The following is a 58752-nucleotide window of genomic DNA, read 5'->3' on the forward strand; positions in this document are numbered from 1 at the left end:
CGGTTCACCTTCCAGCAGGACAACGACCCTAAGCAGACAGCCAAGACAACGCAGAAGTGGCTTCGGGACAAGTCTCTGAATGTCCATGAGTGGCCCAGCCAGAGGCCGGACTTTAACCCGATCTAACATCTCTGGAGAGACCAGAAAATAGCTGTGCAGTGACTCTCCCCATCCAACCTGACAGAGCTTGAGAGGATATGCAGAGAAGAATGGGAGAAACTCCCCAAATACAGGTGTGCCAAGCTTGTAGCGTCATATCCAAGAAGACTCAAGGCTGTAATCGCTGCCAAATGTGCTTCAACAAAGTACTGAGGGAAGGGTCTGAATACTTATGTAAATGTAATATTTCAGTTTTGTATTTAATACATTTGCAAACATTTAGAAAAAGCTGTTTTTGCTTTGTCATTATGGGGTATTATGTGTAGATTGAGGGGGAAAAAACAATTTAATCCATTTTAGAATAAGGCTGTAACGTAACATCTCTGAATGCACTGCATATTACACTTTCAAAACATATTTTAATTTTGTTTCATCCAAACTGAGAAATCAACTGATACAGGGTGTCAAAATGATGAAACTTTTAACTTTATCAGTGCATTATTTATTATTGGAGCAACTCTGTAAACAGAATTTAACACAAATTCCCCTGGTTGTCAAATACAAGGGGCATACGATCCAAACTGTCTGTTTCGTTTTAAAACAAAAGAGTGAATTCAAGAGAGACAAAGGCATACATTAAAACATAGCTATATAGCATATGTTTTACGCATGGATTATAACTAATGTATTCGCTAACCTCGTTCCCAGCGGGAACGACTCGAGATTAGTGTATTTGCAAGCAACACATATTGCATCCCAAGCCCTTTATTTTACTTTGTTCTTCTGCTGGATCCTCTTCAGACGTTCATGGAAAGAAGGAGGAACTGAAAAGACAAAAGTAATTTCACAATCAACAGCAAATCATGTCTTGGTGGGCACATTACACCGGATGGACTTTACAGTGGAAACATATACACATTATACAAAATGTAATGTTCATGTTATATTATACAATGTTTACTATACCTGCAGCATGTTCATATTGACCTCGCCTTTCTTGCTTTTGTCCAATGCTTGGAAAACCCCTGGGGCAGGACAAATGCATTTTTGGGGTCAACAACATTTTTGGGTATGTCCAACAACTAGAAAACATTTAACATCTCTGAGTGTTTACTTGTTTCACGATTTCTCCATGAAAATCCAAGTTATTTGAACAGCTACATCCCATAAAGTCCCTTTGTACTCACTGAACATATTTTCCAGGCGGACGATGCAGGTGAGGTAGTCATCAAAGTCGATGTCGTAGTTATCATCAGCGTACCTCAAGCCAAGCAGCTGGAGGAGTTTAGTGTTCAGATGCATGCCTTGGATGGTGGAGACAATGTTATTAGTTAGGCTCTGATTCACACTGAAGTTACACCTTTGTCTTTATGAGCCCCTGAAATGTCTTCTTGAGAAAGCCTGGGAGTACTCGCCGAGAAAGAGACCTTCAAGATCAAAGACAGGATTCAACACTAGCATTCTACCATTGAGATATTATGTTATATGCTGGCATTCTATGCTAACCTTATGTACCACGCGGTAGTCTCTCACCTGCTGCTTTGAGGGCTATGCGGAGTTCATAGGAGGACATCTTCCCTGACCGGTCTGTGTCATAAGAGATGAAGAGCATCTGCAACAAACACCATAGTCATCGTTATCACTTCCACTCTACACACATGTTCAATATTGAATTGCCACCATAGGCTATTGTATAACAATGTATATGTTATTGTAACTGACAGTAACACGTAGTCATGCTGTACTTACAATCCATTTCTTCATCTTTTCCCAGAAGACCTTGAACTCCTGAAACTCAAGCTGCCCTGAATTGTCAACCTGGATTGATCTGTCAAGGCAAATAACCTACATGACCAAAAGTATGTGGACACCTGCTCTTCAAACATCTCATTCCAAAATCATGGGCATTAATATGGAGTTGGTCCCCCCTCTGCTGTATTAACAGCCTCCACTCTTCTGGGAAGGCTTTCCACTAGATGTTGGAACATTGCTGCGGGGACTTGCTTCCATTCAGCTACATTCAGCATTAGTGAGGTCGGGCACTGATGTAGGGCGATTAGGCCTGGCTCGCAGTCGGCGTTCCAATTCATCTCAAAGGTGTTTGATGGGGTTGATGTCAGGGCTCTGTGCAGGCCAGTCAAGTTCTTTCACACTGATCTCAACAAACCATTTCTGTATGGACCTCGCTTTGTGCACAGGGCATTGTCATGCTGAAACAGCAAAGGGCCTTCCCCAAACTGTTGAAGCAAGGTTGGAAGCACAGAATCGTCTAGAATGTCATTGTAGGCTGTAGTGTTAAGATTTCCCTTCACTGGAACTAAAGGGCCTAGCCCGAACCATGAAAAACAGCCACAGACCATTATTCCTCCTCCACAAAAAACTTGACAGTTGGCACTATGCATTCGGGCAGGTAGCGTTCTCCTGGCACCCGCCAAACCCAGATTCGTCTGTTGGACTGCCAGATAGTGAAGTGTGATTCATCACGGCAACAGCACCTCCTTACCTTCAGGCTCTGATCAGTCCCTACACCCAAACAAGGGCATTGCGTTCTTCCACCTCTGGCCTGCTGGTCCCCCTACCTCTGCGGAAGCACAGTTCCCGCTCAGCCCAGTCAAAACTGTTCGCTGCTCTGGCACCCCAATGGTGGAACAAGCTCCCTCACGACGCCAGGACTGCGGAGTCACTGACCACCTTCCGGAGACACTTGAAACCCTACCTCTTTAAGGAATACCTGGGATAGTATAAAAGTAATCCTTCTACCTCTTTCCAAAAAAAAAAAAATTAAATAAAAATAAACACAGAAAAAATAAAAATAAAAAAAATAAAAAAACAACAGCAATATATATATATATATATATAAAACAAATGAAAATTAAAAACATAATAAAAATTTTGAAATAACAAAATTTGAGATAAATAAAACTATTACAAATTAAATAAAAATAAAAAACAAATGTTGTAAAGTGGTTATCCCACTGGCTATAAGGTGAATGCACCAATTTGTAAGTCGCTCTGAATAAGAGCGTCTGCTAAATGATGTAAATGTAAATGTAATCACTGCAGAAAACGCGTTTCCACTGCTCCAGAGTCCAATGACGGTGAGTTTTACACCACTCCAGCCGACGTTTGGCATTGCGATTGGTGATCTTAGGCTTGTGTGCGGCTGCTCAGCCATGGAAGCCCATTTAATTAAACTCCAGACAAACAGTTATTGTGCTGACGTTGCTTCCAGAGGCAGTTTGGAACTCAGTAGTGAGTGCTGCAACCGAGGACAGACAATCTTTACGCACTTCAGCACACGGGGTCCCGTTCTGTGAGCTTGTGTGGCCTACCACTTCGCGGCTGAGCCGTTGTTGCTCCTAGACGTTTCCACTTCACAATAACAGCACTTACAGTTCACCGAGGCAGCTCTAGCAGGGCAGAAATTTGACGAACTGACTTGTTGGAAAGGTGGCATCCTATGACAGTGCCACGTTGAAAGTCACTGAGCTCTTCAGTAAGGCCATTCTACTTCCAATGCTTGTGTATGGAGATTGCATGGCTGTCTGCTTGATTTTATACACTCGTCAGCAACAGGTGAGGCTGAAATAGCCAAATCCCCTAATTTGAAGGAGTGTCCACATACATTTGTATATATAGTGTATATTCTAAAAGCATAAAATCAATATTGATCACAGTAATGCATTTTCCAAAGCCTCATTATAGGCGTTTAGGAAAGGTGAAGGATACATCCATCAGGTTGATGATGCTGTGGCAGGTGTTGAGACTGAGACCGTTAAACTTGATTTCTCTCCCTGAAGGAAAAGAGAGGAACATCATAACAAAATAAGCATAACATTATAACATCTGTAATCCATGATAGTATAACCTCACAGACCCAGTGTGAACGTTTTTCTAATTTAAAGAGTCAAACAATGTGCGTGTGGATTTGTATTCAAATGACATTTGTTGAATTGCTCTTCACGCTAACATCTGAGTTGTAGCGAAACACAATGGATGTGACTTTTACGCTTTGAACACACCGACTGCGTCATTGGGCAAAATAGTATGCAGCATCATAGATATGTGTGCAACAAAAGTTCAACATTCACCTTCTGCTACCATTTCTGTCAACCCGTTTACGCACAGTTTTACACATACGTTCGATAAATCCAACGTACGCACCACACAGAACGCATTGCAACTGCCTCTGCAACGCAATGCTGCAAGGCAAATGCAGCGTTCCATTGGAAATGAATGTACTTCTGGTGTACCAAAACGCAAATGACGCAGTCGGTGTGTTCAAAGCGTAAAGAGGAGGGCTGCTTACTCCTGCTCAGTACTCCATTCAACATCTGCTGAAGCTCATTGGCAGAGATGGCCTGGTCCTAGTGAGAAGGCGAAATAGACAAAACATGACATTCTGGTTATGACCAATAGGGGGCGCACACGTTTCAACGTTTATTCACCACATGCACAGGAAACAACAGGTGTAAAACAGTACAGTGAAATTCTTACATTGAGAGCCCTTTCAGGTCAGTGACAGTGTGCAGGGTTTATACACAAAAAGTGACTGGTAGTAGGAATATATAAATACTTCTGGTAATATACAGTACTAATGGTAATATATACATGTAAACAGGAATCATAGTGACCAGTAGCATAAATAGATAGATACTAATGGAAATCAATAATCAATTAACCGCAGCGTAATGAATGGTAGAAATAGATCTAATCAATCATTACTTTAGCAGCGACGTAGGTGTGAGGGGGTGTGTGGGTGTAAGTGTGTGGCATCAGTAATGAGTGTGTGAGTGAGGCTGTATGCGAGTGTGTGTATGTGTGTGTGCACGTGAATAAGAGTGACAGTGAAGGTGTGTGTGTCAGAGTCTGTGTGGAGAGAGAGAGCAGTAGTTGTTAGCCATTTAACAGTCTTATGGCCAGAGGATACGACATTCCTTCGACATGCTTATGGTATCTGAATCAGTGACATTGGCAGTTTAACAGAAACACCTCTACTCTTCCTAATGTCTTATAATATTCAGACTTTCTTACCGAACCAGCAATATTTTCAAACAGCCTCCTCAGTCCCTTCTCCTCATCCGTCTCCTCCTCTGGTAGACTGGGCATTGGGGGCTGAGAGACACATCACAAACACATCATCAACACGAAGTAAAGAGCATCTCAGCATTGCAGTTTTGTGGTATTCAATGGCAGAGTACTTACATCTGGCAGATGAGCATCTACTGTGTTTCCCATCTCCCTGTTGATGACAACATCCTGTGATTAGCTTTCTATCACAGCAAATCTTACATGGAATGACAGTTTAGGCTACATGCAATATTAAAAGCCAAACAAATCTTATGTCGATTGCCTACAGCCATTGAGGGCTTTCATTCAACCTTTCTCTTAATCAACTATCTACTTGAAACTAATACTGATTCACAGACAATACTCCAAACGGAAATATCATACATGGTTCCAGCTGCCTTCTCAGAGAAGATGCGTATGAGGAAGTCGGCCTCGTCGTGGGGCTGGAAGGTGGTGGGCACCAGCAGGTAGTTCCCTGGGGGCAAGGTGAAGCGCTCAGAGATCTCCCTCACGTTGATGTAGGTCTTACTGCGAGCCTTGGACCCATTGTAACGGAAGAAGTCTTTACCTAGGTGGTCCTCATCTGCAGGGGCCTGAGTGAGAAGAGAGAGGGAGGGACATGTTTTTAGATACCCTTCAAATTTGAATGAGGAACTTTGTGATTAACCGCAATAACTATAGGTAGCATGTACTAGGAAATTGAAAACCAATGTATTCCTATTGTTTGTGCATATGGTCTCTTTGCCTGTAGTCTCTCTAACCTCGTAAAGAGCAAAGCCAATGGTTTGCAGGTCCAGTCCCTCTTTCCTCAGCGCGCGGCGGTTCTTCTGCATCAGAGCGATGACCACGCTGCACTTGTCATTATCATCGTCAGCATGCACCAGGGTCAGCTTGAACTGAGGGTTGGTCCAAAATGTATCTGGGGAAAACAGGTTTAAATGTTTATTTTATTGCTGGGCTGGAACAAAAGCCTATCTGGCACTCCAGAATCAGGGTTGGCCCCTTCTGGCACAGTGGATTCATCATAAAGATACAATTGGCATTCCTTTTTTATATGGGTCATCAAACTTTGTATGACCCAAACTGACTGTCACATTACAAAGCTCAGATAGACGTTCAGATAATAATGTATTGTGTAGAACATATACATTACCAGTCAAAAGTTTGGACACACCTACTCATTCAAGGGTTTTTCTTTATTTTTACTATTTTCTACATTGTAGAATAATAGTGAAGACATCAAAACTATGCAACAACACATATGGAATCATGTGTTAAACAAAAAAGTGTTAAACAAATCAAAATATATTTGAGATTTGAGATTCTTCAAATAGCCACCCTTTGCCTTGATGACAGCTTTGCACACTCTTGGCATTCTCTCAACTAGCTTCATGAGGTAGTCACCTTGAATGCATTTCAATTAACAGGTGTGCCTTCTTAAAAGTTAATTGGTGGAATTTCTTTCCTTCTTAATACGTTTGAGCCAATCAGTTGTGTTGTGACAAGGTAGGGGGGGTATACAGAAGATAGCCCTATTTGGTAAAAGACCAAGTCCATATTATGGCAAGAACAGCTCAAATAAGCAAAGAGAAATTACAGTCCATCATTACTTTAAGACATGAAGGTCAGTCAATACAGATAATTTCAAGAACTTTGAAAGTTTCTTCAAGTGTAGTCCCTAAAACCATCAACTGGCTCTCATGAGGACCGCCACAGGAACGGAAGACCCAGAGTTACCTCTGCTGCAGAGGATAAGTTCATTAGAGTTACCAGCCTCAGAAATTGCAGGCCAAATAAATGCTTCAGAGTTCAAGTCATAGACACATCTCAACATCAACTGTTCAGAGGAGACTGTGTGAATCAGGCCTTCATGGTCGAATTGCTGCTAAGAAACCACTACTAAAGGACACCAATAAGAAGAAGAGACCTGCTTGGGCCAAGAAACACGAGCAATGGACATTAGACTGGTGGAAATTTGTCCTTTGGTCTGAAGTCCAAATTTGAGATTTTTGGTTCCAACCGCCGTGTCTTTGTGAGACACGTGTGGGTGAACGGATGATCTCCGCATGTGTAGTTCCCACCGTAAAGCATGGAGGAGGAGGTGTTATGGTGTGGGGGTGCTTTGCTGGTGACACTGTCTGTGATTTATTTAGAATTCAAGGCACACTTAACCAGCATGGCTTCCACAGCATTCTGCAGCAATACGCCATCCCATCTGGTTTGGCCTTATCATTTGTTTTTCAACAGGACCAGGCTGTGTAAGGGCTATTTTACCAAGAAGGAGAGTGATGGAGTGCTGCATCAGATGACGTGGCCTCCACAATCCCCCAACCTCAACCCAATTGAGATGGTTTGGGATGAGTTGGACGGCAGAGTGAAGGAAAAGTAGCCAACAAGTGCTCAGCATATGTGGGAACTCCTTCAAGATTGTTGAAAAAGCATTCCATGTGAAGCTGGTTGAGAGAATGCCAAGAGTGTGCAAAGCTGTCAATATATATTTGAAGAATCTCAAATATAAATATAAAATATATTTTGATTTGTTTAACACTTCTTTGGTTACTACATGATTCCATATGTGGTATTTCATAGTTTTTATGTCTTCACTATTATTCTACAATGTAGAAAATAGTAAAAAAAATAAAGAAAAACCCTGGAATGAGTAGGTGTGTCCAAACTTTTGACTGGTACTGTATGTTAATCTCTCATGTAGAATAGGGAATCAAGTCAAGTCTATTTATTACATTTCTGTCTGCAACCTTGTCCTCTCACCTATGAAGTTCCTGCAGCCGCCTGCGGTGGAGCCACGGATCCAATTGCCCTCGAACATGTTCACCTCCCACTTCCGTTTGCTGTCGTCCGTCAGAGAGTCCGGCGTCAGGTTGCAGATCTCTATCTTGTCGTAGTTGGCCTTGAAGTCCTCAAACTCCATCCTGAAACAAGCAACCATTTTGATTCAGAAAAGTCTTCACTGTATACAGGAGTGGTCCCCAGACCTTGTCTGGTAACTGTTCAGGGCCACTGGAAAGCACATTGCTGTTGAACATGCCAACAACATGCGGGAAACTTTGCCATATGTAAAACTATTAAAATCACTGTTGTTACTAACCAGAATTCACCATCATCCATGGAGTTCTGAAGAATGCGTTTTTTCTCAGAACTGTCGATTACATTCCACTCCCTAGACCTGTGAGAGAGAAAACAGATAACAGAACAACCACTCTCTCATAGTGCATAGTGTATGCTGGTTTTTATTCCTACTCATCTCAGCAACACCTGATGGAAATGAACTGGACTCACTCGTCACTCCAGGCACCGTTCCATTCCACCTGTCCCCAAGGGTTCCTGATCCGGATCAGCTTGATCTTTTTTCCTCCGTAGTTGACTTCCTCAAGGCCTGTGATGGAGTAGGCATGTCCCTTCACCAGTCCTGAAGCTGTCTGGGCCTCTGACTCAGCAGAGCTGGTGATCTGGAGAGAGAAAAAAAACTATCTTTATCAGTCACCAAAGACCAGGACTATGTTTCTCAGACCTGGACCCGTATTGACAAAGTGTCTCATAGTAGTAGGAGTGCGGATCTAGGATCAGGTCCATCCTGTCTATATTATCTTATTCATTGTGATCTAAAAGACAAAAACTGATCCTATATCTGACCAGCACTCCTATCCTGAGACGCTTTGGAAATACAGGACCTGGTGTCTAAGGACCCCATGTATAATGGTCTTCCATTGAAACTGGTTTAGGAGGCCCTTACGTCGATAGAGCAGCCCATCATTGAGCCTCTGTCGTGGGCCTTCTTTATGATGTTGAAGAGGTCGGTTGGAGCGCTTTTGGTTTCGTATGTCTCCCCCACGCCGCCAGTGAAGTCCTCCATGGCCTCCAGGGTAGAGCCTCCCTTCAGGGACTCATAGCTCCCGTTCAACCTGACAGGACAAGGAATGGGATGGAATGGGTTAACTAGGGATATAATGGGTGTCAAATAGCAGGCATTTGAAAATTAACCCAAGCTTTGCAGAGTGGTCTGCATGCATTTGGTGAAAAATTGGTTACAATCATCCAATACTCATGTTTTACATGAACTACACACTATCAAGCAAACGTGACGATAACAAACGTCAACAGTTGTACAAAACACTTATTTTAGTTTGCATAAATGTTATACCTGTACTTTTCAAAGTTTACAAGTTACACATACTTGGCATAGGCCTTCTCCAGCAATGCGCTCCAAAACTCGTTGTTGGATGCAGAGTGGAGCAGCACCAGGCGGTTCCTCACAGCAGGCAGTCGGTCATCCACCACCACGTCCAGCCATCTGTTGTGCTGCCAGAACTGGAGGAGAGAGACATGTCAGACTATACTTACGGATTACTTCCTAACTAAATAATTGTGTAATCACTGATGTCAATAGAGTAAATACTATGTAACAATGAAAATTTAAGACTCAAACATTCTGTAAATAATGTAATATTGTCATACAGATTAAACGCTATATTATGTCAATAAATGTGATGCGCAGTTGATAGCTGTGTAGTGAGTGAGTCTACCTGGAAGTGGAAGATGCCAGCATAGCGGTGGTCAAAGCCCTGGTCATTGGGCACCACTCTGGCCAGGGTCTCCTTATGGAGGGTCAGAGAAGCAATGGCTGCCAGGAGCCAGCAGTCCCCTGGGTGACAGAGAGAGAGAGGTGATGAGTCAGGACCTACACACTGAAAGCCATAGATATAACCCCCAATCTTAGCAGTCTTATGTAATGCTATAGAATCAAAGTCTTAAACTCAAGGCCAGCGGGCCACATCAGGCCCGCAAGCTGCTTTCTTGTGGTCCCCAGACAAATATCTCACTGTCATTTCTAGTGTTTGGATATCGATGTATGATATATACGATTCGTATCATTTAAGAAGTACTATGTGAACTAACCTAGCGCTCCTTGGCATATGTCTGTCCTGTCAGCCCCACCGACTATGAATTCGGGATTCTCACAGAGCTCCTGTAAAAGAATAGGAGCAGGTGTATGAGGCTTAGTGACAGTGGAGAAACAGCTTTTAATGGAGAGGGGGTTAGGAGGGACTCTGCCGCCTCGGGTAGGTGTGTTCACATTCCTGGTGTCTTAATCAGTCAAAGTCCCCAGTCACTGGAACGCAGAAACACAGAGAGGCGGTACAGGTATTCATTCACAAGGATCACCCAAGAGAGAAATGCTTAAGGATCAGTTACAGGGTTTTCTTGGAGGTTTGAGGTATGCTAGTTTGAATAGTTGATCACAGATCTTAATAGTTACACATTGCAGTATCAATCTTGGCAAGGCACTCAATCTCAACGGCAAAGTGTGTGGTCAGCGTTATGTATTGAAATGCACAGTGTGAATGTTGCTGTGGATATACAATGAGTGAAAACTGGTTAGCGTAAGCTCTTAAGATTAGCTAACCTCTCTGAGCACATAACCTGTCAACCACCACTCCCAGCAAAGTCAACACAGAGAGAAAACATTCAATGCATGCTTCAAGGCTACATTCCAGAAGACTGTGCCCTTCATGTGAGACGGGCATGTACAGTATCTCCGGCTTAATTTATGTGCAGGACACTTTAAAGTTTCAAGATATGAACACTGCAGAAAGGGCATTAAATATTAGCCAGATAAAAGTATTCCTTTCTTGCAGAACTGGTTTTAAAGTGATGGTTGGATAAAAGCTCGTCATCAACAGATAGAACTGGCCAGGTCTTGAGGTTTGATGTAATCCGAATAAGGTAAATATAAGGACTATAGTCTTCTATACTTTAACACTGCATATTGTCTTGCCTTCAGAACAAATGAGCTCAATCTACCTACCTACTCAACAGAGACCCCATCCAGGCCATTCATTCTCAACGATCAACTACAAATGTTCTAATTACACTGTAATTACCACTGTAATTACTGTATTCTTTCAGTCACATTAGCTCACTCGGAGTAGACCATTTGTACTGTAGCTTTACATACCCCAGGTCTCTTCCATTCAAAGGTGATGGGCACGCTCTGGCTGTAGTAGAGGGATGAGTCGCAGGCAGGGAAGTCTGGGTCCTCAAACAGTTTCTTCTTCTGTAGACACTCCTGCCTCAGCTGCTCAAACGTCTTCCCATCCGCTTGGGTGCTGATCGACTTGGTGGACATCTTGAGGGCTCAGACTAAGGGGAAAACTAGGGAGAGATGGAGGACTGTGTCTGTGTGGGAGAGGTGTCCCTTGTTTGTGAGCAGTGACAGAGACGGGGAGAGAGGGGCGTTAGTGTTTTTGCCCGTCCTGTGTCTTTGACGTGTATGTGGTTTAGACGGAGTGACAAGCTTGTCAAGCAGGTGGGTAGATAGGTACACGCCCTCCAGACATAAACTGGTTTGTCCTCTACCACGGCAACACACCTGACCTCGCCCACTTTCCCTGCCCAACTGGTTGTTACCGCTCCCTCTCTGATATGGGAGTTCACTATAGAATGTGTTCTGGAATGTCAGGTTTTAGGTAGTGACAGATTTGTCATCACTGCTAACATGTTATGCATATTTGAAGTGGAACAGCACAAGATCAAGTTTTAGATCATAACGATCATGAACAATTTGTGGAGAAATGGTTGATCCCATGATGTTATTAAAAGGCAATTTAAAAAGAAACAATCGTTTATAAATAAAAGGCTGATATGAACATAAAATGTATGTCAACTGACAAGAGTATCCATTTGTTTTATCTTTACCATTATAGATATGAAGCAATACAAACAGTCCAAAGTCCAAATCTTTCTCTTAACTTTATCAATTCATTTTCACCCACAAAGAAAAAACAGGTACAGCCAGTCAGATATTACAAAAATATATTTATACTTCTCAGCATATTACAAATAATGCCACTAACAGAATGGTAAGAAACAAAGTACACCTGTCATTCTTTTCCTGTGATTACTCTCATATTGGTCGCAGTTCAGCATTTCATAACATAACATTCTCAGTTAGCGGTGATGACGTTTAACAACTGTATGGAGGACACATTCTGGGGAGATGCTGATTTTAAACAACTAAAATAATTGAATAGCCAGAGACCCATTTTTAAGTGCTTTCTTAGATCAATGTGAATATTGTGCGTGCCCGAATAAAACAGGTGTTGACCATCAAGGCACTAGACCATAAATGCAATCCTCATCTGGAATCATGCCAAGCTAACATTCTACATGGAAATTCTACTTTGATGGGAATTTATTGGAAACATTTGGGAAGCCTGAAAAGTTGAGGTCTCACTAGTGTCGTAGTAAATATTAAAATGTTATAGCTTGGTCTGACTAAAATCTTGTGCATGACCCATTTTAATGTTAGGAGCTTGTTTTCAATCAATGCTGTTCCTATGCAAGAACAATGGACAGAGCCAATATCTTCTCAAGGACAACACCCACGCCACAGGCCACAATCTGGTTGCTCCCCACGAGACTTTCCTTTGAGAACATACACACATTCACACACACATCTCCATGCATACGCACACTCATCCTCATGCCTCACGAGTTACGCACACACACAAACTGCACTTCTTTCTACTGGTCGGGTGCCTAGGGCAGAGGACTCTGCCGTGCACAAAATGTGGCTTCTACTCTGGACAGAGCAGACCCGCCTCCTACGCCTCCGGAACCAATCAAGGGACTAGAAGAAGGACCCCTTCCTTTGTGTTGCATTGTATAAAGTAATGCTGAAAACTCTGTTTTTGATCCCTTTTCAACTGTCTCCATAAGAGGCAACTGAAATGGGTCCATGCATGTAGCTTGAGCAGATACCAGCTATCTCTGTGTTTAATAAACTGCCTTTTGCTTAAACATATTCCTCTCCGTCTAGCGTCGTTGGTTCTGTACTTCCTCTCCTGTATGGTTTCACCAACACTAGTAGAACCCATCAGGTAGTTCTCAGTGATAATGCCATAAATCAAATGTCCTTTCCTATGAATCTACCCTCTTACATGTAACTTCTCATTTTGGAATTGTGGATATAAGCATCAAAATAAAACCAAGTCATTTGTTGCAGTATGTTCAGATTAGCATCTCTTATTCTACTCAGAGCGCTTGTCAAAAACAACTTATTGAGTGGGCAATTTTAGCAAGTGACCTTTTGACCTGAAATTAAACCTCTCTGTGATTGGCTTAGGGAAGAAAACATGTATGTTTCCATGGTGACCATGTCTGAGATGAGACCCTCCAGACACAACAGTCTTTTAAACTAAACAAACAGACAGGCCAGACAAAACAAAATGGCTACTGTCCATGTTTCTCCTGCGCTGTTCCCGTCACCAGGAGCAAGTTACAGGCCATGAACTGGACGTTGAGAACTTTGCTGGTGTTGCCCGTGTAGAGCCCCACCAGCTCGCTGGATGAGCCATCCGCGTGGGTCGCCCCATGGGAGTTTCGGATGTCCCACACCCTGACTGAATTGTCCATGGAGGAGGAGGCCACCAGGCTGCTGTCGGGGCTGAACGACAGGCTGGTGACACTGTCCGTGTGGCCCCTCAGGTCCTTGACCAGAGCACCTGAGGCCAGGTCCCACAGCTTCACCCGCTGGTCCTCGCCCGCAGACGCCAGGTACTTCCCATTGGGCGCGAAGGCTACGGATAACACGGGGCCGCGGTGGCCTGTGAACAGGCGCACTGACGCCCCCTGCTGGGTACTCCAGAGGCGGACGGTTTTATCCGTGGAGCCTGTGGCCAGGTAGTTTGAGTTGGGGTGGAACTTGACGCAGTCCACATCCGCTAGGTGGCCGGCGTAGAGCCTCAGGGGGTAGGTCCTGGAGAAAGTCCAGAGGCGGGCGGTGCGGTCGTGCGAGCCACTGGCGAAGTAGAGGCTGCAGGGGCTGACGTCCACGTCCCAGACGGGGTAGGCATGGCCCTGGTAGAGGGCCGTGTTGGTGAAGCTGCCCAGGTCCCAGTAGCGAATGGACGTGTCCTCCGAGCAGGACAGCAGGCCCGAGCTGTCTGTCAGGAAGGCCGTGCGGAACACTGGGCCGCTGTGGCCGCGCAGCGTCTTGATCTCGCTGCCCGAGCCGTCCTCTTCATCTGCCTGAATAAAGGGGGAAAAAAGCCCATTGACATTTTACATTTCCAAAGCAAACGCCATTGTACTGCCTAGATATGTAAAAGTTTCCCATACTTGTCGGCAGAGATACCAACAACCGCCATGCCATTTATCTACCAACTGACTATTTCTGTAAAAATCCTAACCAAAGAAAATCCTCTCACCTCCTCTTCCAGCACGTCGCAGGCCAGGCGGATGTGCGACACGTCGGCCCGGTGTGGCCTGGCCTTCAGTTTCCTGGCCCTAAGGCTCCACAGCTTGACAGCCGAGCTGTCGAACCCGGCGGCCAGCAGCTTGCTGTCGGCCGACACCTCCGCTGCGTTCAGCAGCTGCTCCGTGTGCTGGAAGGCGTAGAAGCACACGGTGGTGAGTGACGGCGGCCCCTCGCGCACCTTCTTAATGCAGTCCTGCAGCGCCTCCAGGGCCGCCTCGCTCTGCGGGATCCCCGTGGGGACCTCCACCACCGCCGCCTCCCCTCCCTCAGGGCCATCCACGCCTGACCACGAGGAGGTAGAGTTGGGGGCCGTGGCTGCGGCCCCGGCCCCGGCAGGTCCAGCACCCGTCGTCCCATAGAGCTGGTAGTCGGTGCGTGGCGAGGAGGTGACCTCTACTTGGACGTGGGTGCTGAGGGCCCTGCAGAGGGTACTGTTGTCTTCGCTCTGCAGGTATCGTAACAAGTAACTGTAGGCCGGCTCCGTCAGGTGCACCACGTACTTGTGGTCGAGGAAGGCCAGGAGCTTGGGGTTGGTGGTGACATCCTGCTGGCTGAGGACGTTGCGAAGCTGCTCCACGGTGGAGCGCTGCTCGGCGTCCCCTAGGAAGAGGCTGTGGAAGCGGCTGTAGAAGCCGTCCACTGCCCCCTTCAGGCTGCAGCGCACCATGTCCAGGTGGAGGTAAACGAAGAGCGGGTACAGGACGCAGCTCACTTCCTGGCCCCATGGCAACGCCGCTTCTGGACCAGAGAAAATAAATAAAAGAGTAAGGCCACGATCCTATGCCCACAATAACTAGCATAGCATTTACAATACATTGCTTCATACTAAGTGGTAAGCTAGTATGGACACTGGAACAGCAGCGTACATATCATCAGTCTCTATATAATTTTGAAGTACCTGAGAGAAAATTGCATAGTCTGGAAAATTGTGTCTCGTACTGTTGTGGGTCAGCTTGACAAGGGGCAGCAGAGACAATGTTTGCACACCCCGACTCTGTCTGCACTGCTCAAAGAAAGAGACAATTAATAGGATTAGGTATATGTCCATGAGTAAACACCTGTTACTACTCATCCTAAACTGCGAGATGATGCTTGAGCTTCTCAATAAGTGAGATTTGCTGAATCATGTCTGCAAAAAAAATGGTTGGCATCATTCACCCATTACATCTGTGATACTAGTTTAACTTGATTTGGTCATAGATCTTTGCAGAAGATACCAGCCAGCTCCCACTTCAAAGCCTCACCTGTGAGGTTGGCAGCCATCTCCTCTGCGGACTGGGACAGTTTAGCCCCCTTCAGGGAACTTTCAGTGTCCACATACTGCCTTCGCTTCAGGTACTGAGATACAGTGTACTGGATCTGCTCCGTGCGTACCCGCTTCATAACCTGGGAAAAACAAAACAGTATAACAGCAGAATTTGGACATGGGCAAAAGCAAAGGCTTTAGCTGTGCATTAAGACGTTGTTTAGCTGCTGTAACTTACTGCATTGCATTTCCATAAATGAGTTAACTCATTACAAACACTGCTAAAAACTAGATAGCTATATTAATAGCTTGCTGGAATTACATAGACCCATGAGTAACTCACTTCAGTGCTGTCGGAGAAGAGAAAGATTAGCTATATGGCTAGCTCACACTTGCCAACACAACAACCATTCAATAAAACTGCTAGCCAGTGTTAGCAAGGTCACCATGCAAACTTCGGAGAATCATGAATGACATGTCCGTACAAGTGAGCAACAAATGCACTGGTAAAATGATGCACCAAACAGCTTAGACAAACAGTATTGCAGTCCTGTCATTAGCAAGCTAGCCAGCAGCTAACGTTAGCTAAGCTAGCTAGTCGATAGAAGGGCCACACGACCCTTTCTGAACTTTAAGCGAGTTTAGCGAAAAACATCTCATCAACAACAACTTGGCCACTCACTGCATATCGTGCTGATATTCTTCGTTGTCAGTTACAGCTATTAAGGAGATAATATTTATGCAATGTGGTTGGTTTTTATCACAAATATCCCGCTACCTTTCGTTGCAACTCCATCATCATGTATGTCCACCCCTCCCATCAAACAGCAGCTTGCTCTCATCTTGGAGTCATCGATCGATCGACTCATCTTACCTGAATGTGAAGGCGAGAAATCTATTTTGTATTCTGTTTACTGCCACCCAAAAAACGACAACTAGCTACTTGCAAAAATCAATCAATCCACAATCAGTAATAATGTAATGCTGATTTTAATTGAAGGGATTATTCATAAATGACAATGTTATTCGTATAAAAGTCGTGTTCAAAATATGTATTCAATGGCACAATCTAGTGGACCAACTATGTACTGCAAATCAGATTTTTTATTTCATGACGTATATTTCATGCGCCTGAAGTTTCATATTGTGCGCGTAAAATAAGTAGAGCTGTCTGGAGTTTATTGAATATTGAGCATTTTGGGGCATAGCTACGATGTTTAGCCCTCGTCCCACCCCTAGTTCAGGCCGAAGGCAGTCCTCAAGGGTCACCGGTAGAAAGAGTCTCGCCGGTACACCTACAGGGCTTCTCTTTTCCCCACGTAGGACGTCGTTAGCAGCGCGGTGAGTGTCCATGCTCCATCATGCCATTGCCAACAATGTATCTTGAGGCACAGTCACTAGTGGAGTGTTTTTAAACAACTGCTCGCCCTCTCATTTCCAGATCAACTCCCACGCGTGTGCAGAGTTACTCAACTTCAGAAGCACTCCACTTCGATGTCCAGACGTTTGGCTCTTCTCTACCTGTCAAAGTCATGGAGGCTTTGACAATGGCTGATGGTGGGTCATTGACTCTTTCCTGTTATTATCTCTCTGCGAGTCATACATGCTGTAGAGGTCATCCCGATCAATGCAGTCTGGCTGATGCTCTCTTCTCCCACGGGTTCTGTGTTTTGTGTCCCTCAGCCGATGACCAGATCTCTGTGAAGGTGGATGAGAGTGGCTGGGCCTGGATGGTGTGTGGAGAGAGACTGATCATCTGGAAGATCTGTCAGACTGCTGTTGCAAAGGTACAGTTCAGTAGGTCACACCGTAGCAAAACGCTTTGAAATGGAACACAATATGAGTGTTCGTTATTGGGCAAGTCCAGGTAGAACCCTACCTCTTTGTGTCACTCCGTTTCAACACTGGATACCCAACCCTGGTTGATAATGATGAGATATGCAACGCATTGATACAGTGTGTCCTATAATAACAAACATGGAGTGCCAATGAGTGAACCTTCTCTGTTGTGTCTCCTAGTTGTCAGTATGTAAGGGCCTCCAGCTGCCCACTAGTGAGTTTGCCTACTGTGCTGATCTCATCTCCATATCATCTCCCAGCCCTCTGGAGACTGCCACTGTTCAGGTAATCAATTACTCTATTACTAAACTATTCAACCTCCAAATGTGTGAAGAGTTCCCACCTGTCTGCCTAATGACTTAACTGTTAGCTGTTGAGCAGCTAGCCTGAGTGCCAGTCTCTTTCTGCTTTAGCCTACTTGTTGTTGTCTTGACAAGGCGTTCCTGACTGAGTAAGCTGGCACCCAGGCTAATAATCAGGAACAAATTAACCGAAATTCCAATCAATTCACTATCAGTCATGGTTGTTTACTGTTGTGGGTCTTTGTTTTGAATGCACAGTCTATCTCTGTCATGGCGGTGGCTCCGGAGGGAACAGCCCGGTTCTGGCCCAGTTTGGCCCACGAGGGGAGTTACACTGAGACTGTGGTCGACATGGGCGAAAACCTCTGCAACTTTGTTGTGGCTGTCAGGGTAAGTTGTTACGTTGTGGATGCATTGTTCTAGTTTTGAATACAGCGCTGCTCCTTAATCACAGATAAAGGATGTTTAGAGCAGGTTCTCATTATTAGTTGATTGAGAATTACCAACAGATTGTGTGTAAAATTGTTGCATACAGATACATTTTGATCATATTTAGCTGATTAAATATTATATGCTGTTGATTTCATCCCTCCTTCCTCTCCTCCCTCACCCCACCATCCCTCTCTTCCCTCAGGGGGGTAGTTTCATCGTGTCCTCCTATAGGGGCCAGTTGTTGCGTCTCAGGGCAGACCCTTCCGGAAAGCTGCTGCAGAGGGCGCTACAGCAGGGTCAGGGGGTGCTTTCCGGCATCGGACGCCGCGTCTCCAGCCTCTTTGGCATGCTTGCCCCGCTCACCAACAACAATGCACGTTTCTTCTAGTGTAGTCCTATGAATCCCCAAAATAAAGTCATTAGTGGGTAATATGATGATAACAACTCGCATACCCTCTCCTCCCTGTATAGCTCCACAGTGTTCTGTGGGTGGGAGAGACAGGCTGCCTGTATACTCTGACCTCTTGTGGTCTCAGTAAATGGGAGGTGGATGAGGTCACAGAGCACCAGGTCCTCAGCTGGGACTCCAGCCGCGCTCTGAGGGAGAGTGTCGCCGACGCCATCTGGGTAAGCAGAACAACACTTTACATTAATGTTGTGTTGCGTTACTTTATGTCGGGTTGCGTTAAATCATGGTGCGTTACTTTGAGGTGAACTGTCCCCTTGAAGGACCACAACTACTGTATGGTTGTACGGGTAACTGCCAAAATAAAGGAAACTTGAGTAAATGAAGGGATCCAAAGCATGTGCTTCCTGAGTTAATCAAGGAATGAACGTACCATCATGCTTAGCCATTTTGGCTACCATGGCTAGAAGAAGATCTCTCAGTGACTTTGAAACAGGGGTCTCAAAGGAGCATAGGGGGTTTAAAGGGTGTGTGTGTGTCTCAGTCACCAGATCTCAACCCAACTGAACACTTATGGGAGATTCTGGAACGGCGCCTGAGACAGCGTTTTCCACCACCGTCAACAAAACACCAAATTATGGAATTTCTTGTGGAAGAATGGTGTCGCATCCCTCCAATAGAGTTCCAGACACTTGTAGAATCTATGCCAAGGTGCATTGACGCTGTTCTGGAGGCTCGTGGTGGCCCATCACCCTATTAAGATACTTAAGTTGGTGTTTCCTTTATTTTGGCAGTTACCTGTAGATTTGATGATTTGTCCTGAAGGCATGTCCTCTTTTTTTTCTCTCGCCATCAATCAGGGGTCAGAGAGCAACTATGAGGAAATCAAGGAGGGAGTAAACGTTACCTACATGGACATGCAGCTCAGCCAGTAAGTCGAACTGTCATCTAGGTTTCTGGATGTTTATTTATCCCAGTGCATGATTTGATGTAATAGTCAGCTGGTGACTGTGACCTTGTGTGATTGGACACACGTTTGACTATAATTGTGTGTCCCAGGGATGGCCTGGTAGTGTTGGCAGCAACCTGGCACCCTTCAGATTCCCCCTGCCTGGCCTACTTCTGCCTGGTCACCCTGCTGGACAACGGCAACAACATCTCTGAGGAGCTCTCTGTGGAGGTCACCAAGTACAATCCCCCCTTCCAGGTCAGTCTTCACTCAACCCTGGTCACTGTTGGGCTTCAACTGAAATGGTGTATTATGGTTCATGAAATGTTTGGGGCATTTTTAAATGAGTTTGTAAGTGGCAATAGGTTCCCTAAGTAGACTTGCTCTGAATACGCTCAAGGCTTCATGCATTTCTACATTTCCTGCTCCACAAAAAGGAATGCTATTTTCCAGTCATGAAAATATCAACCATATTGGTCTTCCTACAGTTTACATTTGTCTAATGGTTACTATAATGTTATTCCCCTCAGAGTGAGGATGCCCTCCAGGCCATGAGGCTGGTGTTACCACGGGCCTCCAGCCCTGCTGCCTTCCTGTACAACGAGGAGCTGGTGTTTGCCTGCTCCACCGGTACAGGCAGAGGAGGTCTACCTGAGGAGAAGATCCCCTTCAACACACCTGGTGAGAGACATAGATAATGGACTCAAGGTTAGAGGACATTGGTTGCCTCTCAATAGTTTAAAGTTGGCCCCTTTCCTCGTCTCCTTTTCTTAATAAAAAAAGAAGAGGAAGAATTTAGAGACTGTTGACATGCACCCAATGTTTTAAAATGAATGGTATTGATGACTGAATGGTGTAGATGGCTACAACAACAGCTGTCAGTAATTCATAGTTATCATAATAATATCATCAACCTTGTCTTTGTAGATCATTATCCATTTTCATGAATGGTCAATTTGTATTTCATGTATGATAAACAATGTATCTCTGTAAGATTTGACTTGACTCGCCTCCCATGTTTCTATTCTCACCGCCCTCCTTCATCTCTCCAGGTGACCATCTGCGTGGTGGGGGCTGCTGTGCCAACCTGCCAGTGTTCTTCTCCCAGAACAGTGGTCTGGTGGCCGTGGTGGCCAGGGAGAGTGCCTCCATGCTGCCTGAGACCATGGAGGACTCCCTCTACTCCTCCCTGGCTGGGGCCGGCCCTGAGGTAGGGAGTAGAGGCAGATTTGAATTTAAAATGAAGCAGTGCTAGGTCTCTAATATGGAACTGGGTCATCTGACTTGTGTGTATAATGAGATTACATGAAATTGGTGAACGAGCAATGTTGTTATTATTTTTACAGAATTGGTGAGTACACATTGTTTTATGACGTCTACATTATTTCTGAATTCACACATTGGTTTCAAGGCAACTGCTATGGAGACTCCGACTAGGATGGAGCCTGTAGCGCAAGAGGATAAAACCAAACTCCTAAAAGCAGCATTCCTGCAGTTCTGCCGGTAAGTCTGCAGAAAGATTGTGTGACGTTGGCCCCAATTGCTGAAGTTTGACTTTTATTGACAGTGACACAGAACTCCTTTGTGAAACAATGGAATTTGTTTGTTCCTCCCCTGAAAAGATGTCCCTGTGTTGAGGACGATGTGGATTTAGGTCTGTTTAATTACTTGCTCTCTGTGATTGCATCTGCCCTGTTGTTGGTAATCTAGAGCAGCTGTTACTGCCAAATGAGGATGCAGGGCTCTGTGAGAGTTGTTTACAGAAAGAGAGAGTGAGCGTTTGGTAGTGAGTGTTTGAAAGAGTGTACATGTAGACAGAGAGTGAATGGGGTGTGTACAGTTGAAATGAGTACCACTAAGCAATTATGTGAAATGATTTGATGCTTTTTCAGGAATTACCTGGTTAAATGATCGAAGCAATAAACATTGATACTATTGAGTTTACCTTATAATGTTGTGAGTAAAACATGACTGTTCTGTTTGTCAGGAATGATCTGGTGGGGGCCCAGACCATGACAGACGAGCTGTTCCCCCCGGAGGGGGACGGAGACGGGGAGGTGGGCGGGGATCTGGACCTGGTGGTGACCCGGATCAACCTGGACCTGGTGGACGACTACCCAGCCTCAGACCCCCGCTGGGCCGAGTCTGTCCCTGACGGTGGGAGGGAGGGAGGGAGGGAGGGAGGGGAAGGAGAAGAGAACAGAGAAAGAGGGAGAGAAATGTAGACAGGCGAAGACATGGAAACCTGTAGTTATTTTCTATCAAAATGATTGAATATATTGTTCCACATAGAAGTGACCTTTTGTCTGTGTTGTCGTTGCCAGAGAATTCTGGCTTCCCCCTGACCTCCCTCATCATCCTCCACCAGCTAGAGGACAAGATGAAGGCCCACGGCTGCTTCATGGACTTCCTGCTACAGGTGGGCCACCTGCATAGAAATATATTTCATTCTCGAATAATCCAGAATAATTCTAATCCTGTGGGCCACCTGCATAGAAATATATTTATATTCCGCTTAATCCGGATTAATTCTAATCCTATGGGTCACCGTGGGATTGGGCTTTACTACAGGGCTCCTCACAAATTCATGAATACAGATCGATATGTCATGACTGAGTTCAACAACCTTACCTCATTACTCCCCACCCCTGTTTCTTACTCTCGTCCACTTGCTCCCTCCCCCACTCCATCTCCCCTCCCCCAGGTGGGTCTCCTGGACCGGCTGGGCCAGACCGCAGTGCGCTCATCTCCCATGGCGACGCGCCTGTTGCTGTGCGAGCACGCCGAGAAGCTACAGGCGGCCATGACACTGAAGAACCACCACACCAAAAACAGCGAGCTGGTCAATCGCGCCATCCTCACTGCCTTGAGGAAGAGCGACGCAACCGTGTCCACTAGCCTCACGGCTGCAGACGTCTTCTTCAGAGAGGTGACAATGACCGAGATAATATCCCCAGCAGAGTTGGGGTCTGGTGACAATGACAGAGATAATATCCCCAGCAGAGTTGGGGTCTTCACACTATTCACATGCAATTTAGATGATTTGAGATTCCAATTCAAATCATCAAATAATTTTGTCAATGCCAAAACATTAGCTTTGGAATTGTGGGAAGCTTCTGTCTTATGCCTCAGGTGAGGTTATTAAGGTCTGTGTGAATGTTTGTGTAGGTGTCTCAGATCTCCTCAGTCTTTGAGTGTCTACTAGAAGAGGAGGAGAGGACTCTGAAGGAGAACCCTGTGGATTCAGTGAAGTGGGCTGAAGTGGTGCTCAGTGTCAACACCATCATCAAGGTACACAACACAATCCGTGCAGGCTCTCTGTATCCACATCCATATTGTTAGTCACGTATTCTCCCATGCATGTGTATGGTTGCCTTTTGATCATATGGTGTGCTATATATAAATATATACAGTACCAGTCAAAAGTTTGGACACCTACTCATTCAAGGGTTTTTCTTAAAAAGACATCAAAATTATGAAATAACACATGGAATCATGTAGTAACCAAAAAAGTGTTAAACAAATCAAAATATATTTTATATTTGAGATTCTTCAAATAGCCACCTTTTGCCTTGATGACAGTTTTGCACACTTTTGGCATTTTCTCAACCAGCTTCACCTGGAATGCTTTTCCAACAGTCTTGAAGGAGTTCCCACATATGCTGAGCACTTGTTGGCTGCTTTTCCTTTACTCTGCAGTCCGACTCATCCCAAACCATCTCAATTTGGTTGAGGTCGGGGGACTGTGGAGGCCAGGTCATCTGATGCAGCACTCCATCACTCTCCTTCTTGGTAAAATAGCCCTTACACAGCCTGGAGGTGTGTTGGGTCATTTTCCTGTTGAAAAACAAATGATAATCCCACTAAGACCAAACCAGATGGGATGGTGTATCGCTGCAGAATGCTGTGGTAGCCATGCTGGTTAAGTGTGCCATGAATTCTAAATAAATCACAGACAGTGTCACCAGCAAAGCACCCCCACACCATAACACCTCCTCCTCCATGCTTTACGGTGGGAAATACACATGCGGAGATCATCCGTTCACCCACACCGTGTCTCACAAAGACACAGCGGTTGGAACGAAAAATCTCAAATTTGGACTCCAGAACAAAGGACACATTTCCACCGGTCGAATGTCCATTGCTCGTGTTTCTTGGCCCAAGCAAGTCTCTTCTTCTTATTGGTGTCCTTTAGCAGTGGTTTCTTTGCAGCAATTCGACCATGAAGGCCTGATTCACACAGTCTCCTCTGAACAGTTGATGTTGAGATGTGTCTGTTACTTGAACTCTGTGAAGCATTTATTTGGGCTGCAATTTCTGAGGCTGGTAACTCTAATGAACTTATCTTGTCTTCCGTTCCTGTGGCGGTCCTCATGAGAGCCAGTTTCATCATAGCGCTTGATGGTTTTTGCGACTGCACTTGAAATGTTCCATATTGACTGACCTTCATGTCTTAAAGTAATGATGGACTGTCATTTCTCTTTGCTTATTTGAGCTGTTCTTGCCATAATATGGACTTGGTCTTTTACCAAATAGGGCTATCTTCTGTATACCCCCCTACCTTGTCACAACACAACTGATTGGCTCAACCGCATCAAACGCATTAAGAAGGAAAGAAATTCCACAAATTAACTTTATATAAGGCACACCTGTTAATTGAAATGCATTCCAGGTGACTACCTCATGAAGCTGTTTGAGAGAAGGGTGGCTATTTGAAGAATCTCAAACATAACATATATTTTGATTTGTTAAACACTTTTTTGGTTACTACATGATTCCATATGTGTTATTTCATAGTTTTGATGTATTCACTATTATTCTACAATGTAGAAAATAGTAAAAATATGAGTAAGTGTTCTAAAACTTTTGACCGGTAGTGTATGTCATGTTGCGTGTGAGGTTATATTTCTTGTGATGGCACAGTCAGTAATATGTGTATGTTTGTGTGTTGTATTCCAGGAAATGCTGCAGGCTGCTGGTCAGTACAGAGACACCAAGGCCTCACTGTACAGAGCCTCAGAGAGCGCCCCTGCTGAACCAGAATACATCCCATGGACCGGTATGTTCCCTGTTCAACACACACACTCATAATAATCTAAAGCAACTTCTTGTAACGTCTTGTCTCCTTTTATTAATGTCAACTGATCTGAATAGACAGGATAGGTGAAAGTGATATGCTAGATGCCTATCACTGCGATGGAGAAGAATTGAGAAGAGCCTCCCAAACATAAGACAATTGAGATGTGCCCTTAATCTCCAAACCTCTCTCTCTCTCTCCACAGCCTCTAGCGGTCTGGGCGGGGTGCGCACCGTCATCGCCCGCCAGCACGAGGTGATCCTGCGCGACGTGTACCCTCACGCCGACTCGGAGCTGCGCAACGGCCTGAACGAGCAGCTGGCGGCGCTGCTGGACGTGCTCCTGGGAGGCTACGTGGCCCAGCTGACCTCACTGAGACCGGGCCGGCCGGGCCAGCAGGACCGCTACAACACCCTGGAGATGGAGTACACGCAACGCCGCTCTGAGCTGCTCGCACCACTGTGTGAGTGGAGATTGAACGCAAAATACAGGGCAGCCATTTTGGCTTGAATATTTGGTTCCCGGGTGAAGCCATTTTGGATTATGAATAATTATTATCAGACATCAAGTCTGATTCCTTTCAGTGGGATTACACATTTTGTAGCTAAATGTAGCTGATATTTTTCATAAATTGTAAGTCTGACTGCTAATTGCATCCATTATAAAGGTATTATGTACACTTAAATAATATTAAGGATGTTACTAACTTTTCCTTGTGCTCCAGTGGAGCTGGGTCAGTACCAGTGGGTGGCGGCGCTGGCAGAGAAGTACTGTGACTTTGACATCCTGGTCCAGATGTGTGAGTTGACTGACAACCAGAACAGACTGCAGCACTACATGGCCAAGTTTGCCGACCAGGTTAGACTAAAACCAGGGTGGTGTTCATTAGGTGGAAAACTTTTGAAATGGGGAGGTACTACTTGAACAGGTCCAATAAAAACAGATTTTTGTTGTTGTTGCAAAATGTGTTGCTACTGTGTGCCATACTGAACACGGCCCAATTTTATCACTGGTGTTTTATCAAATCTGGCACTAACGAGGGATATGTGCATGTTACATTTCATTCATTTAGCAGATGCTCTTATTCAGAGCGACTTACAGGAGCAATTAGGGTTAAGTGCCTTGCTCAAGGGCACATCGACAGATTTTCACCTAGTCGGCTCAGGGATTCGAACCAGCAATCTTTCGGTTATTGGCCCAACGCTCTTAACCGCTAGGCTACATGCCGTTACTCAGACTGTAAATGTTACTCAGACTGCGCATGTAAATCATACATTGATACCCATTATGGGATAACATTTTTGTTATTTCTCAAGCTAAGACTAGAATTCCATAGATGCTGCGTGTCGTTTAATTTCCATGTCACTTCCTGTAGAACTTTGCGGACTTCCTGTTCCGCTGGTACATGGAGAAGGGGAAGCGGGGCAAGCTGCTCTCCCAGCCCGTCGCCCAGCACCAGCAGCTGGCCAGCTTCCTGCAGTCCCATGAACACCTCAGCTGGCTGCACCACATCCACGTCCATGATTTCAGCAGCGTAGGTGGAACACACAGTCACACACTCTCACTCACGCACACACATCAGTTGACCTTAGTAGCTAACTTGTGAACATGCCGCTTCGTATGAGAATACATTGTTTGGCAGCTACATAGTGTCGTTTCTGATGTTAATATAAACGGTGTTGCATTTGTGATATTTATTTGACCGTCTCTCTTTCTACTCTCCAGGCCCACAAAACCCTGTATGACCAGGCCAACATGGAGACACGTTACTTTGTGAAGAAGAAGACCCTGTTGGCTCTCAGTAAACTGACTGCCCTGGCATCAGACATGCCTGAGGCTGTGTTGAAGAAACGAGTAGATGGTAAGGGGCTACTTGAGATACTGCTGCTAAATTCTGACTCACTTAAATCATACATTATTGTCAATGGGAGTTATGAACATGTATTTTAAATTGGTATATTTTAAACTGTTTTATTATTTAGCCCTAAGACAACAGACATTGTTTGATGCAGGGTGTCCGCTGTAGGGTGTCCGCTGTAGGGTGTCCGCTGTAGGGTGTCCGCTGTAGGGTGTCCAATTGTCGAGTTCTGCAGGGATATCACCAGTGTTTTCTTTGTCATCCTACAGACATGGTAGAGCAGGAGCGGTTCCTGCTGCACCAGGAGACTCTGCCCAAACAGCTGCTGGAGGAGAAACAGCAGAGCCCAGACACCATGCCCCTGCTCAGCGCTCACAACCTTATTCATGTGAGAACACACATCAGTGGACTACACACACCTCCCTTACACTCACATTACCACCATAACCCAACACAGACAACCTTATCAATGCACCATTATAAACTGGGTGGTTCGAGCCCTGAATGCTGATTTTCTGACAAGGCGGAGTGTTGCACCGTGCCTAAGAACAGCCATTAGCTGTGGTATATTGGCCAAATACCACACCCCCTCATGCCTTATTGCTTAAGTAGACCACACACGCACAGTCGCACAACCAGTAACTCTCTACATACAGTGGGGGAAAAAAGTATTTAGTCAGCCACCAATTGTGCAAGTTCTCCCACTTAAAAAGATGAGAGGCCTGTAATTTTCATCATAGGTACACGTCAACTATGACAGACAAAATGAGAAAAAAATTATCCAGAAAATCACATTGTAGGATTTTTTATGAATTTATTTGCAAATTATGGTGGAAAATAAGTATTTGGTCAATAACAAAAGTTTTTCAATACTTTGTTATATACCCTTTGTTGGCAATGACACAGGTCAAACGTTTTCTGTAAGTCTTCACAAGGTTTTCACACACTGTTGCTGGTATTTTGGCCCATTCCTCCATGCAGATCTCCTCTAGAGCAGTGATGTTTTGGGGCTGTCGCTGGGCAACACGGACTTTCAACTCCCTCCAAAGATTTTCTATGGGGTTGAGATCTGGATACTGGCTAGGCCACTCCAGGACCTTGAAATGCTTCTTACTAGGCCACTCCTTACTAGGCCACTCCTTCGTTGCCCGGACGGTGTGTTTGGGATCATTGTCATGCTGAAAGACCCAGCCACGTTTCATCTTCAATGCCCTTGCTGATGGAAGGAGGTTTTCACTCAAAATCTCACGATACATGGCCCCATTCATTCTTTCCTTTACACGGATCAGTCGTCCTGGTCCCTTTGCAGAAAAACAGCCCCAAAGCATGATGTTTCCACCCCCATGCTTCACAGTAGGTATGGTGTTCTTTGGATGCAACTCAGCATTCTTTGTCCTCCAAACACGACGAGTTGAGTTTTTACCAAAAAGTTCTATTTTGGTTTCATCTGACCATATGACATTCTCCCAATCCTCTTCTGGATCATCCAAATGCACTCTAGCAAACTTCAGACAGGCCTGGACATGTACTGGCTTAAGCAGGGGGACACGTCTGGCACTGCAGGATTTGAGTCCCTGGCGGCGTAGTGTGTTACTGATGGTAGGCTTTGTTACTTTGGTCCCAGCTCTCTGCAGGTCATTCACTAGGTCCCCCGTGTGGTTCTGGGATTTTTGCTCACTGTTCTTGTGATCATTTTGACCCCACGGGGTGAGATCTTGCGTGGAGCCCCAGATCGAGGGAGATTATCAGTGGTCTTGTATGTCTTCCATTTCCTAACAATTGCTCCCACAGTTGATTTCTTCAAACCAAGCTGCTTACCTATTGCAGATTCAGTCTTCCCAGCCTGGTGCAGGTCTACAATTTTGTTTCTGGTGTCCTTTGACAGCTCTTTGGTCTTGGCCATAGTGGAGTTTGGAGTGTGACTGTTTGAGGTTGTGGACAGGTGTCTTTTATACTGATAACAAGTTCAAACAGGTGCCATTAATACAGGTAACAAGTGGAGGACAGAGGAGCCTCTTAAAGAAGAAGTTACAGGTCTGTGAGAGCCAGAAATCTTGCTTGTTTGTAGGTGACCAAATACTTATCTTCCACCATAATTTGCAAATAAATTCATTAAAAATCCTACAATGTGATTTTCTGGATTTTTTTTCTCAATTTGTCTGTCATAGTTGACGTGTACCTATGATGAAAATTACAGGCCTCTCTCATCTTTTTAAGTGGGAGAACTTGCACAATTGGTGGCTGACTAAATACTTTTTTTCCCCACTGTAAATCCACATACCTGCCACCACACAGACACACAATGACAATAAAACGCATACATCTATCCTCCCTGTCACCAACTGAACCCCAAAATGGACTGACCTCATTCTTCTCTTTTCTCACCAGCTGTATATTTGTGATGACAACCGACGAGCCAATGAGTATGACTTCAAGAAGGCTCTTGATCTGCTGGAGTACATAGACGAGGTAGTCCTCCTGCCGCTAGCATGAATCAGTAGCTCAGGGTTGATTTAATCAGGTCTGTTGGGGATCAGAGTTCACTGATATGGGCCATATTCTTGTTGCAGGAGGACGCGGTGGACATTGCGGGACTCAAGTGTGAGATCTTCTGCAAGGCCCTCAAGAAAGATGAGTAAGTACTGCTCAGTGGTCCTAATCGTTCTAATATCTCTCTCTTACTCCCTTTCTTGCTCATTTCTTAATTCCAAATTTGAAAGGATGTGATAGGTGTAAATACACTGTTTGACACATCTTACATTTTTGTTATTTGTTTACGTTGTCAATGCGCTTTATATAGTAAATGCAATTAATTAATAAGCATTATTGTTATTACGGTAAGTTTGCATTGAGCTTCGTTTCCGCTGTGTTGCTCACAGCTGGTCGTCTGCTGATGGGAATGATGACCCTCTGGAGGCAGCCAAGGACAGCATCTTTGTCAAGATCCTCCTCAAGCTCATACAAGAAGGTTAGCACTGCAGTAGCCATTTTGTCTCGGCGTCTGACCAAAGGAGTTCACTGTATTCTCATCAGTTAATTTCTTCGTAAACAACACATTTCAAAAGTTACTTGAGATATTTTGGAGATTGCTGAATTGTTATAATATTTTTGTATTAATTACAGAATATTGAAAAAGGTATTGAGTGTCACTGCTCTGTTTATTTACCTCTTTAAGACCATTCCAACCTATTCAGAATGTGTTCTCTTTTTGTTTTCCAGGCGTTCCTCTACAGACCTACCTTCCTGATGTCAAAGACCTTCTTCAGGTGGACGAGATGGAGGCTTTGAAATCAAAGCCCACTTTTGAGTTTGTCCTGCGGGCCAACTATGAACATTACCTGCAAGCACAAATCTGATGACCCCTGACCCCTTTCACAACTACATCTCCCAGGTTGCACTTGGTTTGTTCCTTACTTTCAATTTTTACTGTTTGTTTGACAAAAAGATAATGTGTTGCGTCTTCTAAATAAATTTCATATTTCCGTAAATGTTCTATTCTTTTGATTTTGGCTTTCACAAAAGACTGCTTTAAGTTTTTGAAAAACAAAATATATTGTTTTATTTTCTTACCTCAATAACCTGGAAAAAGGCAACATCTCCAATACAGCTATATCTCCTGTGATAATTGCTTGAGTAAAAGTCAGGAGAGTAAGTGTCATGGATTCAACTGGAGCTGTTAGGCTAGGACCAAATGGATGAAACAGCACACACCTCATGGAAAATATACCTATACTAACCGCTCAGAATTAACACAACATCCAACTCAACAACAAGCCACACTCATTGAGTAACATGCCATAATAGGCTATTGGATTTCTGCAGCAAGCCATTGGGTGGTGTAGCCTACATTGCCAACTGTATTGAGTTCTTGTTTAAATAGCGGGGCCTGACTCCTCAAGTGTCTCTCTCTCCAACCCTTAGAGGAGTCTGCAACTGATCCACTTTCACTGATGGCAGAAGCAGATGGCCTCTGTGTCTTGTCCTAAAAATAGAAAATGGAGGTTAAATTAGGGACATACACAATAAATGACTGCCACCGCCTTTATGGGGGGGGGGGGAATTGAAAGTTCAGTTGCCCTATATGGGGGGATTGAAAGAACTCCCTCAGAGAAAGTGTGCCAATTGCTTTTGATGGGCTTTCTAAGCATACTTTTTCAAACCTTGTCAATATTCTTGATTGACTATCTTGAGTAGTTGTCATATGGATGCTGACTAACTACTTGGTAGAAACTTTCACTGATCTTTGACAGTTTGTTTGTGTGAGAGCTCTAGGTTTGGTAGCCAGGCTTCTACTGAATATTTTATCACAGGACTTCCTGTTTGGCTTGTAGAATGCCTTCATGGATGGTGGGGGTTGTGTATAGTTGGTATGGATATTACATTTATGAGCCTGAGTATTGCTCCCATGTGGCATAGTTGGTAGAGCAAGGCGCTTGCAACGCCAGGGTTGTGGGTTTGATTCCCACAGGAGACCAGTACCAAAATGTATGCACGCACTACTGTAAGTCGCTCTGGATAAGAGCGTCTGCTAAATGACAAATGTAAGAATGTTAATATTGGTATATGAAGTAGGATATCCCATGAATTACAATAACATGCCTATCAAAGCTCAAATAAATTATAGGGACCAATGGAAGTTGGATGCAATTTTTTTAATGCAATTTTAAGCATTTTTTGTTTTACTAAAATAACTTTCCACAAGCACAATTAGTTGGATACCTTGGCAGTGATGAGTTGGACAACCATATCAGAGTTTATAGACGCTTTTTTAAAACACTGGGGCTACAAAAAAGGAATTATCCATGCCTTGGTGGCTGGCTGCAGCTGTTCGACTGCATGGCTAGGGTCTTATCTGCTTTCACCCACCCCCTGTTCAGAGAAACTAGACCATGGCCACTGTAGTCAATGCGGAAGTTACAAGTGACCACACAAGAAACACCCCCATCTCAAACTTGACACAACTCCCCCCCTCTCTACTTGCTGTTGTTGATGCTGCAGAATAAAGTCAGTGTTAAATCATGACCCTTGTGAAAAGTTTGAGAGAGTTCTTAATGGCAGAAAGTTTCAAACTTTTTGTAGAAAAATATTACTGTAGACTAACAGTTACACTTAAACACATTTTTGAGAGACAATTCCCCCCCAAAAGATGCTATACTTAAAATGTTCTTATCAATTAAAATAACATGCATCTGACAAAGAACCGGGTAAAACACACTGAGATATGCACTGTTTAACTTGTAGTGTTCCATTAAACAACCTTTATAAAATAGCACCTGCTCTAGCTGTAAAGTAATCAACATAAACCAATAAAATAACATTAATAGAATATTGGCTACCTTGACGAGATGCGCTCGGAAAGCAAGTCATTTGCAAAGAGAGATGAAAAAAATTAATAAAGCCACAATCAATATCCTTGTATTATTGAATGATTTGGCACTGCATGCTGTCATAGAACGAGGAATAAAAATGTGTGTAGTCCTGCGTCGAAGCGCGCCTGTGTTCAAAATGCCATGCAGGAGTCCGACGGATTACACCTCTCGGCTCTCCATACACGGGCCGAGCGCTACAGTTTGGATTCGGGACTACCTCTCCATATATGGACCGTCCTGCGCATTACGAAGTGCGACCCTGAGCTCTTTAGCGCTCGTCTACGGGAGTGTCCGGTGCGCACCCGTCCCAAGAACCAAATATGGATGGAGGGGTCGGGAGAATTCCTGTGGAATAGATGGGCATTCCTAATGGTTGTCAGGAGACGAAAAAAGGTGGATGGCGTCGGGTATATAAGGTTGACGGTGGTTGCTGTCAGTCCTTAGCTGGAACCAGCAGTGGTAAAGTTCTGCAACTGAGCTTCTTCTAAAAGAAAACCAGGTAAGAGAACGGGTCCGTGGAATATTAGACCGCACTGCTGCACGAGGGAACAGCATTGAGGTCAATACGAGGAGTGGATTTTTCTCTCTCTCTGGGACATTACATCATGGACTCTGGATAACGAATTAAACAAATCAAAGATAATCAACACAGTATTGTGACAGGCAGTGAAACTTGGCAGCCAACCTCCGGCTCAGTTTAACTTCTAGCCTACTTTCGTAAACTAAACAGATTTCACCTGGCTGTCAAATTATTATTATGATAATAGAAGAGATTTGATTGAATTTGATTTAATACATAAGTCTACCTGCATAATGTAGGCTAATGCATGCATGTTAAACATTGTTGATTTAATTTATAAATGATAATTGGTCTTTGAGATACAATTATTTCAAATTACATTTTGGTAGTTCATTTTATTTATTAAAATAATGTAAGATAAAATATTGAATAGGCCTACTGGATATTGGGAAACCTGTTATGTCAGGAGGTGAGAGCGAGAGAACTTTGTATTGAATCAAAAGTTCCTGGAACGACTGCATCACATGCTTATAGGCTACCCTATATGATAGGTTACCCAATATGTGTGTTGATAGTCGATCTATTTAACCAGATTATCGACAGGTTTATAGTGCGTTACCTGAAATCCGTATTAATAGAAAACGTATATGTAATGCAAAATGATTCCAGGGAACGATTTTTAAAATGTTTGTGGTCAATGTGTCATGTGTAGCCTAACGTTATCATGCTCACTTTGGTAAAATGACGCAGACTACAGTGTCAGACCACCGTGTCATATTTAAGCAATAAGGCCTGAGGGGGTGTGGTATATGGCCAATATACCACGGCTAAGGGATGTTCTTCTGCACAATGCAACGTGGATTGCCTGGACACAGTCCTTAGCTGTAGTATATTGGCTATATACCACAAACCCCCGAGGTGCCTTATTGCTATTATAAACTCGTTACCAACTAATTTTTTTTTGTCATACCTGTGTCATCCAGGAGCCAAACTCCCCGGTTTATAATTATATCTATAGCTCTAACCTGTTTATTTGAGGCGTCAAGTAGGCCAGGGTTTCTCCAACTTTTTTGCGTCCCCAATTCCTACTTTAGAGTGCGATAAATAAATACCATACAAGCAGTTTTACTATGACTTCTGCAGTGCATGGCCATGGGGCAGAGAACGAATTCTGCAGTATAAAGCTTAAATATTGCATTTATGTTGCAAACAAGATTTTGGGGCAATACAATAATAATTGAGTTGAAATGTTTTATCATTGATGGAGTACTGTGGATACCAATACCCCTTTGAGTCTCCCAGGCTCATGTAGTGCATCTAACAGGGGTGTCAAACTCATTCCATGGAGGGCCTAGTGTCTGCACGTTTTAGTTTTTTCCTTTCAATTCAGCCCTAGACAAACAGGTGAAGTGAGTTCTTTACTAATTAGTGACCTTAATTCATCAATCAAGGACAAGGGAGGAGTGAAAACCCGCAGACACTCGGCCCTCCGTGGAATGAGTTTGACACCTGAGTGTTAAGAACATAAATTGTGGACCCCACTTTGGGAACCACTGATGTAGGCAACCTAATATGTCTGATGGGATTCTCGGTCAACTCTCAGTGTAATGTTATTAATTCTGTGGGAAAATGGGCATACATGATGCATCAGCAATACATCCGAAAGTATCGTTTTTACGCACAGAATGTCGTTTTCACGAATAGAATGTCAGTGAGAGATCTTGTAGTAAGTAGGCTACTTACAGTATACTGTATGATAAACGTGTGTTCCTTTTGCACCTTGTCTCAGAACCCACCAAGATGTGTGACGACGACGAGACTACCGCTCTTGTGTGCGACAATGGCTCCGGCCTGGTCAAGGCTGGCTTCGCCGGCGACGACGCCCCCAGGGCTGTCTTCCCCTCCATTGTCGGTCGCCCTCGTCACCAGGTACGTAAAAGCACCACTCCTTGGTATGGATAGTTATGTGAATGAAGGCGCCATACCTTGTTTCATGATATAGCCTACTAGGATATCCAAAGTACAAACATATGCGTAAAAAGCATATTGGCAAATATGTACGAATTCAAGTTCAAAAATGCATTTAGGTATAGTTTACTAGTGCTAACGTGTAATGTGTCAGGTGTGACGTGCCGTTTTAGTGTCCAAGGTGTAGTGTACCGTTAGATTATAATGTGCAGTTGTTAGGCGTGTCGCCATGTCTTCGCGGGTGTCTCAATGGGCTTGTTCTGTCTCTTTCAGGGTGTGATGGTGGGTATGGGTCAGAAGGACTCCTACGTAGGAGATGAAGCTCAGAGCAAGAGGGGTATCCTGACCCTGAAGTATCCCATCGAGCACGGTATCATCACTAACTGGGACGACATGGAGAAGATCTGGCACCACACCTTCTACAACGAGCTGCGCGTTGCCCCCGAGGAGCACCCCACCCTGCTCACTGAGGCCCCCCTGAACCCCAAGGCCAACAGAGAGAAGATGACACAGATCATGTTCGAGACCTTCAACGTTCCCGCCATGTATGTGGCCATCCAGGCTGTCCTGTCTCTGTACGCTTCTGGTCGTACCACCGGTAAGAACTTGCCCTACGCGCGCCTTTTACGCACACAACCTGTTATTTGTATTTCAAGTTGTTGATGGTTGGGTTGTCTGCTTTACTGAATGGTGGTGTTTTCTGTGTTTAGGTATTGTGCTGGACTCCGGTGATGGTGTGACCCACAACGTCCCCATCTATGAGGGTTACGCTCTCCCCCACGCCATCATGCGTCTGGATCTGGCTGGTCGCGATTTGACTGACTACCTCATGAAGATCCTGACCGAGCGTGGCTACTCTTTCGTCACAACCGGTGAGCATGAACTTTTTTGTTTTTACACAGAAATGCTTGTTTGATCATTTTCAAGTATTAGAACGTTGTACGCACAAAAGCGCAAGACGCACGGGGATATACTTATACGCATTAACGGAAATGTCTCATTTCAGCCGAGCGTGAGATCGTGCGTGACATTAAGGAGAAGCTGTGCTATGTCGCCCTGGACTTCGAGAACGAAATGGCCACCGCAGCCTCCTCCTCCTCCCTGGAGAAGAGCTACGAGCTTCCCGACGGTCAGGTCATCACCATCGGTAACGAGCGTTTCCGTTGCCCAGAGACCCTCTTCCAGCCTTCCTTCATTGGTGCGTATTTGCCGTTATAGGCCTATAATATAATCCAACATAAAATCTTCGGCCTAAAGAGTGGTTAAATAATAATATTGATATTTGTACACCTGCACAGGTATGGAGTCCGCTGGTATTCATGAGACTGCCTACAACAGCATCATGAAGTGCGACATTGACATCCGTAAGGACCTGTACGCCAACAATGTGCTTTCCGGTGGTACCACGATGTACCCTGGTATTGCTGACCGTATGCAGAAGGAGATCACTGCCCTGGCCCCCAGCACCATGAAGATCAAGGTAATTACAAATAAACTATACTTTTACGCACACTAAAATAGTTATAAGAGATGCCATAGGTCTGCATAATTGTGTCATTGTCAATGTGTTACCTGTGTTACCTATGGTACCCAGTATCTAATCGTGCTTTTCTCACTTGGCATAGATCATTGCCCCACCTGAGCGTAAATACTCCGTCTGGATCGGTGGCTCCATCCTGGCTTCCCTGTCCACTTTCCAGGCAATGTGGATCACCAAGCAGGAGTACGACGAGGCAGGCCCCAGCATTGTTCACCGCAAGTGCTTCTAAATGCATTGTCAACATCTCGCTCAAGATCCAAGCAACAACGGCACACCGCCTTGCGATCAAGGGACAACTTTATACAACTGTTACATTGTAACAGCGAAAGCTCAGCAAAACGGAGAGAATGACGTCAACATCACGACGTGTGAGGAAAAAATACCAACATGTGAATGTAAAATGTACATAAATGTTATTTATTGATATAGTCCATCATTTGGTATTTTTTGGTGAGCACAGTCTGTTTCGGGGACAAGCAAGAGGGACAGAGGGTGACCACAACGTTGTTTTCTCTGGTTACCCGATATTGGCTCAGAAGTACGTGCCATCTGTACTCGAGGCAAAACATATAAACTACTAACCATCAAGAGATCCACATAGGAAATAAAAAAACATCTATTTTCAAAAGTGTTTCTGTTCTTTTGTTCTTTTGAGGTGCATTACAACACAATCAACACTTAAAATAGGCCTTAAAAAGTGCCTATATGGTGTGAGTTTTATGATGCGCAACTGTTAAAAACCCATTAGGGCAAAGATGAACTCCCTTTTTGGCACACAGCATCATAAATAGCCTACACATTATGAGACACTTTAAATTTGGATGCCTTTCAATGTTTTGAAGAACAAGGGCCAATATGACTGCCTGGAACTGGAAGGACAAACAATGAGCTCAAGTAGGCCTACAAGTGTTTAAATAAACTGTTCTTAACGTCCCTGAAGAAACAAACAATGTCATGGATATAAGACTATAAATCATTGAGCAGACCTCCTTTGTGATATTAACTCTATTTTATAATAATATTATAATATTATCAATGTGCCTAAAATACGAATTGTTCTCTCTAACTATTTATTTAACAAACATTAGCCTACATTTTATTGAAATGAGAGTGAATAATTTTATATTATGTGTTAGATTCAGACTAAACAATGACAGCATTCTTTCATCAAGGAGGTAGTCACAGCAAATCCTTGTTCACAGCAGAGCAGTTATCTTCTTTGTCACCAAATTAGGCAATTCGACTGCGATACCAATATGGATATTGACTTTAAATCACATGAGCAGGCTAATATATTATTACCTTTGAGGCTGGAGGAAAAAAACACATTACATTTGTATTTCCATGTATACTTGTTTCAAATAAATAAATAAAATAAAAGGATTACACACCTGTTGAAGAAATACACGCCTTTAGAATAAAATGCATCCGAAGAAGAGACGCGCGCCAGTACCATGCTGTTCCGGGCATGCGCACTGCACTTGCTATAGCTTTTCATGGAGAAACATCCTCTCTAATGCCAAGGTTGAGAGGGCTATATTCTGACGAAGATTCAAGGTAGAGATATGCGCAACAACAGGCAATTATAATGCAGGAATACTTTAAGTGAAAATTATGATGTTCTGTAATTCTCCATAATGAAGTCCGGGTGAGGGGTAAGCTTATAAGCGCCGGTAATAACCTGTTCTGGTCGTGTTTACAACCACTACAGTGCGCAGGTAGAAGCAAACGTCGACGCCACCAGCAGTGCATGTTTTCGTCACCATATTGCCTGGAAGTATTTACATTTAATAAATTACGTTTGGTATGTGGGCTAACAATAACATTTCAGTAGCGATAGACCCGTGCAAAGTGTTTTGATAAAGACGCCCGTATTGGCGTCTGCAAACAGTCTCGGATATTGTCGAGAAGCCTTCAAAAACAGTAGCTTCACGCCTCAATCATAAAGCAGGCTCGGTCATATTTATGCAACAGAAACAGCAGATAAACCACAAAACTGATTTTTGTCGTGGCTTATGTAGTTTATGTTGCAGAAAAGGCAAAGGGAAACAATTTAGGCCGTGGCTGGTTTATGCATGGGAATGCTCTTAATAAACTACATAACTAGGCTACATAGGGCCTACACTAAATAAGAATATTAAATTACTTAAATAAATTATCACCATCTATTCTGTTATAGTATTCTAGGCCTAAACAACATTGTAATAACGATGCTATTACTGCATAGACTATGTGTATATTTCTAGCGTCAGGTGGGCGTTATGGGGCGCAGCCTATAGATAGCCATCAGATGGCATGGGTTACTTTATTCGAGGGAGGGAAACGCCAACAGGTAATTCTAGAAGGCCCAGGTGCTCTGGATTCCTACAGGCTTTAGATGTGTGGCGGGACTGTCACCAGTAGCCTACAATGACACATTCCACACCAAATATAGAAACATAGGCCTAGTTACTGTTACATTGTAGGGGTATGTATGTAATAACACTTATCTTTTCTCCTCTCCTCCATAGTTTGTGAGCTGATCAAAATTGGACCAAAGCAATAACAGGAATCATGGTGACTAAGAAAATCCGTACAGAGTACATGAAGAAATTCAAAGAGCCGAAATGGGAGACGTTTTCCAAGTGCTACGAGGACTCAGTGAAGTACAGGTTGTCTAGGCGGGTGATGGAGCACGCTCACAAACCTCTGTGGTTCTGGGAGGGGTGGGATACCTCGACCGGGTCAGACTCCAGCGCCAGTGGGTGGTCGACCCCCAAGATGAGGAATAAAGTCGCGCCTTTAGACGTCAAACCTCAGACACCATCAGTGAAGTCAGAATCAAGGGAGAGCCCGGAACCGAAGCCTTCTTCTGTGAATGGGGAACCAGAATTGGAGGCCAAGGAGTTTACCCTCTTGGATGCACTACCACCCACAGGTATCTATCTTCTACTATTGCAAATACTTTTATACACCTGTGTGTTGATCCTATTGTAATAAGGCCTGCAGTATACTATGCTTTTGAGCTACAAACATAAAGAAAAAAGGTCTTAACTTGTTAGGTCTCTACACTGAGTGTACTGAACATTTAGAACCCCTGTTCTTTCCATGATATAGACTGACCAGGTGAATCCAGGTGAAATCTATGATCCCTTATTGGTGTCACTTGTTAAATCCACTCAGAGGGTGAATGGGCAAGACAAAATGTTGAAGGCCTTTGAGGAGAGCAGGTTAAAGAAGGCTTTGATATGTCTTGAGACCATTCAGAAGTAATGCGTGCAGACATTATAATATTTTTATGTTTGAATGGGGGAGATATTGTAGTAGGGTGCCAGAGCTGAGCACAGAGGACTATATGTGTCAAGAACTGCAATGCTGCTGGGTTTTTCACGCTCAACAGTTTCCCATGTGTATCAAGAATTGTCCACCAGTGGAACGCTTTTGACACCTTGTAGAGTCCATGCCCCGATGAATTGAGGCTGTTCTGAGGGAAAAAAGGGGGTTCAACTCAATATTAAGAATGTGTTCCTAATGTTTGGTATAGTGTACAATAAAACTACATCACTTTCTGCTCATTCAAAGAGTCTGTAATAGAGAACGGGGGCCTAAACGAACCAGACGAGGGGACAGTTAGCGGGTCAGTAGTACAAAATGGTCCAGCAGCTGAAACTCCACCAGATGAGGGACCAGCAGACAAGACGTCATCAGACGAGGAGCCGGTGAAGACTGAGCCTAAGCGTCGTCACCGCCGTCGTGTCCCTCGCTCAGAACCCTGTCAAAGGGACTGTTCCTGTGACGACATCAAGTCTGCACCCATCAGGAAGCCCTCCAGAGCAAAGAGCCAGCCCCCGACCATCACCACAGAGAAGGAGAACAGACGACCATCCTCCCGGCTCGACTGGGCAGAGAGACACGCGTCGTCTGCTAGGAGGTCTACAAATGAGGTAAGAGTGTGTGTGTGTGGGCATATGTGAGGTTGGGAAAATGCTTTGATATTCATTCCATTTGATGTTATTTCAGTACCAGACTTGCATTTGGTTTCTCAGGCGAGGGTATAATGATCAAAAAGGCTAACATTATAGGAATACTGGATGAAAGCTGTGTAGCTTATGTAATGCAGTATTACTGTGCGTCAAACATCTATTCTGGAAATAAGTTATTTCAGGGAAAATAGATAGGAGGCCATTTTGATCTTCATGGAAAGGATACCAGAGAAGCGTAGCTCATCATCCAACACTCCCCCCACAGAAACTATCAATAATAGAAGAGTGGTATGTATTTCGGAAGCACCTATCCTATCTCATTGCCCTAATCTCCCAGGGACCTCTCTCTCTCCGCAGAGTCGCACATCCGACGCATGCGTCCAGACCAGACGGGAGTCGGATAAACGCTGTTCGAATCTGGACCGGAGGAGGGCACAGTCCGCCGACCTGGAGAAGATACGGCGGTCGGAGTTGGCCATGGTGGATGACCGTTGGATGACCGAGTACATGCGCTGCTTCTCTGCCCGGTTGAGGTAGAGCAGAAGGATCATGGGTATTCCACCGCCACCGTCGACCATTCAATTTTTAACACCATGTTTGCTTATTGAGGATTGGTTAACAGAACAAAATGACTGGATTGGTTTAGACACCAATTAGGGCCCTGAGGTTTTCCTGTCCACATAACCTGACTAGGAAGAACTCAGGGCCCTAATCATAAGGTATGGTTGATTTGTTAGTTGCCCATATGCCACTTTTTTTCTTTCTTCCACAAGAGATGAAACAATCATAGTAGAATATAGAAAGATATGTAGTTATGCTTCGAGAAATTGGACTGGTTTGTGCATTTTTATGCTGCTTACTACAGAGTATGATTTGTACTGTATTATTATAAATTTCAAGCAAGATGATGGTTTTTACACATCGCTTTAGTTTGGTGGCATTTTTGACATTCTGTGTTGCTTATGTCAGGCTCTATCACAAAGGCAGCTGCATAAAATCAGAAAGTTAGATCAGGGGTATTCAACTGGGAGTACTGCAGGGGGTCCACAATAATAAACATAAAAAGCTACAGTAGAAAATAGGATAATATTTCTTTTTAATGATGTCACATTTATTTCTCAACTCCTAATATTGAGCAAATTACACTAATTGGAGCTAATTACACTCACTGGAGTATCTGACACACTGTAGGCTTTGACAAAGCACCCGCTGGTAAGCTTTCTTGTCTTGGACATTCATTTTAGCCAACACGTGGCAAAAATAAATGTTTGGAGTTACCTTTCTAGCTAATAGGCTATGAAAAACGATCTACCAAATCGATTAATTTAAAAATGTGGATTAATTCTCCTTGCCATTCACCTGATGATAAGACAAGACATGCAGGGGGGAAAAAGCTAGCATATGATGGGGGTCCCTGGGTCGCCGGTTTGCCTGGGCGGGGGTCCCTATGCAAGAAAAGGTTGAAGACCCCTGAGTTAGATGTAAGGACCAAACAATTATTGTTTTAGATATTACAGTATTTTTGAGCTACTAAAAGCCATAGCCAAGGGGATGCGGCATAGAGCTGCAGAGAAAGAAACTGTTAGCGGGGTAATATCCTGCATTAGCTTTATTGTATTTTGTTGCAAATTTCAATCTAAATCTAGAATGCATTCCAGAGGCTTGTATTGTTAATATTTTCATTTAAATGTAAAGCTCTTATCAACAGCACAATGGAAACTGTTGTAAAGTTGAAGAAAGATACTGTTAGACATTGTATGACATAGTTATTGCGCTCACACCTGTATTTCCTGTTCTTTATATCTTGGCTAGCCTCGAAATGATCCATCCTGATCTCGCGAGCTCACATTCTTTTCGCTACACAGATACAGAACGTAAGCACGCGAGATCAGGATGGTTCGTACGAGGCGCCATCTTGGTAGCTTCACCCTCCAATTTAGGGTTGTCTTATATTTTACAATCACAAACACTCACTGCCTCAAGTATTGTAGTAGACAGGCTGAAATTGCAATGTAACGTGGTAAAGAAATGCCCTAATGTGCTACATCACCAAATACGCTTTTTAGAGTATGTCACTCACACCATCGTCTTTGACAAGTTTTCGTAGATTTACTTATTTGATGGTTATTCATACTGAATTGTGATGTCAGTACCAATTTATGTATCTGTAATTGAAAATTAGGGCTATTTTGATAGAAATGAAGTGTTGTATTTGAAATATAGGTTGTTGTGGGTTGTGATTAATGCTCAGTTTACATACATTTCCTATTTTATGCTATGCTTATACAGAGTACTATTCACTCAGAATGTTTTTACTCAGAATGTATACTTTTACATTTCACTTTCACCAAATCATTCACTTTCACCTCTATCTTAGCTTAGGAACGGTTCCGTTGGAATGAAGTTTCCAGAACGTCTCACAGGGAACCTTGTTGGACACCAGCAGTTTTTTTGAGTGTTGAAATGGGTGTGGCTTTAATTGACTAATGCGTGTACAATCTGATGAGACTTCCCTTGTGTCCGCCAGAGGGGAGTCTTTAGTGTGTGTGGTTGGTTGTGGTTGTAGAGGCAGAGAGAGCTCACTGTTAAGAAGATTAGACTGGCATTATCTTACGGTCATCTTTATTCAGAGTGGTCAAAGATCCATTGGTGGTCATGTGACACCTCCCTCCTATGTCATCATGGGTTGGCAAAACAACCCAGTAATTCTTTACTTGAACATTACATTATAAGAAGTCATAGGATTTTATGTCAGGTTATGACTAAGTCATGAAAACTGAAGAGCTGGCTGCTTAAATCACAGACAGGTTTGAGTAAATTGTCTGTGTATTCATTGTCCTTTAAAACATTCCTTTATGAATATGTTCATTCCAAGAACCATCTCTCAGGAAGGAATAAGAGACGCTAATGATTTGTCTAAAGGCTTACTGTAACTACAATGTGAGGAAATGTGATGGACTGTTTCAGGGGCTTGGAACACACTTTTTCAAAACTAAATGTATTGTTTTATATAGGATATTAATTGTTTGAGCTCTCTGAACAAAGCTTTGAGTTATCTTTATGTGTGGATTTGATTTGCATAAGATATTATTTGACCAAAAGTGATATATGTCTCATACAATAGTATATATAACCATGTTTGTGTTTGATTTAAACAGATGTTTACATTTTTGATCACTGTATTTGTATTTGAAAACATGCACAAGTATATATATTTTTGTCCACTTTGAAACATTGTTGTGAATTAAAATCATATTTGAATAGTTGAGTTGTTTGCTTTTGTTTATGTTTATATAGGCATTTAAAAAACAACAACACTGTGATGTATTTTTGAATGACCCATAAAGACACAATTTGATCAATTAATACCAGTGATATTATACATGATTTGTTTTAATTAGATTTCACTCCTAACCTAGGTGACATACTTAGGGTATTTTAGGGTATTTCAACCTACAGCCCTTTCTACACTGTTGCTCTGAGGTCTATCTGATGTCACTGTCCAGCATTGGCACCAGGGTTAAGAGTAGAGTAATCAATGGATAGTATCCTGCTACCTCAGTGACTGCAAACGGCTGCCATCTATCCAGGCCTGAAAAGTTACAAAATCTGTGTTGGGCATGGTGCCACATGCAAGGCATTTGTCCTTGGTGCCTTGTAGAGCACCCTGTCTGTCACTTAACTGCCAGGTATGTGTCCCACTAGCCTCTGCCACGTCCCCAACAACCGGATGTTCCTGTTTTCAGCGGAAAGGGAAAGAGAGCCAGTGACGCAACTTCCGCTTTTGGACGTTAACAAGGTGACACTCCGTCTTAACTCCTCCTCCACATTTACTGGATTGGTTGACAGTGCAGAAGAGAACCTCCCCCGACAGTTGTTTTTTCTCCTCGTCAAGACCATTATGTAGGGATCTAGTTTCAGGCGTTTCTTTCATGTATGCTACGTTAATGTCCCACCAACTTCCATCAATGTGAGAAATATATAACTAGTTGTTTTAGTCAAAACAGTACTCCAATTTACTACCATGTTGATCCGTTAGTGAGGTATTGTGATATTCTGAGACACTCCATCATGACTACAACTACATTGTCACTTTTCTCTATTAGTTAAATAACTTCTTGTTAGGTGTGGTCATCTGCGCTCTATGGTGTCTGAAACGTAACGGAAAGGTTCAGTGAAACGTTAGAATCACATACCAGATCATATTCTCTCTCCAGAATACTTCTGACGTTATTGTCCTCTATGACCCATGTGTCCCAGTGTAGGATATGGAGTACTGTATGATTCCAGTGAGGTGACCACCACAGCACTTACAAGGCTTTCGTATTAAGTCGTCAGCCTGACACAATGACAGACTAGACAGGACATTTCAGATGTTATGTATGATGAGTGAATTCCGTGGCACAATACATCATTAGGTTCAGACAAAAGGCCTCTTAGCATGCAGATCTCCTGACAAAGGGTTTAGCACTGGCTATAAATACCAACCTGTCACATACCCACCTCCGGCAGCTGATGGAGAGAGACAGAGTGTGTGTGTGTGTGTGTTCGCACATCGGTGTTTAAGAGACAAACAAATTGTATTTGCTGGTTTTGGGAGAGTGCAATGGTTATCTTTTGATTGTTTAAAAGAGACAGAAACACTTCCTTAAATCTTTATGAGTGTGGGTATCTTTTTCTGTATGTGTGTGCGTGTGTCCAAAGTCAATAAAATCAAATCCCCGTTAACACAGTAACACATTAATTACAAAGTAACACTGACAGTGACAAGCAACTGCATACAACAGTGAGTCCTTCAATCAGAGCCAAAGTATATTCAAGCCCTTTCTACTTGAGAATTCCACCCTCCAGACATCTTCCCACTCTATTTAAAGCCACCTGGCATTTCAAAACGCAATAGGGCCAAAATAGGTGCCTTCAGGAACACCACCAGCCGCCTGGGACTGAAAGGGGGAAGGGCTTTGGGCATTAAATATAGCCCCCCACGTGTTCCTTTGCCAGCAGAGAAGGACCCCTCCCTAATTGACAGTGTCTGAGAAAGGAGTCTTGGAAAAGGGGCGGGCTCTGGGGTATGAAATAGCTTGAATGGTCGAAGCTGGGTGAAAGGGAGAATTGCTGTGTCAACAACAGTGAGTTATGTCTGTCCATAAATGCAGTGGTTGCGTTGAGTGGAGCCACTGAGCCGCAGGAGGGCAGAACAGAGCCAGAACTGTGGTCTTTGACTTATGTCTTTAATGCTAGTCATAGATAATATGCCCAGTTGAAGAGCACAGCTAAGAGGGGGGACTGAAATAGCCCCTTTTGCAAGAGCAGCCAGGTCCTCTAAAAACAGCCTGTTGCTTCTAGGCAGAGACACTCAATCGTACATCTAGAATACTATAAGATCTGCTGTTTGGAGCCACTATGTATTTGTGCTACATATTTGTGGAATAGGTTTGTAGACCTACAGTACAGTGCAAGAAATATCTATATTATATGGATTAGGCAACTGAATGATGCCTTGAAATTCAGAGAGTATTAAGATATGTGACACTGTGTAATGTCTTCTCTAATCTCATGCCTTTAAACAGTAAATAGGTCTCTGCCACTATTAAGATATATGAGGTGACAGAAATGCACTGACCTTGGTCAATTTGAGGCTTGGTGGAGCATGAACTGCAGCTCAGCTCAGGATTTGTAATGCATCAGGGACCTCTAGTGGCAGTGAATTTCAGTCACGACAATAGAAGATGGCAGGGTTTTCTCTCTTCCAACTCCCTCAATAATAATAATAATATGCCATTTAGCAGACGCTTTTATCCAAAGCGACTTACAGTCATGCGTGCATACATTTTTGTGTATGGGTGGTCCCGGGGATCGAACCCACTACCTTGGCGTTACAAGCGCCGTGCTCTCAAAATTGAACAGTTTTTATATTATGGATTTATACGATTTTCTTATAAGTTAGAAATCAAATAATATTTAATATATTTTGTCTATATTTTTTGAATATTTTCATAAAAAAATATTGTATTTTTTTGTTGTTGGTAGGATAGATTCCAGGTGATAACAGACCACCAAGTCAAATAAAAAAAAAATATATATTTAAAAGAATATGTATATTTATAAAAAATATATATATGGGGGATTGGAAATGCAATATTAAAGCTGATCCACGCCCTAAAAAATTAAGTAAAATTTAAAAAAAGACCACCAAGTCATAAGCAAGGGAGAGTACACATTGGAACAGACAACTAATGGATGAGTGAATAGGAATTTGAAGCTGCACCTGCCAAATGCCTCACAAGTTAACCACACCAGTATGTCAACTTTCTCAAGCTGTTCAACTCTTGGTGACAGCACAACAATAAAAAAAAAGAGTACTACAGAATATGGGAGGCATTAACAATGTAATAAATTATAAATAAACATTTAATTTATTATAAAAAATAAGATCGCAATCACTAGGGCCAGACAATCAGTGTTATCATTAACTTTATATCAATAATCAGTAAAAGCTTTCATGTTTCCAATAATTATCAGATTTTAAATCCTTTAAATTCTTTCGGTGTGCTTAAGAAATATCTCCACTTGCAGATAGTATTTGCCAATTAACCATAATAAATAACTTATCTCGCTTCTTTGGAATGCATCTCTAGTGATATAAACCCCGTCCCTCAGTGATCTCTGTTCTCTTTATGGTAAAGCACTAGCAGCAGGGTGACAGGGTCTGAGTCTTGCTTAGTCTTCCTGGGCAGACGGTCTTGGTTGACATCAGAGCAGGGCTAAGGTGTGATGGCATTCAGGGGACTGAGAGTCAGCCACCATATGCCCAGCTAATCCAATCCAGGTGGTCCTGTCTCATCCTATTAGAAAGCTGCGTACGGCCTCCACCGGAGAACCACTACGATTTATCACCACGACAGACCTGACCAGGGATCAGGGGGGAAAGCCAAACCAACTGATCTGCAGATTTGTCAGATTAGAGTCAATCTGACTGGGAAGCTACAGTATCCTTTAGCTGTGTTTGGTTGGTATGTCCAGCAATATCAACAACTGATACAGGAACAGTGTTTTAGACTACTTGAATTTGAAAGACCAATCATTGTACTTGATCTGATATAGGTTAGTAAACAACATTGAAGGACTTAATTGTCAAAATGGCAGACACAAAGCAAGCTTATGGTTTGGCGTTACAGTTTCTACTGGCTAGTTTCTTGTAATCCTCCACAACATTCTCCACTGGTGACCTTTGACCATTGATGGGGGTTACACAGAATGACGCAGAGGTCATTGTGAAGTCTGTCATTTCATTAGTAGTCTCCCCAGGTATTGGATTTTCTAACTCAAATCCAATCACTTAATTCAGACTTGCTGTGCCCTCGTCAAGGCCTTTGAACACAAAACATAAGGTATCACTAACGCTGACACTCTGCATTTCATTCATTATCTTGCCAGCAACGATAACGCTTTCTAGTGCTTCTGCTTTTTAGATATGAAATAATTATTTGGATAATACATTAAAAATTCCAACATATTTTCCTAAGTGCTATTATATCTGGAGTGAAAAAATTATTAAAAGACTAAACACCAGCATAGAAAAATAAAAGATCCTAAACAGCTGCTTTGGGGGTTCAGTCGGACTCTCCTCCCACACGCTCTCCTGCCACAACAACACAGCTCAGCTTCTTCCACCAAGTCTCAGAGAGACTCTTGATCTTATCCGGGGTCTTCTTCCTTAGGCTCTGCCTCTGCTGGAGCTGCTGAACGTTCTCCGCCGGCTGGATGCTGGCCAAGATGGCCTGGTCAAACACCTCCTTCAGGTTCTTCTGGGTCAGACCCGAGCACTCAACGAAGGACACGGCCCCAATATCCTGCGCCAGCTGCTGGGCCTCCTCGGTTCCCACGGGCCGCTCCTGGTTCCTGGCCAGCTGGACCAGCACCTGGACGTCTTCCCTCAGGTCCAGCTGGGTCCCCACTAGGACCATGGGTGCCCCGGGGCAGTGACGGCGGATCTCAGGCGCCCAGCGGTCGGTGGCATTGTGGAAGGAGGAGGGGCGCACCACGCTGTAGCAGAGCAGGAAGACGTCGGCATTGCGGTAGCATAGAGGGCGGATCCGGTCCAGCTCGTCCTATAGGAGACAGGAGGGGAAAAGTCTCAAGTTGAGGAAGTGGAAGGGTCAGAGATACCCAATCCCAAATTGATTCTTAGCCCTGATTTTATGGCATACCATGTAGATCTGATTCTGAAAAGACTACTACTGGATGGTTAGCAACATGGTCCAGTAATACGTCCCTTTCTCTCTCTGAGTTCAGGTCATATTGATTATTACACCTATTCAATCCTTTCAGATCTACAAAGGTGCCTATTAAGGAGAATGGGAAGAGTTGATTTGGAATTGGGCATGAGTCAGGGAAAGCAAGGTCTGTGAGAGTCATCCAAAAGGGGGCGATAAAGCACAGAGAGCCAGAGAGGAGGTAAGAAGGTATAGATTCTGGGAGCATGGACAGGAACCTCCTACAGGGGGCGATATAAGTCTGAGGATCAAGGGGGGCAATGGCTATGAGAGATATTCTGCCAGTGGGTAATAACTACTGACACAGGATCAGAGAAGGGAGGGTGTGCAGGGGAATCCCTACAGCGGGCAACCAAGACACAGGGGGTAAAATGTGGAAGCAACCTATGTTGGGATAAGTGAAGCTGTGGAATCTAAACAAACTACTGACCACTGATAGAGAATGGCTTACATTAATAGTGTCATCCTCCATCCCCCATTTCTATAATTTTGAGCAGAGCATGTGAAGAAAGAATGATGTGTTAGCATTACCACTACAATAGGATATCCTTGTTAATGTGCCTATAGTTTACTAACACTCATTTAGTGTTGGATTCAAAAACAAAACTTTGACTCACCTGGCCAGCCATATCACAGAGTTGCAGTCTCACAGGTTTTCCATCCACCACAACCATAACTGAGAAGGAGAAGAAGAGCGTGCACAGATTTGTTATTGATGGTGACAGCATTAAGACACCTGTTCAATGCCTACCTGTCATAGCACTATAGGCATCAGTGACGTTTACTTTGCACCATCAAATTATATAAAATAGTCACCTATTATTGACTCGGAGAGATCTAAAAGAATATACTATACACAAAAGCAACAGAAAAAAAAAAAACATTTATAAAATGCAACATTTGGATAAATCAATGAATGAGTAAAACTTGTGACAAAAGCGGTCAAATTAACAATATCACGTTTTCGGGTTATCTGATTTCTCTCACAAATTACCTGCAAAGTTATCGAAAGCTGTTGGAATGTATTCTGTCGGATATCCATTTGTGGTGTAGCTGACGATAAGACTTGTCTTCCCGACCGCTCCATCTCCGACGAGGACGCAGTTCACCTTGCGCTCAGGTACGGAGCCCGATCGCCGGCGCTTTGAAAGAGGAAAGTCTCTGTTCTTGCCCCGCCGTGGTGGTACCGGTGGAGCCGGATCCGAGATCCGACGGGGTTTCTGCACTCCTATATCTTGTGGAAGCATTGTGCCGTCGAATAACTGGCCTAATCTACGGGGAATAACACTTCAATAATGCCATAGCCGTCTGGGTCTCTGCACTTTGTTATCCCATATGTTGGTTCCCTTCCCAATGTTTATAGAACCAGCACGCACCTGACTGTCCGTTTCTGTCAGTGAGTCATATAAATGTAGAAAAATAATAATTCAGGTAGGCTACAGCGGAACTCGTGCAGCATACTGTAAACGCATTCTGCGTTAAGTTTCTCTTGATTGGCATCCTCTGCATCTGGTGTGTTCATGGTTGTAAGAGGCTTACCGCGCGCCACATGAGGTGCGGTCCGTGTCCCAGGGCTTTTCAAGTGAAACAAACTAAGATCATTGGAAACTCTGATCCCCTGTAGTAAATAATGTGATCCACTTTGTCATTTACACAAGTAAATATGGTGAATATCTAGACCAGGGGTACTCAACTCTTACCCTATGAGGTCCGGAGCCTGCTCGTTTTCTGTTCTATCGGATCATTAATTGCACCCACCTGGTGTCACAGGTCTAAATCAGTCCTTGACTAGAGGGGAACAATGAAAAATGCAGTGAAACATTGCTTCGAGGTCCAGAGTTGGGTTTGAGGGATCTAGACCAATTATGTAGGTCTACACATTTTCCTTGATCTATTTTTTAAGGATATGGTCCACTGAATATTAGTTTGTTTTCTTTATTTGTTTGATTGTAGCAACAACATAAGAATAATGGGTAGCCAATATAACCAAACAAGTTTTATCTCTAACAAAGTTGCATTATCCTTACATAAAGTACATGAGGACTCCAACATGAGTATTAACCCTGACACAGGGCCAGCCCTAGGCATAAGTGACCACTTAGGGGGGCCCCAACCCAATTTCGAAATTTGGTTGTGCATTGGCAGTTTTTGTCTTGTTATGTCAGTCACTGCCAGTCACTCAATTAGCCCATTGAGATTGGTAACTTAGTCTAGCCAGCTATCTAAACTTGTAGTAATCAGCTGAATGACCGACCGGGCATGCAGGGCACGTACCCAGGGGCCCTGACCTCCAGGAGGCCCCCATTGATTTTGTTAGTCACTTTCACTCAAATATCATATTAACATGGCATTAAGTCATGACAAAATGTGTAGAATTGCAGGAAATTAGCTTCAGAACTGCAAAAATGTCTCTCCACCTTATGGCAAAAGGAGTAAAATTGCATAAAATGTGTTATAAAATTGCTAAATCTTCTCTCCATCCTTTGGCAAAATGTGTAGAATTGCAGCAAATGTACTTTAAAACTGCAACATTTTCTCTACGCCCCATGGCAAAATGTGTAGAATTGCAGGATTTTTTTTCCAATTTTTTTTTCAATCCTCCGTCAAGAGGGGGGCCACTAAAATGTTTTGCCCGCCAAGTGGGGGGTCCGCAATAAAATGTTGCTTAGGGTCCTCAAAAGTCTAGGGTCAGCCCTGCCATTACAGGACAACTGTGTGGATTGATAAGTGATTTATGTGTGCCCTCTAGTGGAAAAAGCACACAACCTGTGAGGGTTGGAGTCTAGGGCTTAAATTGCAGGTGCCAATGCATCATGACGGTGAGGATGGCAGCCTAGACCTATAGCAAGCCACACCAAGCAATCCAATACTGTGAATTGTTACTACAACATAGTGGCGTCTTAGTAGCAGACCTTAGGCCTAGCAGAATGGTAGGGATGTGAAATCATGACTGGAGTATTAGCTGTAGAATTGATAGAAAAATGGGATTTCTATCACTAGACTATTTATATGCTATTCAAAGTTGAACATATTTAATAAAAAACAGTAAACTGCATGTAGAGCCTCAGCAGCAGTGAGTGGGTGTGAGAGTATGCACAGAGCAGCAGTGAAACAGGGTGTACAGTGAGGAGTGAGGATTGAGACCAAGTGGGAGTACAGGGAATGATATACTGCTTTACAAAATCCTGTAATGCCCGACAGAACGTAGAACTATAGTAGATAGAACATCCATTCTCAATGTATTATATTATAGTTGTAGAGGAAGCCCTTGTTATTAATTTCCACAATATACAGTGCCTTTGGAAAATATTCAGACATACATTTACATTTACATTTACATTTTAGTCATTTAGCAGACGCTCTTATCCAGAGCGACTTACAGGAGCAATTAGGGTAAAGTGCCTTGCTCAAGGGCACATTTACGTCATTTAGCAGACGCTCTTATCCAGAGCGACTCACCAATTGGTGCGTTCACCCTATAGCCAGTGGGATAACCACTTTACAATTTGGGGGGGTAGAAGGATTACTTTATCCTATCCCAGGTATTCCTTAAAGAGGTGGGGTTTCAAATGTTTCCGGAAGGTGGTGAGTGACTCCGCTGTCCTGGCGTCGTGAGGGAGCTTGTTCCACCATTGGGGTGCCAGAGCAGCGAACAGTTTTGACTGGGCTGAGCGGGAACTATGCTTCCGCAGAGGAAGGGGAGCCAGCAGGCCAGAGGTGGATGAACGCAATGCCCTCGTTTGGGTGTAGGGACTGATCAGAGCCCGAAGGTACAGAGGTGCCGTTCCCCTCACTGCTCCATAGGCAAGCACCATGGTCTTGTAGCGGATGCAAGCTTCAACTGGAAGCCAGTGGAGTGTGCGGAGGAGGGGGGTGACGTGAGAGAACTTGGGAAGGTTGAACACCAGACGGGCTGCGGCATTCTGGATGAGTTGTAGGGGTTTAATGGCACAGGCAGGGAGGCCAGCCAACAGCGAGTTGCAGTAGTCCAGACGGGAGATGACAAGTGCCTGGATTAGGACCTGTGCCGCTTCCTGTGTAATTTTGTTACGTTACAGCCATTTTTTTCCCTCATCAATCTACACACAATACCCCATAATGACAAAGCAAAAACAGGTTTGTATAAATGTTTGCTAATTTATAAAAAATATAAAAAAACGGAAATATCACATTTACATAAGTATTCAGACCCTTTACTCAGTACTTTGTGGAAGCACCTTTGGCAGCAATTACAGCATTGAGTCTTCTTGGGTATGACGCTACAAGCTTGGCACACCTGTATTTGGGGAGTTTCTCCCATTCTTCTCTGCAGATCCTCTCAAGCTCTGTCAGGTTGGATGGGGAGTGTTATTTTCAGGTCTCTCCAGAGATGTTCGATCGGGTTCAAGTCCGGGCTCTGGCTGGGCCACTCAAGGACATTCAGAGACTTGTCCCGAAGCCACTCCTGCGTTGTCTTGGCTGTGTGCTTAGGGTCGCTGTCCTGTTGGAAGGTGAGCCTTCGCCCCAGTCTGAGGTCCTGAGCGCTCTGGAGCAGGTTTCCATCAAGTATCTCTCTATACTTTGCTCTGTTCATCTTTCCCTCGATCCTGACTAGTCTCCCAGTCCCTGCCGCTGAAAAACATCCCCACAGCATGATGCTGCCACCACAATGCTTCACCGTAGAGATAATGCCAGGTTTCCTCCAGACGTGACGCTTGGCATTCAGACCAAAGAGTTCACTCTTGGTTTCATCAGACCAGAGAATCTTGTTTCTCATGGTCTGAGAGTCTTTAGGTGCCTTTTGGCAAACTCCAATCGGGCTGTCATGTGCCTTTTACTGAGGAGTGGCTTCTGTCTGGCCACTCTACAATAAAGGCCTGATTGGTGGAATGCTGCAGAGATGGTTGTCCTTCTGGAAGGTTCTCCCATCTCCACAGAGAAACTCTGGAGCTCTGTCAGAGTGACCATCGGGTTCTTGGTCACCTCCCTGACCAAGGCCCTTCTCCCCCGATTGCTCAGTTTGGCCGGGCGGCCAGCTCTAGTACGAGTCTTGGTGGTTCCAAACTTCTTCCATTTAAGAGTTATGGAGGCCACTGTGTTCATGGGGACCTTCAATGCTGCAGAAATGTTTTGGTACCCTTCCCCAGATCAGTGCCTCGACACAATCCTGTCTCGGACCTCTACGGACAATTCCTTCGACCTCATGGCTTGGTTTTTGCTCTGACATGCACTGTCAACTGTGGGACCTTATATAGACAGGTGTGTGCCTTTCCAAATCATGTCAATCAATTGAATTTACCACAGGTGGACGCCAATCAAGTTGTAGAAACATCTCAAGGATGATCAATGGAAACAGGATGCACCTGAGCTCAATTTCGAGTCTCATAGTGAAGGGTCTGAATACTTATGTAAATAAGGTATTTCTGTTTCTTATTTTTAATACATTTGCTAGAATTTCTAAAAACCTGTTTTCGCTTTGTCATTATTGGGTATTGTGTGTAGATTGCTGAGGATTTGTTTTATTTAATCCATTTTAGAATAAGGCTGTAACGTAACAAAATGTGGAAAAAGTCAAGGGGTCTGAATACTTTCCGAAGGCACTGTACGTATATAGTGACGGGCATCTCAGGGCTTCATTGTCTACCAGTACCAGTGCTATTTTAACTCTTTATTCAAAGAAGATTCCTAAAATATGCAAATCAGAGACGTGAGATCTTTAACCAGGCGATGACTTCGTTTCATTAATAGGATTAACGAAGAGTCATGGTGAAAAGACAAAAGGTAGCATCACACAATGAGGACTGACAACCAGCCAGCACCCCACTTCTACTAGATGGTACTATAAACCTATCCTCTGTGAACACCAACACCATACAACGCCACTATTCTACCCGTGGACAAACAATCTGCCCAAAGACCCCCCAGCTGATAGACTAGACACCTAATCAGAACCTTTAGGGAGCGCCAGGCGCCCTTTTAAAGTTTGCAGAGCTGGCAAATATATTTACTCAATTTTAGGCATTGGGATTAAGGGGCTCTGGGGCTCTTCCCCCCGACCCCCTCCCTCCCTCCTTCTTGCCTTCCTTCCCTATCTCTATCCCTCCCTCTCTCCTTTTTCGCTCCCTCTCTCCATCTCTCTCTGTATCCCTCAGGGACCGGGCGCTCGGACTCTATAGTTATGGGCCGCGGCCATCTGTCAGCGTGAGGCGTTCACGCAGCCACCAGAAGGCCACAACATGTGCTGATTTAAATGGAAAATCCAACTTTCCCAGGACAGGCCTGACCCCGGCAGCCGTAAACCCCTCTGCACCCCCCCCACCAGCACCATCTCCATCTCCATCCCCATCACCCAACCTGCCCCATCTCCATCCTCAGCCAGCTATCCCAGCACAGCCCCAGCCTCCCAAGAAATACTGTCTGCATGCGAATCAGTGAATTAGAGCACCACCCCTCCTCCTCCCCTGTATGGTGTATGGTAATGACTGTGCAATGTGCAGAGGGGGAACCTTCTTACACACAATGATGGATTTCCACCTTAGCAGCTGATGTTCCCAGGGTCGGAGGAGGAGGCGGAGGATGGAGGGTGTGTCTTAATATTCCTGGTGGTGTGAGAGCTAGGGATCAGCTGATTGGTAAAATTGATTCTAAAGGAAGAGGTGGTGTGGGTTTAGAATAGGGGGGTTGTTGTCTGTGCCTGTGCTGCGGGACCCTGGGGGACAATGGGGCTGGGGCAGGGGTTGGGGAGGGGGTTGGGGCGGTGAGTGTCACACGCTTTTGCTTTGTGGCTCGGTCAACAGGCGTGTGCCACGGTGTTGTCTCGACCCCCGCGCCTGCTGTCCATCCAGCTCCGGGGACGGGAGAGAGGGCCATGAGAACCAGCCCCGGGTCTTTAATGAGGGGCGTGCTGTTTTTTATCAAAGATGGACAAGGCATCATTAGAATCACCATTAGAGCTCCATACAATGGGGGGACAGACTCCCTTAGCTATGGATGGGAATATCCTACACAAATGCCTGAATGCTTATATGAGCATGATTGGGGATCTGCTATACTTCATATTACGTTCACGTTTTGGCTATATCACGTCTAATATTGTAGTGAGGAAGACTCATGGTACACTCATAATGTCATCTTATAATTTAGTGGACGCAATCCGCTTTTTCACTTTTCTATTCATTGTTTCTCCTGTTTCTTCACCAGCTGTTAGTCTCAAAGGCTCAAATCACAGGATGCTTTTTGGGATACACACCACCCTTCCAAAATAAAGTTTTGACTGAAAGTAAATGTTCTGTGTTTTTCCTCATGTGTTGTCATGGTTACTTTACAAACATACTTACATGTTTTCCTTTATCATTGAACTCCATTCAATTCAATGAAAGCAACAAGACAACAGTCAATACAGCCCTATAGTTCAATCCCCAGTGTTACACTGTATGTTCAGTACGGCTTCCAGAAACCACTTTATAGCATTGTTTTATTGATTATCTCATGATGTAATAACATCCAAATCATGACTCATCAGTCTTTACAGACACTCCATTTTATTCACCAGAGAGAAATAATTGATATCAGCAGAGGTTATTATGTCATACACCATAACCTACATGTTAGTTTGTCATCATTAACGTTTAGCCAAAAAAACCTGTTGTGGCCCTGCAGCCCTTCTAGGAGTCCCTCCAAGTCCTTTTTAATGGGCTCTGCTGGCCTGGCCAGTGTGACCAGAGAGAGAAGCATTGTCATAGTGGAGACTGTGATGCTACAGAGGTGGCAGCTGGCATCCCAGCTTGCAGGCCCATCTCCTCACAAAGGAGGGCCTTTCCCCTGGGGGCAGTGATTTAGGACAGGGGTCTCCGGACATACCCTGGAGGGAACCCCTTATGAAGAGGGCACTGCGTCTAAACCGGCCCCCCTCCCCATACACCCTTCTATAGCCCCCCTGCTGGTTTCCGCATCACGTAGCCTAGCTTACCCTCACCTCCCTCCACCTCCCACCCAAGCTCCCCTCCTCCCTCTTGGGACAGAGGCTAATGGTCGTGGTGCAGCAGGGATGGGGCTGGAGCATTCCTGAGAGGTAGCGCTAACACTAGCTAGCTAGCCACACACAATGGGGACGAAAAGACAACAGGTGCGTGTGGATCCTCTGTCCTGCAGCAGCTGAGGGATAGGGACAGGGCTATTATCTAGGGCTTCCAGTGGGCTTTCAGGCTACTTTTCCCGCTCATCCTCATAGAACAAAACCCTCCTCTGTCTTTAACCTGCTCCCGCCCTGTTCCTTGTTGTTCCCATCAGCCTCATCTACTGAACCACAACTAACACCTGCCTGCTGCTGCCACTGGCTTGGCCACTCCAGAATTACCCAAACGGCCAGTCTATCGCATGATAAACTAGGCTGAATACAGCTCCATTGCTTCTCTATGCTTTTCTATTCACGTCTCTAAAACATGGGAAAATCAAACGCCTTGGTGTTACTACTCCAACTTCCAACAACAAGAAGAAAGTCTATATAGCCCCTGTAACACATAGCTACAAACTCCCATCTCTCAAATGAACAGTCTTAGAACAGATTGTTTGGCCTGGCCACATGATATTGCTGGTGACAATGCCTCTAACAGAGCGTGTGTCCTGGGGGGATAGGGAGTATTTGGTTACCACACCCTTGGTCTATCCCATTGTGATTGGTCCGGGTCCCAGAGAGGTTGAAAGGGACATGTGTGCATATGTGGGCCGACAACGCAGGTGCCTACATCTGTTCATGACTGGGCAGATGTCGTGGAGCGAGATAGAGAGCGAGGGGAGAAATAGCGAGGGGAGAGAGAGAGAGAGAGAGAGAGAGAGAGAGAGAGAGAGAGAGAGAGAGAGAGAGAGAGAGAGAGAGAGAGAGAGAGAGAGAGAGAGAGAGAGAGAGAGAGAGAGAGAGAGAGAGAGAGAGAGAGGGAGGGAGAGAGAGAGAATGAGGGAGGAGAGAGAGAGAGAGAGAGAGAGAGAGAGAGAGAAGGAGGGAGGGAGAGAGAGAAAGGTGTCACTGCCCCATTCACAAGGTCTCTCTATTCATAGATTGTGGTAGACAATTTCATCCAGATTGCACTGGTTCAGAATTGAGACAGAGTGAAAAAATCTTGGAGCTACTACAAATGATCATCTTTACGAAACTATGGCCATACTTTCCACATAGTTGTTCATAAGCAATAAAGATCATGCATGGGGTAATTCCTATTAGAACTGGACTAGATACAATAATTGATCAGCCCCTATTTCCATATCATGGTTGGAGTTATCAACACTAAAGAGTTGGGGGTAGCAAAAACTACTTTTGCCACAAGTTCTACTCCATATATTTTTCACTTCACTATGTCTGTATTGATTATGGACTGATTCTATCACATATCACCATGAGTATTTGTTATGTGTGGATATGTGTCATACAAATGATCAGATGTTCAATTATCGATTTATGCATAGGGACCCGCATATGTTGTGATGCGCCAAAGCATGGACGTTACCCGGGGGAACGTGGCAGATGTGTTTTGATAAACATTGGCACGCGACTGGCCACTGCTCCGTGAAAAACTTCGACGCCTTCTCCACTTCCCCCCTCCCTCCTCTGTCCCTCTCCCTCTTTCTCTCTCTGTCCCACACACTCCCACACAACACACTCGCGCCACACACACGCGCGGGCGCGTCTTCAGGGGCCACCGCGTAATTATTGCGGCACTCTTCCCCAAACTTAAGCCCAGCACGTACTCAGCCACAACATATGCAAATGTGACAGCAGCACGACCAGGGGGAACCCATGGTTTGGCCTGTGCCCCCGTTCAAGCAGCTGGCCATAGTAATCTGATCTGGACACAAAGACCGCGCTGCTCCAAGGATTTCAGCAGGTAAACAGGTGGGTCAGAAAGGATGAAAATGGAGAGAACCCCGACCAGAGAAGATTAGTTGCTGTTATTAGGCCTATCTTAGCCCTGATAAGACAAATATAAAGTTGCCCTTCAGTCGCCAATTTTTCTTGCGCTTAAAAATGACCATACGACATTTTATTTTAAGGAGACAGAAGCTATAGCCCGGATGAGGGTTTGGAAAATTGCCTATTTTAGTCGAACCAATAAGTAGCCGAGGTGAATCGTGCCAACAGTCTGAATGCTCATAAAGAATCAAAAGTAAGTCGATTGATCACCTGGTAACAGTTACCAACCCCCCATTCAAGCTAATCATCTTCTCCACACCACTTCATATGATCGATATCGTGTGATGCGCGCCGTGTTTACGTTCCCACGAGCTACCATGTGGTGTCTACTCTTCCGGGACGAAAACTTCTGGCTTCCCCTCGCCATATGGCCCTGCATTGCCATACCGTTACAGGTTCTTTAACATGCTTCCAGTTCAATGTAGACAGAGCCAGCCAGTGGACAGTGGCGTATAGACCCGTGCGCTTGAGGGAAGATGGGGAGGAGGGAGGGGGAGGAGGAAAAAACGACGTTTGGGTAGTGGCAGATGGCTTGTAAGGGTCTGGCCGCGTCTGAAGGCGTGTCGTGGCCCTTCACGGAGAATCCCCAAGGGCTACCCGTGCATTCAGAATCAATGAA

The 58752-nt window shown here is 44.3% G+C and overlaps 6 protein-coding genes across 9 annotated transcripts; 3 read left to right on the forward strand and 3 right to left on the reverse strand.

Annotated features, from left to right (window-relative positions):
* Nucleotides 1-578: 578 nt before the first annotated feature.
* On the reverse strand, nucleotides 579-11579 carry LOC121561303 (calpain-9). The gene is made up of 19 exons (XM_041873895.2): nucleotides 11144-11579; nucleotides 10084-10153; nucleotides 9711-9829; nucleotides 9362-9495; nucleotides 8921-9089; nucleotides 8467-8636; nucleotides 8276-8353; nucleotides 7939-8099; nucleotides 5931-6088; nucleotides 5554-5762; nucleotides 5305-5341; nucleotides 5134-5214; nucleotides 4409-4466; nucleotides 3829-3893; nucleotides 1849-1917; nucleotides 1633-1711; nucleotides 1287-1403; nucleotides 1066-1124; nucleotides 579-923 (listed from the first exon to the last, which is right to left on the reverse strand). Exons 1-19 carry the CDS (start codon nucleotides 11312-11314, stop codon nucleotides 897-899), a joined length of 2031 nt encoding a protein of 676 aa, XP_041729829.2. The 5' UTR covers nucleotides 11315-11579; the 3' UTR covers nucleotides 579-896.
* Nucleotides 11580-12977: 1398 nt separating this feature from the next.
* On the reverse strand, nucleotides 12978-16547 carry LOC123481003 (TAF5-like RNA polymerase II p300/CBP-associated factor-associated factor 65 kDa subunit 5L). Of its 2 annotated transcripts, none has more exons than XM_045217717.1 (5): nucleotides 16471-16547; nucleotides 15691-15832; nucleotides 15345-15449; nucleotides 14397-15184; nucleotides 12978-14217 (listed from the first exon to the last, which is right to left on the reverse strand). In XM_045217717.1, exons 1-5 carry the CDS (start codon nucleotides 16492-16494, stop codon nucleotides 13420-13422), a joined length of 1857 nt encoding a protein of 618 aa, XP_045073652.1. In that variant the 5' UTR covers nucleotides 16495-16547; the 3' UTR covers nucleotides 12978-13419. The 2 variants fall into 2 exon arrangements, with proteins under 2 accessions (XP_045073652.1, XP_045073653.1); XM_045217718.1 differs by having other exon boundaries at nucleotides 16375-16512.
* A 271-nt stretch (nucleotides 16548-16818) lies between these two features.
* LOC121561302 (nuclear pore complex protein Nup133) lies at nucleotides 16819-30043 on the forward strand. Its single transcript, XM_041873894.2, has 26 exons — nucleotides 16819-17033; nucleotides 17134-17249; nucleotides 17376-17479; nucleotides 17712-17816; nucleotides 18092-18223; nucleotides 18468-18638; nucleotides 18737-18892; nucleotides 19532-19602; nucleotides 19731-19878; nucleotides 20151-20301; nucleotides 20673-20830; nucleotides 21032-21123; nucleotides 21608-21777; nucleotides 21945-22039; nucleotides 22325-22549; nucleotides 22789-22911; nucleotides 24580-24679; nucleotides 24903-25160; nucleotides 25422-25555; nucleotides 26073-26231; nucleotides 26423-26558; nucleotides 26825-26943; nucleotides 28944-29024; nucleotides 29126-29190; nucleotides 29435-29523; nucleotides 29775-30043. The coding sequence occupies exons 1-26, from the start codon at nucleotides 16906-16908 to the stop codon at nucleotides 29909-29911; spliced, it is 3423 nt and encodes a 1140-aa protein (XP_041729828.2). The 5' UTR covers nucleotides 16819-16905; the 3' UTR covers nucleotides 29912-30043.
* A 2286-nt stretch (nucleotides 30044-32329) lies between these two features.
* LOC121561304 (actin, alpha skeletal muscle 2) lies at nucleotides 32330-36580 on the forward strand. Its single transcript, XM_041873896.2, has 7 exons — nucleotides 32330-32423; nucleotides 34234-34373; nucleotides 34686-35010; nucleotides 35123-35284; nucleotides 35419-35610; nucleotides 35711-35892; nucleotides 36038-36580. The coding sequence occupies exons 2-7, from the start codon at nucleotides 34245-34247 to the stop codon at nucleotides 36179-36181; spliced, it is 1134 nt and encodes a 377-aa protein (XP_041729830.1). The 5' UTR covers nucleotides 32330-32423; nucleotides 34234-34244; the 3' UTR covers nucleotides 36182-36580.
* An 863-nt stretch (nucleotides 36581-37443) lies between these two features.
* On the forward strand, nucleotides 37444-43151 carry LOC121561293 (centriole, cilia and spindle-associated protein). 2 transcript variants are annotated; one of them, XM_041873885.2, is made up of 5 exons: nucleotides 37460-37509; nucleotides 37664-37725; nucleotides 38463-38869; nucleotides 39514-39875; nucleotides 40272-43151. In XM_041873885.2, exons 3-5 carry the CDS (start codon nucleotides 38506-38508, stop codon nucleotides 40449-40451), a joined length of 906 nt encoding a protein of 301 aa, XP_041729819.2. In that variant the 5' UTR covers nucleotides 37460-37509; nucleotides 37664-37725; nucleotides 38463-38505; the 3' UTR covers nucleotides 40452-43151. The 2 variants fall into 2 exon arrangements, with proteins under 2 accessions (XP_041729820.2, XP_041729819.2); XM_041873886.2 differs by lacking the exon at nucleotides 37664-37725 and having other exon boundaries at nucleotides 37444-37509.
* A 2914-nt stretch (nucleotides 43152-46065) lies between these two features.
* LOC121561300 (rho-related GTP-binding protein RhoU) lies at nucleotides 46066-49977 on the reverse strand. 2 transcript variants are annotated; one of them, XM_045217716.1, is made up of 4 exons: nucleotides 49185-49974; nucleotides 48808-48866; nucleotides 48642-48671; nucleotides 46069-48025 (listed from the first exon to the last, which is right to left on the reverse strand). In XM_045217716.1, exons 1-4 carry the CDS (start codon nucleotides 49435-49437, stop codon nucleotides 47528-47530), a joined length of 840 nt encoding a protein of 279 aa, XP_045073651.1. In that variant the 5' UTR covers nucleotides 49438-49974; the 3' UTR covers nucleotides 46069-47527. The 2 variants fall into 2 exon arrangements, with proteins under 2 accessions (XP_041729826.1, XP_045073651.1); XM_041873892.2 differs by lacking the exon at nucleotides 48642-48671 and having other exon boundaries at nucleotides 46066-48025; nucleotides 49185-49977.
* Nucleotides 49978-58752: the final 8775 nt, after the last annotated feature.

Source organism: Coregonus clupeaformis, unplaced genomic scaffold (genome assembly GCF_020615455.1).
Source record: "Coregonus clupeaformis isolate EN_2021a unplaced genomic scaffold, ASM2061545v1 scaf1195, whole genome shotgun sequence".
Taxonomy (NCBI): Eukaryota; Metazoa; Chordata; class Actinopteri; order Salmoniformes; family Salmonidae; genus Coregonus; species Coregonus clupeaformis.

Excerpts from the sequence above, each read along its gene's own strand:
- LOC121561303 (XM_041873895.2), bottom strand. The coding sequence starts at position 11,314 with ATGTCCACCAAGTCGATCAGCACCCAAGCGGATGGGAAGACGTTTGAG. Across the intron at positions 9,830-10,083 it reads CATATGCCAAGGAGCGCTAG|GGGACTGCTGGCTCCTGGCA; the intron begins GTTAGTTCACAT and ends TCTGTCACCCAG. Across the intron at positions 5,215-5,304 it reads TAGATGCTCATCTGCCAGAT|CCCCCAATGCCCAGTCTACC; the intron begins GTAAGTACTCTG and ends TGTGTCTCTCAG.
- LOC123481003 (XM_045217717.1), bottom strand. The coding sequence starts at position 16,494 with ATGATGATGGAGTTGCAACGAAAG. Across the intron at positions 15,833-16,470 it reads TGATGGAGTTGCAACGAAAG|GTTATGAAGCGGGTACGCAC; the intron begins GTAGCGGGATAT and ends TGTTTTTCCCAG. Across the intron at positions 14,218-14,396 it reads GCGACGTGCTGGAAGAGGAG|GCAGATGAAGAGGACGGCTC; the intron begins GTGAGAGGATTT and ends CCCTTTATTCAG.
- LOC121561302 (XM_041873894.2), top strand. The coding sequence starts at position 16,906 with ATGTTTAGCCCTCGTCCCACCCCTAGTTCAGGCCGAAGGCAGTCCTCA. Across the intron at positions 19,603-19,730 it reads ATGGACATGCAGCTCAGCCA|GGATGGCCTGGTAGTGTTGG; the intron begins GTAAGTCGAACT and ends TGTGTGTCCCAG. Across the intron at positions 19,879-20,150 it reads AGTACAATCCCCCCTTCCAG|AGTGAGGATGCCCTCCAGGC; the intron begins GTCAGTCTTCAC and ends TATTCCCCTCAG.
- LOC121561304 (XM_041873896.2), top strand. The coding sequence starts at position 34,245 with ATGTGTGACGACGACGAGACTACCGCTCTTGTGTGCGACAATGGCTCC. Across the intron at positions 35,011-35,122 it reads CGCTTCTGGTCGTACCACCG|GTATTGTGCTGGACTCCGGT; the intron begins GTAAGAACTTGC and ends TTCTGTGTTTAG. Across the intron at positions 35,611-35,710 it reads CTTCCAGCCTTCCTTCATTG|GTATGGAGTCCGCTGGTATT; the intron begins GTGCGTATTTGC and ends ACACCTGCACAG.
- LOC121561293 (XM_041873886.2), top strand. The coding sequence starts at position 38,506 with ATGGTGACTAAGAAAATCCGTACAGAGTACATGAAGAAATTCAAAGAG. Across the intron at positions 38,870-39,513 it reads GGATGCACTACCACCCACAG|AGTCTGTAATAGAGAACGGG; the intron begins GTATCTATCTTC and ends GCTCATTCAAAG. Across the intron at positions 39,876-40,271 it reads CTAGGAGGTCTACAAATGAG|AGTCGCACATCCGACGCATG; the intron begins GTAAGAGTGTGT and ends CTCTCTCCGCAG.
- LOC121561300 (XM_045217716.1), bottom strand. The coding sequence starts at position 49,437 with ATGCTTCCACAAGATATAGGAGTGCAGAAACCCCGTCGGATCTCGGAT. Across the intron at positions 48,867-49,184 it reads AGCTTTCGATAACTTTGCAG|TTATGGTTGTGGTGGATGGA; the intron begins GTAATTTGTGAG and ends TCTCCTTCTCAG. Across the intron at positions 48,672-48,807 it reads TCTGTGATATGGCTGGCCAG|AAATGGGGGATGGAGGATGA; the intron begins GTGAGTCAAAGT and ends TCAAAATTATAG.